Source organism: Lolium perenne, chromosome 2 (genome assembly GCF_019359855.2).
Source record: "Lolium perenne isolate Kyuss_39 chromosome 2, Kyuss_2.0, whole genome shotgun sequence".
In the NCBI taxonomy this organism is placed as follows: domain Eukaryota; kingdom Viridiplantae; phylum Streptophyta; class Magnoliopsida; order Poales; family Poaceae; genus Lolium; species Lolium perenne.
The window spans coordinates 205,803,405-205,875,493 of record NC_067245.2 but is presented as its reverse complement, the minus strand read 5'-3'; the positions used below and the strand labels follow the sequence as shown (position 1 = coordinate 205,875,493).

General features: G+C 45.0%; 1 protein-coding gene and 3 long non-coding RNA genes across 35 annotated transcripts; 3 read left to right on the top strand and 1 right to left on the bottom strand.

Moving 5' to 3' along the window:
- The first annotated feature begins 22,511 nt into the window (after nucleotides 1–22,511).
- On the top strand, nucleotides 22,512–30,596 carry LOC127321097 (uncharacterized). 13 transcript variants are annotated; one of them, XR_011752302.1, is made up of 7 exons: nucleotides 22,520–23,292; nucleotides 23,766–24,434; nucleotides 24,531–24,914; nucleotides 26,020–26,798; nucleotides 26,897–26,961; nucleotides 27,044–27,057; nucleotides 27,164–30,212. It is a non-coding gene; the product is annotated as an uncharacterized lncRNA (long non-coding RNA). The 13 variants fall into 13 exon arrangements; XR_011752292.1 differs by adding an exon at nucleotides 30,327–30,596 and having other exon boundaries at nucleotides 22,512–23,292; nucleotides 26,897–30,198; XR_011752297.1 differs by having other exon boundaries at nucleotides 22,512–23,292; nucleotides 26,897–28,651; nucleotides 29,163–30,212.
- Nucleotides 28,236–31,177, bottom strand: LOC127321098 (uncharacterized). The gene is made up of 3 exons (XR_011752305.1): nucleotides 30,844–31,177; nucleotides 28,424–28,468; nucleotides 28,236–28,342 (listed from the first exon to the last, which is right to left on the bottom strand). It is a non-coding gene; the product is annotated as an uncharacterized lncRNA (long non-coding RNA).
- Nucleotides 31,178–32,077: 900 nt separating this feature from the next.
- On the top strand, nucleotides 32,078–38,853 carry LOC127321110 (uncharacterized). 20 transcript variants are annotated; one of them, XR_007863874.2, is made up of 9 exons: nucleotides 32,078–32,345; nucleotides 32,461–32,775; nucleotides 32,852–32,951; nucleotides 33,895–34,058; nucleotides 34,289–34,730; nucleotides 35,477–36,362; nucleotides 36,541–36,584; nucleotides 36,701–37,616; nucleotides 38,514–38,853. It is a non-coding gene; the product is annotated as an uncharacterized lncRNA (long non-coding RNA). The 20 variants fall into 20 exon arrangements; XR_007863875.2 differs by having other exon boundaries at nucleotides 32,079–32,345; nucleotides 35,477–36,584; nucleotides 36,701–36,777; nucleotides 37,524–37,616; XR_007863876.2 differs by having other exon boundaries at nucleotides 32,079–32,345; nucleotides 35,477–36,584; nucleotides 36,701–36,777; nucleotides 37,504–37,616.
- A 31,300-nt stretch (nucleotides 38,854–70,153) lies between these two features.
- On the top strand, nucleotides 70,154–71,699 carry LOC127321082 (probable BOI-related E3 ubiquitin-protein ligase 3). The gene is made up of 2 exons (XM_051350122.2): nucleotides 70,154–70,666; nucleotides 70,763–71,699. Exons 1-2 carry the CDS (start codon nucleotides 70,241–70,243, stop codon nucleotides 71,318–71,320), a joined length of 984 nt encoding a protein of 327 aa, XP_051206082.1. The 5' UTR covers nucleotides 70,154–70,240; the 3' UTR covers nucleotides 71,321–71,699.
- Nucleotides 71,700–72,089: the final 390 nt, after the last annotated feature.

The following is a 72,089-nucleotide window of genomic DNA, read 5'->3' as shown; positions in this document are numbered from 1 at the left end:
TCTATCTGATCAACCGCATGCCTACTCAAAATCTCCAAAACGCTAGCCCTCTTGCTTGCCTCCGTGGAGAGCAACCTGAATACTCCTTTCTTCGTGCTTTCGGTTGCGCTTGCTGGCCGAATTTGCGCCCCTACAACAATCGGAAGCTCTCCTATCGTTCTCGCCTTTGCGTTTTTCTTGGGTATAGTCAACAGCATAAGGGGTATAAATGTTTGGATCAATCCACGCCGCATTTTTGTGTCTCGAGATGTCGTTTTTGACGAGAATTTCTTCCCTTACTCGTCTCCTACCTCTCCGCCATCTCCACCGTCTCACCCACCCACCACAGTTCCCTCCTTGTTTCCTTGCTCCGAGCCAGTAATCCAAGATGATCGTATGAACCCCTGCTACTAGCAGTTCCTCCGATGCGAGTAACTGCGGCTATGACACCGCTGCTCCCGACCTGGGATCTCCTCGCACGCCCTCCAGCTCGGTTGCATCCGATCACGCAGTCTCTCCTGCCGCGGCAGAGATTTCGTCTCGCCACGGACACACGACACCTGCCTCGGACGTTCGGATCCTGCCGCCACGCCATCCCCAGCTGTGACACCTCATGCGACGCCCGCGCCGTCGCCTGCGGAAGTTGTCCCTGCGCCCGTGCTGCGTCATCCCATGCAGACACACACGCACACCTCCTCTGTCAAGCCCCTGGTTCCCACGGACCAGGGACTGTTCGGTGCGACCCCAAGCGTCGTGCTTTCGCGGCCGAGCCTGCCTCCTATCATCGTGCACTCTCGATGCTCGCTGGCGACATGCCATGGAAGACGAGCATGCTGCTCTTCTCCGCAACCGCACTTGGACCCTGGTTCCTCCCCCTTCTGGCTGCAACATTATTGGCTCCCGATGGGGTTTCAAACTCAAGCACAAGGCTAATGGTTCCATCGACAAATACAAGGCTCGGTTGGTTGCTCAAGGATGTACTCAACGTTATGGTCTTGACTACCTCGACACCTATAGTCCTGTGGTCAAGCATGCCACTGTTCGGCTAGTTCTTGCTCTTCTTTGTGGCTCGCAAGCTGGTGTGTCCGGCAGCTCGACATCAGCAATGCTTTCTTGCACGTGGTTTTGGAGGAGACTGCATATATGCGCTAGCCATCCGGTTTTGAGGACTCGCTCATCCATATTATGTCTGCAAACTGCACAAGTCCATCTATGGCCTCAAGCAATCGCCGTGAGCGTGGTACTCTCGCCTCAGTGATCTGCTACATTAGCTCGGTTTTGTTGCTGCCATAACTGACACCTCACTTTTTGTGTTTCATCAGGCTGGTGTCACTGTCTACATGCTTGTTTATGTCGATGACATTGTCGTCGTCAGTTCTGTGCTCGCGCCTCGGCCTCTCTTATTCAGCGTCTTGGTGAAACTTTTCCTATCAAAGACTTGGCCCGCTTCACTACTTTCTTGGCATCGAAGTGGTACGAGACTCAGGGGGAATGACTCTGTCCCAGGGCAAGTATGCTATGGACCTTCTCTGCCGTGCTAACATGGACAAGGCCAAGGCCGTCTCGACTCCGATGTCAGTTCAAGACAAGCTTGCTGCTGATCAAGGAACCCCTCTATCTGGTGATTCAGGTTATGACTATCGCAGATACGATCGGAGGATTACAATACCTCACACTTACAAGGCCCGACATTTCCTACGATGTCAACAAAGTTTGCCGATATCTTGCCAAGCCAACTACAAGACATTGGGAAGCGAGTTAAACGCATATTGCGCTATGTCAAGGGTACAGTGACACTGGTCTGCGCATTCGCAAGTCACCATCGATGCTTCGAGTGTGTTCAACGACGCTGATTGGGCCGGCAATGCCGATGATCGCCGCTCGACCGGTGGTTTATTTGTGTTCTTCGGGCCAACCTTGATATCTTGGAGTGCCCGCAAACAACCCATTGTCTCCCGATCATCCACTGAAGCGGAATATAAAGCACTGGCAAATGGTACAGCCGAGACAATTTGGGCGCAGTCTCTGCTTCGAGAACTTCATGTTCCTCAATATCGACCACCGGTGCTATGGTGCGACAATCTTGGCGCAACGTACCTCACAACAAACCCGGTATTTCATGATCGAACGAAGCATATCGAAGTCGATTTCCATTCCGTCCGCGAGAAGATTGCGCAAGGAGCCCTTGACGTGCATTTTGTTTCTTTTGCTGATCAGGTGGCCGATGCTTTCACCAAACCTTCTACGAAGTACAGTGCCGGAGGCGATCTCCTGGATCCCCCGAGATGGGATCGGCGTTGGCGGCGTCTCTGGAAGGTTTTCCGTATCGTGGCTCTCGGTACTGGGGGTTTCGTCACGGAGGCTTTAAGTAGGCGGAAGGGCAAGTCAAGAGGCGGCACGGGGGGCCCAGACCATAGGCCGGCGCGGCCAGGGGTGGGGCCGCGCCGCCCTAGGGTTTGGCCACCCCGTGGCCCCTCTTCGTTTCGTCTTCGGACTTCTGGAAGCTTCGTGGAAAAATAGGCCCCTGGGCTTTGATTTCGTCCAATTCCGAGAATATTTCCTTACTAGGATTTCTGAAACCAAAAACAGCAGACAAAGAATCGGCACTTCGGCATCTTGTTAATAGGTTAGTTCCAGAAAATGCACGAATATGACATAAAGTGTGCATAAAACATGTAGATAACATCAATAATGTGGCATGGAACATAAGAAATTATCGATACGTTGGAGACGTATCAGCCGGCATGTGGGAAACGCTCCACGCCATGTTCGGCTCGCAGAACCGAGCCAGGGTAATGCAGCTGATTTACTAGCTCTCCAACCTGAAGAAGAAGGACATGACCGCCTCTGAGTACTTCAACTGGATGAAGGGGTTCGCCGACGCCATGGCCTCCGCTGGGAAGCCACTCAGCAACGAGGAGATCCTTGGCTATATCCTTGCCGGACTGGTCCGGAATACGATCCCCTCGTCGCCTCCATCACCTCCCGCGACAACCTGGTGACGCTCAACAATTTTTACACCTATTTTCTGAGTGCAGAGCTTCGCCTTGAGCAGCAGGCGTCCATCGGGGAGATCCACGCTTCTGGCAACGCTGTCGACCGCCACCGTAATGGTGGCCAAGGTGGTAGCCAGTGTGGTGGCGACGGACGTGGAGGACAAGGAGGAGACCGTGGCGGCCGCAATGGTGGTGGCCAGAACGGGGGCGGAGGCGGTGGCCCTCGTCCCACTTGCCAGGTGTGTGGCAAGTACGGCCACGATGCTCTGCGCTGCCGCAACCGCTTCAATCATGCCTTCCAGCCCGACGAGCCCCGTCCGTGCAACGCCAACGCCGCCCACGCCAACAACACCAACGACGGCAATTGGTACTTTGATTCAGGCGCGACGGATCATCTAACGTCCGATTTGGACCATCTCAGCCTCCAGGAACGCTACCACGGGAAGGACTCCGTGTAGGTCTCCAACGGTGCAGGTCTGCCAATTACCCATGTTGGTCATTCTCAGATTACTAGTTCTTCTCGTGCAATTCATCTCAAAAATATTCTTCGCGTTCCTAACCTATCTAAAAACCTGTTATCGGTGCACAAATTATTACTTGACAACAATGCCTATGCTAAATTCTACTACTTCCATTTTTATGTTAAGGACCAAGCCACGAAGGCCCTTCTTCTTCGGGGTAGATGCCAGGACGGCCTCTATCCGGTGCCAAGCGACATCGTCTCTCCAGTCTCCACCATCCTCCCACCGCCACGGTCTGGCCAGCACGACGCTCTCCGCTGAACACTGGCATCGTAGGCTGGGGCACCCATCGAATAAAGTCATCGAGTCTGTTTTTAGGATAAATAAAATTGCTTGCGCATCATCGCTATCCTTAGTTTGTGATTTGTGTCAACGTGCAAAGGTGCACCAGTTGCCCTACTCTAGGTCATCTCATGTCACTAGTTCCCCTCTCGAGCTTGTGCACTCCGATGTGTGGGGGCCAGCTTATCGTTCTACGGGAGGGTTTAGGTATTATGTCAGTTTTGTTGATGATTTCAGTCGTTACACTTGGATTTATCTTATTAAACGAAAGTCGGATGTTGAGCAGTCTTTTTATCATTTTCAGACTCACGTTGAGCGCTTACTTCATGCTAAAATTCGTGTTGTTCAAACTGATGGCGGTGGCGAGTATCGTCGCCTGTCTCGTTTCTTTGATCGCACTGGCATTCAACATCACTTAACCTGCACTCATACATCTAAGCAAAATGGCATTGCAGAAAGGAAACACAGGCATATTGTGGAGACAGACATTGCCTTTCTCGCCCACTCCTCTCTCCCGATCCGCTTCTGGGACGAGGCTTTTCTTACTGCGGTCTATCTGATCAACCGCATGCCTACTCAAAATCTCCAAAACGCTAGCCCTCTTGCTTGCCTCCGTGGAGAGCAACCTGAATACTCCTTTCTTCGTGCTTTTGGTTGCGCTTGCTGGCCGAATTTGCGCCCCTACAACAATCGGAAGCTCTCCTATCGTTCTCGCCTTTGCGTTTTTCTTGGGTATAGTCAACAGCATAAGGGGTATAAATGTTTGGATCAATCCACTGGCCGCATTTTTGTGTCTCGAGATGTCGTTTTTGACGAGAATTTCTTCCCTTACTCGTCTCCTACCTCTCCGCCATCTCCACCGTCTCACCCACCCACCACAGTTCCCTCCTTGTTTCCTTGCTCCGAGCCAGTAATCCAAGATGATCGTATGAACCCCTGCTACTAGCAGTTCCTCTGATGCAGGTAACTCTGGCTATGACACTGCTGCTCCCGACCTGGGATCTCCTCGCACGCCCTCCAGCTCGGTTGCATCCGATCACGCAGTCTCTCCTGCCGCGGCAGAGATTTCGTCTGCCACGGACACACGACAGCCTGCCTCGGACGTTCGGATCCTGCCGCCACGCCATCCCCAGCTGTGACACCTCATGCGACGCCCGCGCCGTCGCCTCTGGAAGTTGTCCCTGCGCCTGTGCTGCGTCATCCCATGCAGACACACACGCACACCTCCTCTGTCAAGCCCCTGGTTCCCACGGACGGGACTGTTCGGTACGACCCCAAGCGTCGTGCTTTCGCGGCCGAGCCTGCCTCCTATCATCGTGCACTCTCTGATGCTCGCTGGCGACATGCCATGGAAGACGAGCATGCTGCTCTTCTCCGCAACCGCACTTGGACCCTGGTTCCTCCCCCTTCTGGCTGCAACATTATTGGCTCCCGATGGGGTTTCAAACTCAAGCACAAGGCTGATGGTTCCATCGACAAATACAAGGCTCGGTTGGTTGCTCAAGGATGTACTCAACGTTATGGTCTTGACTACCTCGACACCTATAGTCCTGTGGTCAAGCATGCCACTGTTCGGCTAGTTCTTGCTCTTGCAGTGGCTCGCAACTGGTGTGTCCGGCAGCTCGACATCAGCAATGCTTTCTTGCACAGGGTTTTGGAGGAGACTGCATATATGCGCTAGCCATCCGGTTTTGAGGACTCTGCTCATCCATATTATGTCTGCAAACTGCACAAGTCCATCTATGGCCTCAAGCAATCGCCGTGAGCGTGGTACTCTCGCCTCAGTGATCTGCTACATTAGCTCGGTTTTGTTGCTGCCATAACTGACACCTCACTTTTTGTGTTTCATCAGGCTGGTGTCACTGTCTACATGCTTGTTTATGTCGATGACATTGTCGTCGTCAGTTCTGTGCTCGCGCCTCGGCCTCTCTTATTCAGCGTCTTGGTGAAACTTTTCCTATCAAAGACTTGGCCCGCTTCACTACTTTCTTGGCATCGAAGTGGTATGAGACTCAGGGGGAATGACTCTGTCCCAGGGCAAGTATGCTATGGACCTTCTCTGCCGTGCTAACATGGACAAGGCCAAGGCCGTCTCGACTCCGATGTCAGTTCAAGACAAGCTTGCTGCTGATCAAGGAACACCTCTATCTGGTGATTCAGTTTTTGACTATCGCAGTACAGTCGGAGGATTACAATACCTCACACTTACAAGGCCTGACATTTCCTACGATGTCAACAAAGTTTGCCAGTATCTTGCCAAGCCAACTACAGTACATTGGGAAGCAGTTAAACGCATATTGCGCTATGTCAAGGGTACAGCTGACACTGGTCTGCGCATTCGCAAGTCACCATCGATGCTTCTGAGTGTGTTCACTGACGCTGATTGGGCCGGCAATGCCGATGATCGCCGCTCGACTGGTGGTTTCGCTGTGTTCTTCGGGCCAACCTTGATATCTTGGAGTGCCCGCAAACAACCCATTGTCTCCCGATCATCCACTGAAGCGGAATATAAAGCACTGGCAAATGGTACAGCCGAGACAATTTGGGCGCAGTCTCTGCTTCGAGAACTTCATGTTCCTCAATATCGACCACCGGTGCTATGGTGCGACAATCTTGGCGCAACGTACCTCACAACAAACCCGGTATTTCATGATCGAACGAAGCATATCGAAGTCGATTTCCATTCCGTCCGCGAGAAGATTGCGCAAGGAGCCCTTGACGTGCGTTTTGTTTCTTTTGCTGATCAGGTGGCCGATGCTTTCACCAAACCTTCTACGAAGTACATGCTAGATCAATTGTATACCAATCTCAACTTAGTACAAGTACGACGGTGAGATTGAGGGGGAATGTGAACTAACCTAGAATATCGCTGGTTAGGTTAGTTGTGCCATGCGTGTTGATCACACTGAGCAGTAGATAATCATCGGCTGTTATAGCCTAACAACCATTGTATATCTTGTTATCTATCTGGTATATAAATACATATGAGGGCAACCAGTGTATATCTTGTTATCTATCTGGTATATAAATACATATGAGGGCCGGTGGTGATTTACCACAGCAACACAAGTTAATTCACTCTATCATGGGTCGACATGTAGCCAGGAGGCTCTGCTTTGATGATTCTCCTGCATCTTACTCTGCTATGGTTTTGTTTGAACCTTCTGAGCATTTCAACGATGAAACCTTGAGGGTGCAAACTACCATTGTAGTCAAGCGTGCCCGTAGTGGACGCAAGGATCATGTTCAAGTTACTACTGCACATTTTTAGGCAGTGGCACATTTTACGTTGGAATATAAGGGGCATAAATTCTGATGATAAGGATAATGCCTTGCACACTCATATTGATTCTTCGGGTTGCGCCATTATCTGCCTACAGGAAACGAAAAGGGCAAATTTTGATCGCTTTTACATCCGAAAATTATGTCCAAAAAGGTTTCATAAATTCATTTGTTTCCCCTCGGATGGAAACTTTGGTGGCCTAGTGATAATTTGTAACAGTACTATATTCAGAGGTGAACTAGTAGAAAGTATTTCATGGGCAATAACAATTAAGTTCTTTTCTACTCAATCAACTACTTGCTAGAATTTGGCTAATATATATGGTCCGTGTGGAGAAGATAGGAATAATTGTGTTCAATGGATGTATGATCTGCAGATTGATGACTTTGAAAATTGGATGCTAATAGGAGATCATAACTTCTACAGAGCACAACACAGTGACAGAAATAAATATGGAGGAAATGTGGATGATATGCTATTGTTTAATGATGTAATTAGATCTCAGAACCTAGTGGATTTACCTTTACATGGTGCCACCTATACCTGGAGTAATATGCAGTCCGACCCCTTGTTCGAATAATTGGACTTCATCTTTTCCAAATACCACAGTGAAGGCTCTGTCTAGAACTGTTTCAGATCGTATACCCTGCTTGGTTTCAATCCAATCTACCATATCTAAAAGTAAGATTTTCCTTTTCGAGAACTTTTGGATACAACATCCGCATTATAAAGAGATAATACACTCAGCTTGGCAAATTAACGTGAGAAAGTCTACTGAAGCTGCTGTTATAAATGAGAAACGGAAAAAATCTCAGGAGAGCACTTAAAAGGTGGAGTAACTATATTTCCCAAGTATCTCTTCTTATTAATAACTGTGAAATGGTGCTCAAGCAAGTGGATGACATTGAACAAATAAGGTTCCTCACGGTTCCAGAGAGAAACTTCAGAATAATTCTAAAGAAGCATATTACTAAATTACTCTCTTATAAGTAGCAATATTGGAAAAAATGATGTACATAAAGATGGATTAAATATGGAGATGAGAACACAAAGCTTTCTCATAGAATAGCAACTGAAAGGCACAGGAAAAATTATATTGCTACTTTAACTAATGTTGATGGTAAAGTAATTAGAGAGCATGATGGGAAGGCTCATACTCTTTACCAAGCATACAAAAATAGATTGGGAGTCACTGATATCGTGCTATGATGTTTAATTTTGGGGATCTCTTCACTCCTATCGAAGGACTACAAAGCATGTCAGCCCCTTTCACTAAGGGATATATTGACAAAGTGATAAAGAAAATTCCTGTTGATAAAGCACCCGGACCAGATGGTTTTAACAGTTGTTTCATAAAGACTTGCTGGGAAATTATCGCTCCTGAGTTCTACAAGTTATGTCAAGATTTTGCTGAAGGGGAAGCCTTTTTTTACAGCATCAGTAACTCCCTAATTACTCCGATTCCGAAGAAGAAATCTCCTTCTATAGTCATTGATTATAGGCCAATTTCACTACTGAATTCTTGCCCCAAATCATTCACTAAATTGCTTGCATATAGATTGAACAATGGATCTTAAAACTTGTTTGCTGTAACCGATATGGTTTTTGATGAAACATGGTTAAAATGGATTAAATGCTTGCTTTCTTCTGGTCATTCTTCAATTCTTCTTAATGGAGTGCGCGGTAAATCCTTTCATTGCAAACGAGGAGTGAGGCAGGGTGACCCTCTCTCACCACTTTTATTTGTAGCAGCAGCTGAGCTATTGCAGGTTGTCATCAATAAAGAACTTCATGAAGGAAGGCTTTCTTTACCAATTCTATGTGGATTAACCTTCCCTGATATACATTATGCAGACGACGCTATATTTTTAATGCAAGCTAACCGAAATGAGCTGGCTCAATGGAAAAATATCTTGATTGATTATGCCACATCAACATGTCTGAAAAATAACTTTCAAAAGTCAAATCTAGTGCCCATAAATATCTCTAGTCATAGAGCTCAAGAATTGGCAGATATTTTTGTATGTACTATGGCCTCTATGCCATTTACTTAGGTCTCCCAATGGGTACAATGAAACCTACTGTTACAGATTTATTACCATTGGTGAATAGAATTGAAAGAAGAGTTTCTAGTTCAACACTTGTTATGTCACATGCTGGAAAGTTGGCTTATGTGAATGCAATTATAACATTTATTGCCAATTTTACTATGTGCACCATTGAGATTAATCCATAGATTCTAGAGCATATTGAAAAGATAAGAAGAATAGTTCTCTGGAGCAAGAAAACTGATGATGGTGAAAAATGCCTTTCTCTAGCAGCAAGTGACATGGTTTGCAGACCCAAAGACAAAGGAGGTATATGAGTTCTAAATATGATAATTCAAGCAAGATTTACTTCTAAAGTTCTTCGATAAATTTTATAATAAAAAGTACATCCAGTGGGTTCATTTAATTTGGCATACATATTACCAAAACTCTATTCCTTATGCCTCCAATATGTGTGGTTCTTTCTTGTGGAAATCTATTATGAATCTTTCTCCTATTTTTAGGGGAATCGCATCTTGCAAGGTTGGTAATGGAAATACGGCTCTATTCTGGAAGGATCAATGGAATAATAGAATTATGCAAGATATTTACCCCTGCCTCTTCTCATATGCTCAAGATGGGGAAATTTCAGTTGCTAACTTCTCTTCTTCAGGGAACATTATAGATGTCTTCCACCTTCCTTTATCCCCAGAAGCATTTCATCAATATCAGGAGGTACAAGAAATCACTCAGAATCTGAATAAGATCGATGATGAAAATGGCGTTTGGTCCTTGAAATGGAAATATTACAAATTTGTTCATAAGATATTTGATCCTCCTATTCCATTCTCTTGGATTTGGAAGTTCAAATTATGGCCAAAGCTGAAGGGTTTTTGCTTGGTTGCTTCTCTCGATTGATTAAGTAATAGAAATATGTTGAAGACAAGACATCTAAATATTGGAAATAAGTTCTCATGGGCTCTTTTTACCTCGGGAGATGAAGAAACTTTAGAGCATTTATTTTTCTATTGCCCCTTTAGTACCTCCTGCCGGTCAAGGTTGAACATTACAGGGAATGGTGGTGCTGATAGGTTTGATATAATCTGTCAAGTAAATAAAAGCTTCCAGGAGAGCCTATTCTTTGAGATATTCATCATAGCTACTTGGGAGATCTGGAAAGAAATAAATAACCTTATATTCAAAGGAATAAGGAACTCAAGAGACTCCTAGAAGGCTAGAGTTATAGCAGATTTAGAGCATTTCTAGCAGAGCCCGTATTCCTCGGAACCGAAAACGCAGAGTTCGGTCTCCCGAACTGTTCAGTTTAGATAGTTTTAGTGACAGCGCAGATTAGAAACCCGAACTCGCGAACTAAAAACTGAAAATCAAACATCACGGGAAAATATGCTGCGATGATCTTGCGAAATTGAACCCATTCTTGCTCCAATCGAGATACCTTCATCAATAATTTACATATAACTAGCCAAAATACGGGCAGATCGAGCTACATACGTTAATTTGATACCTAAACTACTAGATTAGGCCCCAGATTGTCACCGGGGCGGTTCTTGCGGCGGTGGAGGGTTTTTCCGCAACGGCGACTCCTACGCGACGACGAGTGCGGCCACCTCGAACTCCATCGAGCTCCCGCAGATTGTGGTGGCCCGTCTGCATTGTCGTCGTTGCCGTCGCCGCGTGGGGGAAGCATCGGCAGCGGCGGGCTGCACGAGCCGGCGGGGGCCCCTCCTCGGCTTCTCCATCGTGCGCTGCCCAGCGCGCGAAAGCACGCGGCCGCTTTCGTGCCGCCCGCTTCCAAGCATCGTCGAAGCGCACCCGCCTCCGACCGTACACTCGGTGGACGCGGAGCTGGCTTCCCGCCGCCGATTCGGCCCCCTCCCCTACCTACGTGTCTTACGCGGCCCATTGCGGATGGAGGGGTGGTGGCGGCAGCGGCGTCAGTGCCGACAGAATTGCTCGCCGGAGTGGAGGGGGAACGGCGGCGAAGGGGAGTAGGGTTTGGAAACTGAACTCCCCTTTGAGGCCCCTTTTAATACGGGGCGTGATGTCTACTTCCCCCTCCTTTTCCTGTAGACAGTGTTGGGCCTCCAAGAGCAGAGGTTTGTAGAACAGCAGCAAGTTTTCCCTTAAGTGGATCACCCAAGGTTTATCCAACTCAGGGAGGAAGAGGTCAAAGATATCCCTCTCATGCAACCCTGCAACCACAAAGCAAGAAGTCTCTTGTGTCCCCAACACACCTAATAGGTGCACTAGTTCGGCGAAGAGATAGTGAAATACAGGTGGTATAAATAAGTATGAGCAGTAGCAACGGTGCCAGAAAATAGCTTGCTGGCGTGTAGTTGATGGTGGTAGTATTGCAGCAGTAGTAACGCAGTAAAACAGTAAACAAGCAGCGATAGCAGTATTTAGGAACAAGGCCTAGGGATTACACTTTCACTAGTGGACACTCTCAACATTGATCACATAACAGAATAGATAAATGCATACTCTACACTTTTGTTTAATGATGAACACATTGCGTAGGATTACACGAACCCTCAATGCCGGAGTTAACAAGCTCCACAATAATGCTCATGTTTAAGTAACCTTATAGTGTAAGATAGATCAATAGACTAAACCAAGTACTAACATAGCATGCACACTGTCACCTTCATGCATATGTAGGAGGAATAGATCACATCAATATTATCATAGCAATAGTTAACTTCGCAATCTACAAGAGATCATGATCATAGCATAAACCAAGTACTAACACGGTGCACACACTGTCACCTTTACACACGTGCAGGAGGAATAGAACTACTTTAATAACTTTGCTAGAGTAGCACATAGATAAATTGTGATACAAAACTCATATGAATCTCAATCATGTAAAGCAGCTCATGAGATTATTGTATTGAGGTATATGGGAGAGAGATGAACCACATAGCTACAGCGGAGCCCTCAGCCTCGGAGGTGGATTACTCCCTCCTCATCATGGAAGCAGCGATGGCGGTGAAGATGGCGGTGAAGACGGCGGTGGAGATGGCTCCGGGGGCAATTCCCCGTCCGGCAGGGTGCCGGAACAGAGAGTTCTGTCCCCCGAATTGGAGTTTCGCGATGGCGGCGGCGCCCTTGGAGTCTTTCTGGAGTTTCGTCAATTGTCTCAGGGTTTTCGATCCAGGGGCTTTATATAGGCGAAGAGGCGGCGCAGGAGGGTCGAAGGGGCGACGACACCATAGGGCGGCGCGGCCAGGGCCTGGGCCGCGCCGGCCTATGGTCTGGGGGCCCAGTGCCCCCCTCTGGTCCTTCCCGGGTGTTCTGGATGCTTCCGGTGAAAATAGGAACTTGGGCGTTGATTTCGTCCGATTCCGAGAATATTTCGTTACTAGGATTTCTGAAACCAAAAACAGCAGAAAACAGGAACTGGCACTTCGGCATCTTGTTAATAGGTTAGTTCCAGAAAATGCACGAATATGACATAAAGTGTGCATAAAACATGTAGATAACATCAATAATGTGGCATGGAACATAAGAAATTATCGATACGTCGGAGACGTATCAGCATCCCCAAGCTTAGTTCTGCTCGTCCCGAGCAGGTAAAACGATAACACAGATAATTTCTGGAGTGACATGCCATCATAACCTTGATCATACTATTGTAAACACATGTAATGAATGCAGCGATCAAAACAATGGTAATGACATGAGTAAACAACTGAATCATAAAGCAAAGACTTTTCATGAATAGCACTTCAAGACAAGCATCAATAAGTCTTGCATAAGAGTTAACTCATAAAGCAATAATTCAAAGTAAAGGCATTGAAGCAACACAAAAGAAGATTAAGTTTCAGCGGTTGCTTTCAACTTGTAACATGTATATCTCATGGATAGTTGTCAATGCAAAGCAATATAACAAATGCAATAAGCAAGTATATAAGAATCAATGCACAGTTCACACAAATGTTTGCTTCTTGAGGTGGAGAAAGATAGGTGAACTGACTCAACAATAAAAGTAAAAGAATGGTCCTTCAAAGAGGAAAGCATCGATTGCTATATTTGTGCTAGAGCTTTTATTTTGAAAACATGAAACAATTTTGTCAACGGTAGTAATAAAGCATATGTATCATGTAAATTATATCTTACAAGTTGCAAGCCTCATGCATAGTATACTAATAGTGCCCGCACCTTGTCCTAATTAGCTTGGACTACCGGATCATCACAATGCACATGTTTTAACCAAGTGTCACAAAGGGGTACCTCTATGCCGCCTGTACAAAGGTCTAAGGAGAAAGCTCGCATTGGATTTCTCGCTATTGATTATTCTCAACTTAGACATCCATACCGGGACAACATAGACAACAGATAATGGACTCCTCTTTTATGCATAAGCATGTAACAACAATTAATAATTTTCTCATATGAGATTGAGGATATATGTCCAAAACTGAAACTTCCACCATGGATCATGGCTTTAGTTAGCGGCCCAATGTTCTTCTCTAACAATATGCATGCTTAACCATAGGGTGGTAGATCTCTCTTACTTCAGACAAGACGGACATGCATAGCAACTCACATGAAATTCAACAATGAATAGTTGATGGCGTCCCGTGAACATGGTTATCGCACAACAAGCAACTTAATAAGAGATAAAGTGCATAATTACATATTCAATACCACAATAGTTTTTAAGCTATTTGTCCCATGAGCTATATATTGCAAAGGTGAATGATGGAATTTTAAAGGTAGCACTCAAGCAATTTACTTTGGAATGACGGAAAATACCATGTAGTAGGTAGGTATGGTGGACACAAATGGCATAGTGTTGTTTGGCTCAAGGATTTGGATGCATGAGAAGTATTCCCTCTCGATACAAGGTTTAGGCTAGCAAGGTTGTTTGAAGCAAACACAAGCACGAACTAGTACAGCAAAACTCACATAAAAGACATATTACAAGCATTATAAAACTATACATCGTCTTCCTTGTTGTTCAAACATCTTACTAGAAAATATCTAGACTCTAGAGAAACCACTCATGCAAACCCAAATTTTAACAAGCTCTATATATTTCCTCACTAATGGGTGCAAGGTATATGATGCAAGAGCTTAAACAAGAGCACAACAATTGCCAAGTATCACATTATTCAAGACATCACACCAATTTCTACATGTAGCATTTTCCAATTCCAACCATATAATAATTTAACGAAGCAGTTTCAACCTTCGCCATGAATATTATGAGCTAAGAACACATGTGTTCATACGAACCAGCGGAGCGTGTCTCTCTCCCACACAAGCATTTATTCAAACACAAACAAAAACAAAAGCATACAGACGCTCCAAGTAAAGCACATAAGATGTGACCGAATAAAAATATAGTTTCAAGAGAAGGAACCTGATAATTTGTCGATGAAGAAGGGGATGCCTTGGGCATCCCCAAGCTTAGACGCCTGAGTCTTCTTGAAATATGCAGGGATGAACCACCGGGGCATCCCCAAGCTTAGAGCTTTCACTCTTCTTGATCATGGTATATCATCCTCCTCTCTTGACCCTTGAAAACTTCCTTCACACCAAACTCGAAACAAACTCATTAGAGGGTTAGTGCATAATCAAAAACTCACATGTTCAGAGGTGACACAATCATTCTTAACACTTCTGGACATTGCATAATGCTACTGGACATTAATGGATCAAAGAAATTCATCCAACATAGCGAAAGAGGCAATGCGAAATAAAATGCAGAATCTGTCAAAACAGAACAGTTCATATTGACGAATTTTAAAATGGCACCAGACTTGCTCAAATGAAAATGCTCAAATTGAATGAAAGTTGCGTACATATCTGAGGATCATGCACGTAAATTGGCTTAATTTTCTGAGCTACCTACAGGGAGGTGGACCCAGATTCGTGACAGCAAAGAAATCTGGAACTGCGCAGTAATCCAAATCTAGTACTTACTTTTCTATCAACGGCTTTACTTGGCACAACAAAACACAAAACTAAGATAAGGAGAGGTTGCTACAGTAGTAAACAACTTCCAAGACACAAATATAAAACAAAGTACTGTAGCAAAATAACACATGGGTTATCTCCCAAGAAGTTCTTTCTTTATAGCCATTAAGATGGGCTCAGTAGTTTTAATAATCCATTCGCGGGAAATAGTATTTGAAGCAAAAGAGAGCTTCAAGAGGCAAATTCAAAACAAATTTAAGTCTAACATGCTTCCTATGAAGAGGAATCTTGTACACAAATGAATTCATGAAGAACAAAGTGACAAGCATAAGAGGATAAAACACGAGTAACTTCAAGATTCTCAACATAAAGAGGGGAAACTTAATATTATTAAGATGCATATAACCATATTTCCCTCTCTCATAATAACTTTCAGTAGCATCATTGATGAAATCCACAATATACCCATCACTTAAAACATTCTTATCATGGTTCATATGCATAGAAGTATCATTAATTTTGGCATAAGAAGAGTTATTCTCATTATTAGTAATTGGAGCAAGATTATTATCAAGAATTTGAACATGGTAAACAAGTTGCATATTAAAAGAATTGTTTTTGGTAATCCAATCATGACTATGACAAGTTTCATAAGGATAATTATAACCTATATCATAGCATTCTTTATAATAATCATCAAAGATCGGAGGCACAGTGTCATCATAAGAAATAGAATAGTTATCTTTCACAGTCGGTTTATCTATAACCATACCATCATTGTTATTAGAAGGAGATGTATCAAACACATAATGATCAGTAGCAAAAGGATTTTCAAACACCTCTTCCCCAAGCTTACAGCTTTCTATATTATTATGGGAGGAAGCATGGATAGCACTGACACTATGGCAATTATTATCATCATTTTCAGAATTAGTTTCCCAGAGATTTGCAATATCAAAAGTAGTGTGTTCATTCAAATCATGATTGCTAATGTATGTAAAGGGCATAGGAAGATCATCGTATTCAGATTCATTATCACAATAATCATTAGGAGCAACATACTTAAGGTTACCTAGCGTTATCTCATTCACGCGGGGATACGCCGTTACCTCTTTCTTTTTATTCTCCTTCTTCTTCTTCTTCGTTCCCTTCTTCTTCTTCTCTTCCTTCTCCTCGTTCCCTTCTTTAGGAGGAAGAGGCTTGAAGGGTGGCTCGTCCGCATAACCTGATTTACTTTCAGAAACAATAGAAGAAACTTGGGAGGATCCCTCCTTTTCATTAATTAGTTGAAAACACACAGCGGTCCTATCATATTTTGGCAAGGTGTCATCTTCTAAAATATTTTGTATGTAAGTATTTGTATGGCTATTATCAATGCAATAAGAAAAACACCCATGCAGGACATCATCAATATCAAGATCACTCATATGTAACAAAGAGATTTTTCTCGACAGTTCTTCACACCCCAAAAATAAAGTAAGTTCATCATGCTGATTAGGAGTAATTTCATCATCACAATACAAATTTGCAGCACTCATTGGGTTCAAATTATCATTGGAGGAGCATTGAAAATTAAAATGACCCACTTCATGGCAAACTTCACAAATAAAAGGATAGAGGGCACAAACTTTTTTACCAAGATCATCTAGAGCCCTAAACCACTTTCTAGTTTTTTCATTAATATGATGGATGCAATATTCATCTTTGACTTGATTAATTCCGCAAGGCCTATGCATTCCACAAAAATTAACATGCTTATAAGAAATAGCATTTTTAGGAGTTTGAGCATGCTTATTGCAATAATTAACAACAATTTCATTCTTCATGCAAGCCTCTTTAAAAGGTTCATGATACTTATCAAAATTATTTTTAGGCAATTCAAAATGAGAAGCAAAGGCTTTATAAAGATTTGCAGCAACTTGAGAGTCAAGACCATAAGTAGCACTCATATTTCGAAATTTATCGGTATCCATAAAAGCTTCAATGCATTCATAATCATAATTTATACGACTCTTTACCTTTGTCGTTCTCCCATCCTTCAGCGTTGTCCTCAATCCGATCAAGAAGATCCCACCTAGCTTCAACCTCTTTGCTTGTGAAAGATCCTTCCGAACACGCGTCCAGATAGTCCTTGTGTTGTCCTGAAAGCCTCGCATAAAAATTATTAACAATAACATTACGGGGGAGCTCATGAATGGGACATTTGAGCATTAGTGACTTCAATCTCCCCCACGCTTGAGAAATACTCTCTCCATCACGAGGATAAAAGTTATAAATATAATTCCTATCAATATGCACTTCATGAGGAGGATAAAATTTAGAATAAAAGAGAGATGCAATTTCCTCCCAACCAAGAGAATGTCTATTCTCCAACAATTTATACCAATGTGCCGCTTTACCAGACAGCGAAACGGAGAATAGCTTCTTCTTCACTTCATCCATAGAGATACCTGCACACTTGAATAACCCGCATAATTCATGCAAAAACAGTAAATGATCTCTAGGATGGACAGTTCCATCCCCTTTATAGTGGTTGTCCATAACACGTTCAATAATTTTCATAGGTATTTTATACTGAATACTTTCAGCAGGTGGATTCAAAATATCAGAAGCATCATTAGAGTTATCGCATATGGGAGATAAAGCATTATCAGAACAAATTTTCTCCCCTAAAGATGGGAAGCTAAAAAGATCACAAAAACTAGCTTCCCCAAGCTTAGACTTCTCCATAGCATTAGCAGTAATTGCATTCATACTAATAACATCACTACTAGCATGCAAATAAGGTTCCATAGGTTTTTTAATTTTTGCATCAAACAATTCTAAATCAGGAAAAAGACTAAAAAGCTCACCAATTTTTTTATTGTTTTCCATTATGCCTAACTAGTGTAAACAAGAAACAAAAAGTTGCAATTGCAGGATCTAAAGGAAATAGCTTCGAGCACAAACACAATGGCGCCAGAAAAGTACTTTACCTGGAATCGAAGTATGAGTGCCTTTTACCTTTCCTCCCCGGCAACGGCGCCAGAAAAGTGCTTGATGTCTACTTCCCCCTCCTTTTCCTGTAGACAGTGTTGGGCCTCCAAGAGCAGAGGTTTGTAGAACAGCAGCAAGTTTTCCCTTAAGTGGATCACCCAAGGTTTATCGAACTCAGGGAGGAAGAGGTCAAAGATATCCCTCTCATGCAACCCTGCAACCACAAAGCAAGAAGTCTCTTGTGTCCCCAACACACCTAATAGGTGCACTAGTTCGGCGAAGAGATAGTGAAATACAGGTGGTATAAATAAGTATGAGCAGTAGCAACGGTGCCAGAAAATAGCTTGCTGGCGTGTAGTTGATGGTGGTAGTATTGCAGCAGTAGTAACGCAGTAAAACAGTAAACAAGCAGCGATAGCAGTATTTAGGAACAAGGCCTAGGGATTACACTTTCACTAGTGGACACTCTCAACATTGATCACATAACAGAATAGATAAATGCATACTCTACACTTTTGTTGAATGATGAACATATTGCGTAGGATTACACGAACCCTCAATGCCGGAGTTAACAAGCTCCACAATAATGCTCATGTTTAAGTAACCTTATAGTGTAAGATAGATCAATAGACTAAACCAAGTACTAACATAGCATGCACACTGTCACCTTCATGCATATGTAGGAGGAATAGATCACATCAATATTATCATAGCAATAGTTAACTTCGCAATCTACAAGAGATCATGATCATAGCATAAACCAAGTACTAACACGGTGCACACACTGTCACCTTTACACACGTGCAGGAGGAATAGAACTACTTTAATAACTTTGCTAGAGTAGCACATAGATAAATTGTGATACAAAACTCATATGAATCTCAATCATGTAAAGCAGCTCATGAGATTATTGTATTGAGGTATATGGGAGAGAGATGAACCACATAGCTACAGCGGAGCCCTCAGCCTCGGAGGTGGATTACTCCCTCCTCATCATGGAAGCAGCGATGGCGGTGAAGATGGCGGTGAAGACGGCGGTGGAGATGGCTCCGGGGGCAATTCCCCGTCCGGCAGGGTGCCGGAACAGAGAGTTCTGTCCCCCGAATTGGAGTTTCGCGATGGCGGCGGCGCCCCTGGAGTCTTTCTGGAGTTTCGTCAATTGTCTCAGGGTTTTCGATCCAGGGGCTTTATATAGGCGAAGAGGCGGCGCAGGAGGGCCGAAGGGGCGACGACACCATAGGGCGGCGCGGCCAGGGCCTGGGCCGCGCCGGCCTATGGTCTGGGGGCCCAGTGCCCCCCCTCTGGTCCTTCCCGGGTGTTCTGGATGCTTCCGGTGAAAATAGGAACTTGGGCGTTGATTTCGTCCGATTCCGAGAATATTTCGTTACTAGGATTTCTGAAACCAAAAACAGCAGAAAACAGGAACTGGCACTTCGGCATCTTGTTAATAGGTTAGTTCCAGAAAATGCACGAATATGACATAAAGTGTGCATAAAACATGTAGATAACATCAATAATGTGGCATGGAACATAAGAAATTATCGATACGTCGGAGACGTATCAGGGCGGCCGCCGAGTTTCTCGGCGAGTTTCTCGGGGCCCCGAACTCGTTTTACGGGCCAGGCCGCGAGTTCGGGCTCCGTTCTTGCCCATTTTCGGCCCGAACCCGTAAAGTCGTCGGACTTTTTTGGTTTCAGTCCGTTTTACAGGCTCTGTTAGAGTTGCTCTTACAGCTTTTAAGGTTCAGGGTTAACCAAAGCCTGGAGAACAAAATTTCTCTTTTCATACATAGCCTTTAATTCCTTGTTTCTTTTGTAAAGTGGGTGTATGCACCCGAAATGATGTAAATATTCTGGCAATTAATATAGTACCACAGTAGGAGCCTCTCCTACCGTTTTTGGTAAAAAAAAGGATGGTCCAGGTGGCCGGTGAGGCGGTCGAGGCCGTGGGCACGGTCGCCACGGCCGGGGCCGCTATGCTAGAGCAGCATCACCCCGCTGCTCGCCGTCATCGTCTTCGGAGGAGGCGAGGTGGTTCGAGTTCATCCTCCTCATTGACGAGGACCCACATGGCATGAAATGACTGCCCGACAAGTTCGTCGAATTCGTCTACAACGCCGAGCTGGCTGAGTTGTAGTTGCGGGAGTCCAGATGCGGTTTCTGCCGGTGGCCTGTCGAGGTCTTGTTTGACAGAAAGGGCAAGATGGACCTGCACACCAGGTGGGAAAATTTCGCCCACGCCCACAACCTCGAGGCCGGCTGCCTGCCCTCAGGGAGACAGCTAGTGTTCGTCAAATTATTCGACAAGATTTCCTGCCGCAGGCACTACCACACTGGCGAGTCCAGCAAGGACACTGACAGCTAGTGTTTTTCGAGTGTGTTTTCTTTGGAGCGAGTATGGCCACCGGTCAATTCAAGCCACTAGTGTAGATTTTTAGATGTTCTTCCTCCACATCTAAGTACATAAGCACACATAACCTAATTGGATTTTCAAGTTTGAGCGACTGTATGTTTGAGAGTGTTCTTTCTTGGTAGCGAAAGAACAAAATCCACGAGTCCAACACTAGTTAGATTTTCTTATTTTAATATTTTGAAACCATGTTCCAGACTATGTAGTAGTTTGTGTAATGTTCTATCTATGGTTAAATGAAAAAGGAAAAAAATAGTAAAAATATTTATGCGTGGGCCCTCTAGGAGCACCCTCGTCCGTAAACGGACGTGCGGTTAAAACAACTATTTTCCTGTCCGTGAGGCGACACTTTCAGCGTTCGATTTGCATCGCCCCATTAGATATGCCCTAATTCAAACTTGCCAACCAAAGGATGAGCAATCAAGGATTGCTCCAAGTGGCAAGACCGACAAGAGTGACTGTGGGAAGGAAGGGAAACGGCATGCATGCTACGCTCTCGTGTTAGGATATCTCCAGCGGGGTGACGCATTTCAGACGTCAAAACGAACGCGTCGAGTCCGTTTGCGTCGGTCAAAATGGTCGAAATCGACCGCGCGTCCGTTTGCATCGGGGGTGGCTCCAGCGGCAAGACGCATAATTTACGTTAATAAAAAAAATTTAAAAAACTTTAAAAAAAGGCCAGAAAGGCCTGCTAAAACCTAGCTATTGGCTAGTGCTCCTCGTCGCTGATGAGGTCAATGAACTCCAGCGTCGGCCATGGAAGCTAGTACGCCGGCGGTGGAGGAGGAAGGGCAGGCTGCGGCAACTGCGGCCAGGCCACCGGCGGTGTAGGAGGTAGTGGTGAAGGTGGCCACGGATCCCAGGCCGTTGAAGGAGCAAGAGTCGTCGCACGGTTGTTGGAACGCGTCGGCATGGCGGGAGGAGTCGCTGGCTTCCCCTGTGCGAGCACCGACCCGCGAAGCTGGATGGCGAGCTCGTCCCACATAGCGAGCTCGTTGAGCTCTTGGCCAGTGCCATGGCAATGGCCTCCTCTTCGCTAATGTCCGGCGGCTGGGTCTCCGGATCCCACGCCGGCTCGTCGTCGTCATGGTCGTTGTCTCCGCGCTCAGCCTCGACGGCATAGTCGTCCTCGTCGTCGACGTCCTCATCCTCATCTACGTCCTCGTCGTTGTTGTCCTCTTCTTCAGCGGCGATCTCGTGGTCGAAGTAGTCGACGTCGCCGAGGAATCCAGCTCGGCGGCGCGCGTCGAACTCCCACGTCCCGAACGAGATCCAGCTGTATGAGTTGAACATGTACGCCAGATCTTCTCGGAGATCGGCCGGCAAGATGGCTCGGCCGTGGCGCCCCTCATCACGGCGCTCTCGGCCCTCGTGTGGCACGGGGGGGGGGGGGGGGGGGTGGCACGCGCCTGGATTTGAGGTACTAGCCTCGTCTTGACAGGTTTGCGTCCGACTATGGCACCAGCCGGTTTTCCTCCGAGAGGCGGCTCGCGAACTCGATGCGGACGTACCGCCCGACCCGTGGATTCATGCTGCACCGCGAGCCGCTAGCCTCGTGGTCATTCTTGATTTACAGAACGGTCAATATTTCTTCCCCATGGCGTCGGTCGGGTGTACACGGTGGACTCTCGCAATGGTGTGGTCGGGAAAATGGACGCCGCCAGCGAACCTTTAAAAGGCTCGGACGCCATCTCGCTTTCAATATCCTGCCACTTCGATGCTGCCCACCAGCGCACGCTCGCGAAAGTCGAGACGCGGCATTAACGCGGCTCTGAAAAACTGCAGCGTGCCGTCCGTAAGTTATACTACGCTGGAAACGAAACATTTGTGCCGCTGTCAAGCGGGCCTGTGCGAGAACCATACGGACGGCCGCTGCATTGCTGCAGACCAACTGGTCACTATGGGTCGCTCCGCTGAGACGAGGTACATACGCACGGTCGCATGACTTCGTTCTGCCATGAGCAGTGCTGCATGCATGTACCGCTGACGTCCGGGAATGGCGCGGTAGCCTGATTGTGCGGCTCCAGACCATGTTTATGTTGACACAAGATTTGCAGTGCCTGCTCAAGCAGGGCATCTAAAGGTATAAACGATGCCCCCCATAGGGGGCCTCTGAGACTATCCACGGTAGGCACTCGCGCTTAGGGATTGGCCGCTGGCTCGCTTTGCCTCCACCCAGCTGGGCCACGTGTCACGACTGGATTGGGCCGGTTCGGGTCCAAAATATCTCTCCTCAGCCAACCCAATCGAGCGACAACCCTATCCTCTCCCTGTTCGTCTCCTCCCCGAACCCCCCACATCGCTCAGCCGCCACCGCCGCTCGCGCTGCCTCCTCACCATCCCCTGCAGCAGCGCCGTCTGGCTCCACCCAGACGGAGCAGCGCCGTCTCGCTATCGCCGGGAGTTACTCCGCCCCACGCTGGACCGGATCCACGGTGAGGGGATCGCCGCCTGCAGCGACCGGCGATTCGAGGTGAACGACCTCGCCCATCTGCTGCTCTTGCCTCGATGGACGGCAGCACCTGCCGCCGGCCGCAAACCTCGTCGTCCCCTGCAGCGACCGGCGATTCGAGGTGAAGGACCTCACCACTCCGCTGCTCTTCCCCTATGACGCAACCTCGATGAAAGGCACAATCGCCAGGAGTCTGGCGATTGGAGGTGAAGGACCTCGCCCCTGGATGGCCCTGCAGCCCTGCAGTGACTGGCGATTGGAGGTGAAGGTCCTCGCCCCTGGACGGCAGCACAGCTACGGAGTTTGCCGGCGCCTTGTTCTACAGCCCCTACCTGAGCTGTTGATCCTGGCGTCTCCGAGAGCTACTGCCAGTCCCCGAGCACCTGGCGCCGACCACCTCCACGACTAGCTACTGTAGGTTAGGCCCCTATCCTCCTCCTCCTTCCTCTACTCTTGCAAAAAAAAAGGTGTATCATGTGGAATATGCTAGCACTTGAGAAGCAGTGTGTTCATTGATGTGGATCAATTTTTGTTCAAATTGTTTCATCGGGTTTTCTCTGTTGGGTCAATTTTGATTTATACTTGTACACCGATAACTTGATTAGTAGTTGATACTAGCTGTTGTATTAGTTGTATGCAGTGAGGAGTAAAGAACCCACTTCATGGAGGCCATGGATGTTTTTAGTCTTGTTCAGTTGTTCATCATGGATAACAGCAGAACTAGCCCTTGTTTTACTCCTGTGCTTTCTTGTTTTACTGATTTGCCGTGGTTAGATTCAGTCCCAATCTGCTATCCTATGGATGCATGGCAGTTCCGGAAATGATCACAGTTTATTAGGAATTGTGTATAATTGTTGATCTTAAATGTCTGCATTCTCACTTCTTTTACAGATTAGGTGATCTCGAAGTCACTTGGTCTCCATGATACAACATTGGCTGATTTTGGTTGGCTCGCACCATGGAGCGGTAGTGCGTGCTCATTGACCGACGTTCGCAACGCTGGCTGACTACATATTCAAGGAAGGTAATACGTGTGCAATCAGCGTGTGTGTTGTGATGAATGGACATGTCATCTTGATTTTGTTAGCTTCAGTTTCATTAATTTCGGAGTAGAAAACTTGATGTGTGTGTGTGTGTGTGTATGCACGACTTTGTGGCGGCTGTTCGGTGGTGGAGGAGGAAGGTTCGTTTTCATCTTCTTCGTGGAGATCGACTTCATTCATGACTGGCTAAACAATGGGTTCAAGAATAGTAGGACAAGGGTGGAATTCTTAGCAATCACGTCCGCTCGCAGAGCAGTAGAGTCGATTTGGGATTTTTCTTTGTTGCAGGTTGGACTTCTAAATTTATCACTCTGTTAATTGTTTCTCGTGACTTTTCTTCTCTCCACCAATTACTTGAAGAACCAATTTATACAGTATTTTGTGGCAGCAGCTAACACATTGGGTCTAAGTGAAATTTGTTGTTGTGGTGAGAACTTGGTTTCTTCTTCGTGGTTGGAACCTGAGACAACACACTGGAGGATTCATCACCGAGCTTAGTCACTGCAACCTGAACAAGGTTGGGTGAGCATATGGTTCCATTTACTTCACTGATTAAATTATAGTAACTGCTATTTATGGTCACAACACATGATTGGTTTTACTGCATTTGCAGAGGACTCAAACAATAAGGATGTAGAGTAATGAGAGAACAAGCAACCACCATGTCATATATAGTAGTTGATCTGGAGCTATATCCTACCCACGAAGGATCTATTTTTTGTATTTTGCTTTGATATTTTCTTCTTGGCACTTCAAAGTTGGTATCAGGAATATGATGATCCATCACAGAGAAACTTTACAAAGTGTGTGACCATCTACCTTAATTCATTTTGTATGGTAGCAGATCGATCCTACATGAACAAATGAACAATCCATCTTAGCCGAGATTTTTTATACAAGGAGCATTCTTGTAAGGTTGGCTTCGTGGTGGCGTGGTTAGGACAGTGGCACCACAAATTCTCGCCTCGAGCTACCTACTCTTCTCCCATGTCCTTGGGTGAGTACAGTGGATGATCAATGCACACCTCTACTTATTCTCTTGTTTGATTATTTGAGCTTTGGATGAATATGCATCGTTTATCTCAACTAGGTTGCTGTCCAGTTGATCTAAAAAAAAAAGGTTGCTGTCCAGTTAATTTACTTTAGCACTTCAGTAATCATTTTACTTTGAAAATTCTGTTACACGTGTGTCTCCTTCTCTCTTTCTTATTTTGACATGCAATTAGTTCAGCTTAAAAAATTTTGCACTCGTGTGCGCAATTGACCTATTAAGATAAATGATTTTCATCGTTTGACATGGTACTTCCTTGAATAAGGTTTACTTTATTTTTTTCCCCTTACTGAAAACGCACCATTAGTTAGCATTAGCATTTTATGTTTTGTTTGTTTGAGAAACAAGCACACATAATACTTAATGAAGTTCTCAGGTTAATTTCCCTTGACATATATAGTGCACCACCATGACAAAAGACCCGATTTTCTTATTACGTGCATAATTGATTTAGTTGGATTTACCCTGAATAACAATGACTGAAGCTAGCTACCAAGAAAGCTGATTTGGGAGGTATTTATATTTGTGCTATGTAAAGCTTGTCTCGGTTGATTCAAGGGGTAATAATTTTAGCTGGATGGTGGCTTACATTTCCACTTCATTGAAAAGATGTTCTGATTTAGGGCTAGCTGGTTAGGAAAATAATAAGTATCATGGTGTTTCTCCCCCTAATGCATTTCTCCCCTTCGTCGACGACCGAGATGTTCCGCTGCTGGTGACAGCCGAGAGGAAGAGGCGGAGCAAGAGAATCAGAGCCCTCCATCGATTCAGTCCAAAGAAGTGAGGGTGACTTTAAAATTCATTGCTTTGGATTTGACTTGGGTGTGTGCTGTGGACTCGGTGTGTTCTCGCTGTAGGTGTGTCTATCTATTGGTTGCATATACAACATGAGCCCCTTGTAGTAAATGTTTTGATTTTTCCAGTTCTTCCTCCCGTAGATTTCTCATATTGTTTGTTCCACCTGGTCTTTGTAGATACTCTCTACTCTCTGGTTGTTGCACTGATACTTCTCTTCTGTTTAATTTACGTGTTTCATGTATTCTTTTTTCAGGTTCTCCCTCCCAGCGTCGTTTGTTCCACCATCTCTAACTTGTCGGAGAGGCCGATGGATAATGAATTGCTGGTTCGATATTTTGTTGGTCTACAAGTTGTTGCTATGCTAGGAGGCATTTTTTTGCAGATTGTTTTGCACTGCCATCATTTATATAGTTTAAATGGTGACATTATTACACATATTTTTTTAAATGAATTTGGAGATTATCAGGTCTGGGGCATATATGCTACTAAAATAGTGTTTTTTCTACCTTGGATATATGTATCTGTTCCTGATCTCTAATATGTCTTGTCAAAATTGTGTATTTCATTCTTGAACAAAACTAGGAGAGAGCATATGAATTAAGATTTGCTCATATATATCTTGCGAGCAAGTGTCTCTTATGATCCATGTGGTGAAGATTCTTCGTTGTACATTGTTTGTATCTTCATGAATAATCTTACGAGCCACCTTATGATATTTTCTTATTTCGTTTTGAACATCTGAACTTGGGTTTTCCAAGGTAAAGTAGAAGAATGTGTACACGCTTAATGCCTTAAGTCCAGCTTGAGAGGACATAAAGAATAATTTTTATTTCTGTATGGCCATGATTATGATGTCAAACAAATGCATATGCTTGCCTTTCAGAGTTTCTACCATTTGCATGTGTTGCATTTTTTAATTAAATATTTGCTAATAGTATGAAGGATGAAAAAGGTATGGACATCCAGCTTCATTTTAATCAACGCTCCTTCCTAAGAATGCCCCATTTCAGAATAAACTGAAGGATGAAAAAGGTAACCTGCAGCAATACTTGTCCGCAGCTATCGTCTCTATAAGCCGATATGATCCGGTCTAAAATTAATTTTCTGTACGTGTCTACATATATCTCAAGATTTTTTCGGAGGAGCCTGTCGGTGTTGTTACTGGTTCTAACATGACTAAGCGCCGACATGCCAGGTGCTATATTCTTTCCCCTTTCTTGGCATAGTTCTATGTATATATTTCGGATTGAGAGTAAGCTTCGCTTCTGATGTTTCAGGGGGTGTTACCCAGGTAGTTGCCTTTCTTTGCCTTATACCTCCATGTGTCTATCCTTCCCCGACATTGTTGTTAGTCTATAACTTGAAGCTTAATTAATATCTTCATCATATCAAATCAGGCTATGCGTTTGCCTATGATCGGAGTATGAAAAAATAAAATAATTAAAGTGTATATTTGCTAAAATGCTCTTCTTACGTTATTATTTCCATGTTAAAGGTAAGCTTCCTTGGACCTTTACGGTGCCCCGATCGTTTTATGGATTTTTTTTTCCTAACCTATTAAGTGTCCTAATTTATATAAGAAAGCAATGTGCTCATCTTTTTTAGAAAATAATCTACTTGGTTTGCACTAGATTTGTCGCTTTGGTTGTCCAAGTAGTATATTGAGCCTTAAATAACACCTCTCCTTGCCTCACACCATCTTTCTCTTGGGGAGCGTTTGTACCTTCTGTTTTTAGCTTGGGTCCTATTGGCTGTTTCCTAGCTTCAGACAATGATATATTAGATCTACACGGCTACTGAAGTGAAGACTCATGGGTGAAAAAGGATGGGCGTGTTTTTATGTTGATAGAAAATCAAACCATTTTACATTTAAATCTACACTGCTACTAAAATGAAGACTCCCGAGTGAAAAAGGATGGCCGTTGAGGCTGAGTTGTTTTCTGGATTCTGTGTTGAGATTTTTACACATTTATTGGTACTTTAGGATAGTTTGGATAATAATTTGTTTTTTGTCTTCATAGTACTGTTTTCAACTTTAAAACTGGATTGGTATTACTAATCTATTTTTACCCACATGAACATCAGCCTGAAGGATTATAACTACAATAGATGAATAGGCTGAAGAAGAAATGTACTAAATGTCTCCTGCAACAGTTAAGCGAGATATGCGTACATTAAACGGTTTAGCAATTGATGGGATTCTTTCATAGATGATATATATTTAGATTTTAACAAAGTTTGATCTATTTGAAATTAGTTAATATTTTTAGAACAATTGTATTTAAGAAACATAACAGGGGCAGCTCCATGCATACCTTAGACAGCTTCCTGCATAAATTCTATAGCTTGCAATAACATGGTCCAACCATTTTCCAACTATTGAATTCTTTCTGATTGTCTCTCTTTCATGTTCCTAACAGTTGCCATATCCTTTTGCATTGCACTGATACCTTGATCCATAAATAAAAACATTTAGTAGCTACATTTAGTCCTAACAGCTAATCTACTTCCACTAAGTTTTTTAATAACTTCCTTTAAAATAATCTTGCCAGATATGAAAATAATCCCCAAGTCGTCTGCATTTTCAATCAAGGTATTTAATTATGTTAATTGTGTAATATTAGATATGTAAACTCGATTATGGCAAAATATATTACCTCCAGCCCCTCGATGTTGATCCTTTTTGTATGAACAGAACAGACCTGCACAAACCAATTGCATAGGTTTTTGTAAATCAGCAACGGAAAGTTGTACCCATGGAAATTCTACGGTTCAACACTAGAATGAAGGGCTGAATTCAGAGACTTGAATTCTGTTAATAAATCTATTCCACAGTAAAGTTTGTCTCAAGAGAACACAAATTGCAGGCCATAATAAACCAGAAGGTAGCCATGTAATTGTTTGTTTTTCCACTCCCTAATAAACATCTAGCACAAGTCTAATCATATACTACTATAGAGGCACAAGATTCGGAGGTGTGTCTTTGGAGTAATTGACTTCAGTATCGCAGGTGTCTTTGGAGTAATTAGCCTCAGTCATCTTGCCTGCTATGTTGTTACCTGCATCTATCTTTGGTTCTAAAATTGATCTGATAAGAGCATGCATGCCATTACTACAGCCAGGCACGGGCCTTTGTCATTTTTTTCTTTCCTAGCATGCACACAAAGATTCATATTTGGTACTGCTTTTGCTTTTTTGAAAACATTTCTTATTTACATGATATGTATTGTCAGTGAGTTGACATTGGTGCTTTGTTACGTATGTCTAGAGAAGATATATTTACATCAATTTATTTTTGTGTTTTGATGTTTGCTAAACCACTCTACTGTAGCTGCTATAGCCAGATCCAACAATCATAATGGTTTCCTTTTTTAATACATTTCCTTCTTTTTGCAGTTTTGGAATATACAATAAGGTCAAATTTGCCAGAAATACCTGCTCCACAATTAGTCGATTCTCGGCCATCAAATTGCAGAAATACTATTTGGTGCATTGGAAAATATGGTTTGGGTTTCTCTCATATTCTTCTCGCAGGTCTACGATCCCACGGCTGGAACAAATAGCTTACATTTACTCTGTTCTTCCTCAAATCATTGTATGGAATATTAAGATCCTATTCAGTCTAAAGCAGTTCGTCAAATACTATAGCTGCAAATGGGGTTTTGTATAGGAGCAATATTTTCATTGGAATTTTTCATGGTACCCTTACAACGCATCTATTCAGGGAGATTTGATCCTCTTCAGTCTAAAGCAGTTCGTCAAATACTATAGGCGCAAATGGGGTTTTGTATAGGAGCAATATTTTCATTGGAATTTTTCATGTTACCCTTACAACGCATCTATTCAGGGAGATTTCTTTGCTGCCACTGTAGAACTATTGCTAGCTGATGAAGGATTTTCTTTCCATCCATTGTTAGGTGAGTTGTACTAGATGCTGATTAAAATTTCAAGCATGTGTAGCGTGTGTAGTACTGTATTCGATGATAGCGCAGACACAATATGCTATGGGGGCCCGTGGTTACCGCGGTGTTTTCCAAGTAATTGCACTTGATGAGTCTTGGGTACCGACCACGGAGACAAGAAATATTGTGTACTGAGAGGTGCTTGGTCATCTCTAGATGCTTTGGTTAATACATAGATTTCTCCCTTCCATATTATTCTATTTTCACTTTCTATGTTCTATCAGTTAATATTCACTTGCATTGTTTTGTTTTTCAGTGTCCATTATCCATCAGCATTTGAGATGATTGGTCGCTTCTAGATGTGTTAGTTCACATATACATGGTGTGTTTCCATTGAAGCCATACCAGCTCTGGTGCACATCAAAATGCTCCCGTTGTATCTTATGGATTTGACCCAAACCTCTCTCTGGATGTTAAATATAAATGTCCACTACTTGACGTGGTTGTGCCAGCTGATGCAATTCTAGATGGTGTGTTTTCTTTATGTGGCGAGTTCTTATGAGTTACCCAATGCACTAATTATTTTTTTCAAGTGGTAATGCACTTATTTTTATTGGTTTGCACAAAATAAGGTCTAATTATTTGAGCTCCATTGCAGAAGCAGGGCTATACCCAGGGAATTAACTAAGATATCTGCAAATTTCAGCTACAAATATTCATCGCTTAAGCAACCTACAGTAGTTGGTGCATTAGAGACGATTGCATAATTTGCATCACTGCTATATTTGTGATGCTTTCTGTTACCAGCTGGTTTTATGTTATGGCACAACCAATAGTTTCTTTTCTATGATTTGTGTTGCTTTGTGTAGCACCGAATACTATCCCATATCTTATCTGTCTTTGAACCATTTGTGATCCCTATAACCAGTTCACTTAGTAATGGGCCATGGTCTCTGTATTTTTTTTTTTTGCTTTTTCCCTTTTAGTTTATTCATGTGGCCACAGAGAAAAGGAAAATTTTAGCTTATTCATGTGACAAAACTCAGTATATTAAGCAAACCAGAAATAAAATTAAGACATCGAAGTACTCCCTTTAACTAAGAAAAAGAATTCAGAGATCAGCTCGCATATGCAAAGGAAATTCGCTTTTAGTAACTCAAGAGAAGGGAAAATACCAGTTGAAAGCAAATCAGCTCAATTCACCCCATGTGGCTCTCCGTCCCCTGCGACTGCATGCCGCTGACCAGCTCCTCTTCATCCAGACTCACTGATAAGATCAGTGCCCAAGTGATGGATCTTGACCAGTGTCAGAGCCCCATCACCGCGCATGCCAACGGAATGGACCATCTTCTCTGCAGCCTACCTACACGACCTTCTTCTCGATCTGGATCGGCGGCATAGCCCCATCACTGCACACACACAGTACAGACCGACAGATTGGAGCCCGTCCCCTTCTTCTCTATCGCTTTACCTTCTGCTGTCTCTTTTTTTTTGAGAGAGGTGCTGTCACTCTTTTAGACCGCTTGCTTCTTCTCTCTTCTTTTTCATTGCTTCAGTCAGATATATTTATTTTTATGAAAAAGGAAGTAGATAGGACACTATTTATATGAGAAAAAAATAGGGAAGCGGTCAGAATTGAAAAGTAGCCTACGAACCAAACAACTAAACTGGGCCGGTCTACCAACGCTGTAACCGATCGAATGGGTATGGATAATTGCCTTGAAAAAATCAATTATTATACCTTCTCATCCTAAATTAAGTGACTTGGAAACGTGTATAGATACGTGCAAACCAAGATAATATCTATCTTTGGGGCAGAGTGAGTACTAAATTTCTTAACTATTATAGTTCCAATGCACCGTCTATAGACAGGTTATGTACTAGAGTGTTAGTTATTGTAATATATTTCCCTATTTTTCTAATTGTATATAAGCGTTTGATATTTTTTTGTAAAACATAAAAAAATCAATATTTTTTCAACTGAATTTTACCGTTGTTTTAAAAAACGTATATTAGTACGATTTTCACGGGATCGTGCGCCAAGGCGCACAATTAAATCTAGTCTAAAGGTATAAACGATGCCCCCCATAGGGGGACTCACAGAGTTTAGCACTTCTGGGCCATTGGATCAACCCAACAGCGCATCTCAGCCGTTGATTCCTGGCCAGATTGGCTCTCCACAGGCGCGTGGCCGATTTCCCGCGGAGTCCTCACACTAGATAACCTCATGAAACGGCCGTCTGTTACCCGCCCCGTCTGCACGTGGGTCCCATCTTCGTTCGGGTCCGGTCGTCAGTGACTCCGGGTGGGCTTTGGTTCGGTTGGAAAAGATCTCCATCCGTAGGGGTAAATTGGGTATTTCCTCGCGCGTCGATCAGGTGAGACAAAATTGCAGCCCGTGTTCCAGAACCCTAGCCATTCGTGTTTCGCTCCTCCAAGCACCCTCGTTTTCTTCTCCCCATTCTCCTCGTTCGCCGCCGCCTCCCCAGGTCTCACTCCCCGCCGCGCCGGCCTCCTCTCCGTCGAGCCGCCGTCGCCCGCCTGCTCTCCGATGACCCAAAGACGAGCAGCTGCGTCTTCGTAGGCTCCCGCTAGGGTTTCTGCCCCGCCGCCGCCCACGAAGAAGCCGCAGGGATGCCTGCCGCCTCCATGGCGCCGCCGCAGACCCCCTCTGTAGGTATGCGCGCCTCCGGATCTGGTCAACACGGACCTTCTCCCTTGCTGCTTTCAACCTATTTGTTGTTCTCCTTATCCTTCCCGTGTCTGACGTTCTCGTGTTGGTTTCCGAGCAGCTGGGGATCCCCTCTTCGACAAGCTCTAACACGCCTGCGCCGGCCCGCTCATCACCGTCCCGCGCATCGGCGACCTCGTCTTCTACTTCCCGCTCAGCCCGACGAGCGCACGATCCTGCTATGCTCGGCACCGGCGACGTCGCCATCTTCCTCGATGCAGCACAAGAGGAGCACGGATCAGAGAGGGGCATCCATGGTGTTGGTTCGGTCAACCTGTCCCCCGCTGTTGTGGTCCGCCCCGCTGCCCTCCTCCTGTTCGTCCCTCTCCATGAGCTCGGATGACGCCGATGGAACTGCGGCAGGATTAATTCGTTGGTAAGTCCCCAATTTCTTTGTCTAGGTTTGCTCTATTTGATTCGTGCTTGCCTTGATTTAGTGCAGTGTAGTGTAGGAGATGCAAGAAAAAATTAAGGACGAAATCCCTAGCAGAAGACATCATGAGCTGGGCGTTTCAGCCACCCTTTTCTTGTACCTGATGATGACGAGCCAAGGTGAGCAGCCACCAGCCCTTCTCCACCCTGTTGTCAACAAAAATCCAGGCCTGCTGTTCACACTTTTGATATTTAGACTGAGCAGACATGTAGAGGTTCTTGCATTCAATAAATATTCAGGTTTCTATTTGACTACATTTGCTTTTACACTTACGTTGTTTTTTTGACTGAATTTTTGGTGCCTGCTAATTGTTCAACCTAGAAATTAATTGAGCACAAAGTTCAGGTGGTGACTCCAAGCACACAATTGGAAAATCACATGAATGGAGTGGCTCAAATATTTTGGACACTGAATGTTTTCCACTGCAGAATATTCAGACAGTTAAGGTTAGTTGGTAAATGTGTGAGGGATTATACCCTGTTTTGTCGCCTCGCTGACAAGGATTATGCCGTTGTCACAAGCCCATCTTAGGATGATAATGGCGTCAGGGGCTAGATGGGCTTGAAGATATTTGATAATTTTCTACTTTGTAGGTTTGTTGGCCTCCAGTACATTTATATCTAATACTTCTTTTGTTCATGAGAATGTGTAGGAAATTTGATTAACAACAATCTGCTTTTCATAGGTTGGTCAAGTGGTTTCTAATGTTTTATACCAACACATATTTGCCCAAACTGAACCATAAAAGTGATATAGCAGCATGCATAGTCCAGGTTTGGACAGGAAAGTGTTGAGCAGATGTGTAAACATCTCGATTGAAATAATAAACTCAAGTATGCTTTCATTTCTTTTTACGCTTCCTATTTACTTCCTTTAAAGATTATGTCTATTCCTTACCATGCTCATATTGATAGTTGATGTCTGCCCCTGCTCAGTCATGAGGGCGGTATCACTATTATGCAACTTCTATGAATTATTGGTGCCTGAGTTGTATTTGGCCTTACAGAGACCGCATTTTCTTTCTCATATTAGTTGCATGACAGTCTAATATCTAATCATTAGGAGTAGGTTCATCTGTGCCCATGACTCCCCTGGTGATGGTTTGCCAGCTGGTGGTGCCTTCTCTTCTGTGACCCAAAACAGAGTCACCGGGAAACCTATTGTGGATTATGGTGGATCAACTCGTGCTCCCCCTAGCATCTCCCTCCCTCGACCCACTGGTGTTGGTATTCCTCTCCTCTTTATGTGCTCTAGACAACAAATCTTCCTGTAATTAGCTTCTTATATTAGTACAATAGAAAATGCAACAGATACCTGAATATTTTTTTTCACGAAAACGCAAAAGCTTTGCGTTTCGATGCATTGCTAGAAAAGAGAATTGATACCCGAAAACGCAAAGCTTTGCGGATACCTAAATATTATTAATATATGTTGTTCATTCCGATGTTTACTTCAGGAAAAGTGGGTTGGAACATTCAGCTAGCGTTAAAAAGGATCTGGAGTGGTTCGGAGAACAAAGAGTTGAGTACTTATAGATCAACATAAATTACCTTTTGTTTTTATTTCAGTCTTGCAATATCTTGGAGGCTTGTGCATTGTACGAGTAATTTTGTGTGTAACTAGACTTCTTGAACTGCCTTACCATAGATGGACGATACTCCGTATTCTGTTGTTTCCTTCTGATTTGTCTCTATTATTGCAAAAAAGCAAGTTATGCTTCTAGACGGAGAGCTGATGATATATATGTCGTAATCTTACACTTCTTTGTTTTTATTCCTACCTTGAGGTGATTCAACATTGTTCATTGCATGGAGGACGGAGGAGCTGAATGTAGAACGCTCTGATATTGTTTTCTTTGAGAAGTATGAAGATAATATTCAGAGAAAAATCATGTTATGGTATGGCTTCTCTCCCATCTGTGGCATTAATGTGATTTTTTCCTTTGTTCCAAATGGGGTAGCAAATTTGGTTGTCACTCAAACTTATCAGGGTTGAAACCAAAAATTTAAATTTTGGAGACATAAACATAGTGTTTAAAGTAACCAACGTGAAGCTGACTTGATAAAAAAAATAGACCACTTTGTTTTAAAATGTGTGGCCTGCACAAGTTTAACCTCTCGATTTAGTTTGTGGAATTTAAGCATTGGTATCTCACATATTTGCAGTGGGGCTTGCTAACCTTTTAGCCATCCAATCCAAGTAGCGGTTTCTAGCTGCTGTCCACTAAAATTTATTAGGCCTGTCACAGGCCTACTAAACTTTGTGCTTTTAGCTCCCAATGGTCTCAGATACTAGCATTGAATTCTATTTGGATATATCATAGTTCTTTTACCACGGGAGAAAGACACTACTTATTATTTATATAACCGACGGTAGTACATATCTTTAACAGAAAACTATCTACAAACTTTAGAGACAAGCCAGTTATTTGTTAGGTCCTATGCCTCATAGAGAATTAAGTTAGAGGCTAAGAGCCACCTAAAATAATTCTAGCTTCTCATTTCAGTATTGGTAGTCTTGAAATAATAAACAAATAGCTTGGTTAAATGAGCGTGTAAGTATGTCTTAGAATTCGGGTCACTTTGTAATTTCAGAGCTGCATTCTTCAAATTCTTATTGCGGCACACTATTGTGCATTTATCAGGTTATGTCAGGGTCCATGCTAGCGACTCAATGGAGACCATAAGAGCCCGGCCAGTGTCATAATACAAGACATGCTGGAGGAACCGCAACTTCCATGCCCTAAGGTTGAGAGCCGTAGTCCCCATGCCAGATCTGCAGGAAAACAATAACAGCGGAAGAGATCCTGAAGATTAATGTTAAGCCAGAATAGAAGAAGATGAACAACCTGTCGCATTCGATCGACCCTATTGTTCAATGCGCAATAGGCAGACTGAAGTTTACATTGGTTGCCCATGTGTTTTGCTTGCAGTTATGGGGATTTTGTCCTGGCTGTTTTACTTGCTTTGGACCCCTTGCGGTTGTTTATGTTTTTTGAAGGTCTAATGCTATATATTTAGATTGATGCCATTCTGCTGAAATCTTATGGTAGGTAGAGAATTTTCTCATTAAATCTTGGAGAATGAGGCTTGTATAGCGATATCAGTTAATGCAGTGAATTTTTCTCTGCTCATCCAATGTCATACTTCTTAGTTTAAGTTACACTATCAGTAGCAAGTAATTATCACTGTCAAATTTCTTAGCTAAGTTACACTTTCATCAACAAGTAATTCGCATACATAGTAGTCTGCATTTGAGCCTCATTTTCCCTCCAAACTCTGCTTTGCATGTCCTTACAATAAATAGAAATACATAAGGTACCTTTACTTATTTGCATTAGCATGTTACGCTGTCTTATAATGTACACGCTGTGAAGCTTCACGCATTTCTTCATTTTTCCAGCAACAAGCAACTCCACACGGAATGATCTGCATTTGAGCTTCTTTTTTGCATCTGAAGCGTAGTGCCTTCAAACTTGTGCTTCCCACACTGTACAATCCATTTTATTTGTGGCACGATTACATAAAGAGGTCATTGTCATTCCTACCAATTCATGAATATATCTATCCTCAGATAAACTTTTCACATGTTTATTATCTATTAAATAAAGTGGACGAGGTGGTCAAATGTTTCACAGGCTATTGATTATTCTTTTTTGCTTTCTTCCAGAATTAATGTTTAAATTCTTTGACATGTTTATTACCATAGGGAACGATAATGGAAGGATGCATACCAGCCAACCGTGTAGACAGGTAAAACACAATTGCTTTGTTGGAGCCATTCATTTCTCGAATTTGTAGAATAATTCCTCTTGGAAAAATGAAACATAAATCTGCACGTAGCTATGTTAATTGGGTTTCACATCCAGGCCACAAAATAAGATGCATGTGTTACTAAAGAAATAGTGGGGGCCCAGTCGTCATGTGCTTTTGCTGACATATTTGTGTGAGTTTCTTCGTTCCTTTTCTACTTACCTTCTTACTGAATCTTATTTTCTACTCACCTTCTCACTGTCAAAGAATTTACCTTTATTCAGTCCATGTATTTGCATGGTTGTACTTTGTTTTATCATATTTGTTGCTCCAGTGCCTATTTTCTAATGATTTTTCATGTTACCGTAGATCTTATTTCTCTATTTTTGAGGGTGTTGTGATCAGCAAGGACTTCATGGGGCCTATTCTAGGATCTTATTTACTTTTATAAACTGATGAAACTATAGTCATGTTCTTTTGTGCAATTTTCGTCTTACAAAAAATGTTGATGCCTAAATCAAATTCATGGGCCTCTCAATTTAGTATTTGCTACCTCTAATTGAGCATTTTTAAGTATTATTTTACCTTCCCGTCATTTTTCTATATGTTCTTATATTTTAATACAATCTCTGTAGTCTTGCGTATACCATTGTACCATTGTTTCTGTTACACGCATCTGGAAGAAAAATCATAGATGATTTGAAAAGTTGGTCTCAGGTATCAAAATTTATAGTTACATTTTTTTAGAAGCCGCTCATCCTTTTTTCTGCATGATATGGGGAGTACATGTCAATTTTTGTTTCTTTTTAATCCTGTTGGAGAAGCCGCGCCTTACCGATTAAACTAGCTTGTTTCATGTTCAATGTCAGGTTGTTCTTTTCGGTACATTGTTCTCTAGGTGCTTAATGTTTTGTTTCAGATTTTCTTTGGTTTATGCAGCCCATGATGTCGGGTGAGGTTCGTCTCTGAGTATCTGGATGTGATTCATCCCTGAGCATTCTTATTTACCTATGGGTGTGGGTAGTCACAGAGGTAAAAGAAAAAAAGTATTAAGTTGTTCTCTGTCCCTGAGCTACCTCCGTTATATTGGAGCACATCGATAGGTTTCTCTACAAACATCAAATTTAGTATTACATTATGAAAGAAACTAATCATGGAGTTATATATGCATGTAGCTCTCCATATTGAACTTCGCCTCATAGTTTGAAGCTCATTCTAAACTGTAATTGAAAAAAGATGATTGTTGTAGTTTGCATGAAGTGATATTATTAATTTACATGTTAGCTTTGCTGGAACCTCTTGCTTTTTATCCACATCTTCTTGCAACAATAGCTTTTGTAGGTTGTTACTTTGGATTTCTCTATAGTGTATTCTTTTATTGTCGTTATGTTGGGTATTGGTTGCGTGTTCTCCTATTTATATGGATATACTACTGCATATAGCAAAGAAATCCATTTTAGTGCACCCTCACGGTGCCTCCACAACGATTTTAGGTTGTGGACGCCCGTCAGATCAGGTTCATTTAGTGCATCTCGGCCGTCCGTTTTTTCTCCGCATCGTATAAAAGAGCTAGCGCGGTGAAAACCTTAGCCACAATCACGTCCCTTCCTTTCGCCTCTTATTCGCCTGCTCCTCCTATAACTGGAGATTGAGCAAGACAAGTATCAAGATTCTATTCTATCTCCATTTTATGATCTTCTCTATCCATTTTCTGGTCTTCTTTTGTAAAGATCGAGCCAGTCTTAGAATCTGTCATCTTCAAGTTAGGGGGCATTCTTGAGAGTAATTATGGGAGGCTGCAAAGTCTGTTGGGAAAGGAGTAGCTGAACTGATATAGGGTAGGACTTGACTACTTAATCTCTTGATTTTCCGTGGAAAAATATGCCAATCTCCCTTTTTTGCTAACAATGTGCATGATTATTATTTCAGGTATATACATTCAGTAGCTACAATAATATCTCTGAAGCAGATGGAAACCCCAGATTGAACATGGGAGAAGGATCCATAGATGGAAATCCAAACCGAACATGGGAGAAGGGTCCCGATGGCATTTCTCTTGCAGATTTCATTAACTTTTTTACCAAACAACATCACAATTATTTCTTTTGTTGATAGCCCAACAAATATAGACGTTACTTTTGTTGTTCCTTCCTTCTATTGTTCTTGACATGTCCATCTGAGTGTTTCGTACTATAATATATTCTTCTGTTTTCCTGGTTGTACATAAATATTTTATACTCCGTTTGTAATTTCATGTGCTTTATCTTAAGATCATCCTATTGACTTTGCTTTTTAAAACCTAAAAATGAATTATTAGTTCCACCTAATTTTTGACAGTTTTATACAAAGTGTGCATCGGTATGAGTTTCACGGGATCGTGCGCCAAGACGCACATTTAAATCTAGTGTATGGAAAAGCCATCCATCACACACGCACTGCCCACCAACACTGGTGCGTTGCCGGAGTGGGTTTGGCACGGCGAAGGGCGAACCACATCATCTCTCTGTGTTGCTGCTGTTCCTTGCCTACCGGGCTGGCGGATCCAGTGGAGATCATCATCACATCAGGGACGAGAGGGAAGTACAGTACATAAAAGTGGATGGGCATGGCGGTGGCGGTGGCGCTTTGCCCGGCAGGCAAAACTGCACTGGTCCTACGGGACATTGGGCTCCTTTCTTGATCACGATAGAATAAAGATTCCAGCTCTTCTCCGCTCACGGCGCTGCTCGATCACGAAAAATACGGGATGGCAGCTGCTTTACAACTTGGGGTTGTTCGTTACTACCCCCTCCCCTCCGTTCACAAATAAGTGCACATCTAACCTTAAGTTCACAAATAAGTGCACATCTAACCTTAAGTCCACAAATGTACATCTAGACTTTTTGGTATACTAGCACAAATGCCCGTCCGTTGCGACGGGAGATAAAAAAAATGTGCATCACATCCCCACACGCTGCCACTGCTTCTCCCCGTGGCTTCAGCAAAAAAACATAGATTTCAACAAATTTAGGCTTTTAAGAAAAAAATCTTCGAATAAAAAAAATCAGATTTAAAATATTTAAAAAACGAAAATTGTGAAATTTTTCAAAATTTCCATATTTTATAAAATGTTCGAATAAAATAAATGTTTAAATTACATTCTCTATGCCTATGAAAATTATAGTTATCGACTCCGTACAATAATTAATCAGTTCCTCATCAATCATCAATATACACGTTGGTGTCGGTGGGGAAGGTACAAAACTTATATTTGAATGGAAAAACACCAACACAAAACACATATATACTATATTGTTCAAAAAATCGGCCGAGATACCGACTTATCGGCCGATTTATCGTGAATCGGGTGGTAACCGATAAGATTTCAGCATATCGACTAATTTATCACGACACCGATATTTCGGCCGATTTTCTGTCTCAGGGCCGATATTTCATCCGATTTTCACTCTAGTGACCGATATTTCGGCCGATTGCCAGTGAAATTTCGCTGAAATTTTGTATGGCAATCGATATTTTCATCCTATGGTCTTATAGAACTATGCATTAACTCAAAAAATTATTTTTATTGATTCAAATGCAAAGAATCAAGGCTTTTATGTTTAGACCCCTAGTGCATGCCTTGATTTCAGCCCTTATTAATTATTTTTGGTTTCTCAATGTTGTTTTATTGGTTACTAGCATGCACAACATTTATTAGCGCCTAAATCAAAGCATCTTTTTTATTAATGAGCAGATTGATTGAAGGAATGAGGAATTTTTTACAAAAAAAATTTAAGATCTCTTGGAAACCGCGCACGCTCACTTATTTGTGGACGGAGGGAGTATACACGAGTCCATGTCAAAAGATTACTCGATTGGGATGAGCTGAATATGACATGCATGTTGGCCCGTGAATGCGTACCGTGGATAGGAGGCCCATCCCATGTCACCAATCACCACTCGATGAGACAAGTGTGTTGTGTTCTCACCGACGACGTTACTGATCACCAAGCGCCGCGCTCTCCAAACAAAGCCACATTGGTACCACAACGCTGCAATGCAAGGTCCCCGGCCGTGAGGTCGATCGGAAACGGGCGTGCTGTCACCGTACCGTTCCGCTCTTCCGGCCAGGCCGTGCAACGCGCCGGCACCGCATGCATGATCATGCCGGTGTCGCCGTCGACGAGGACCCGCGCGTGGCGTGGCGTGTTCGGACCACCACCACGGTCGGCCTCTTTCGTTGTCCGTCGATCTCACTAGCTAGCGCCGTGTTTTTTTTACTCGTGACTCGGTGGAACATGCACATTTTTTCCTTCGACAAATCAGGAAAAAGTCTGGTCTATGGCTATCCCCATGGACCCCATCGACCGATACATTATTTCCTTTGTACGTGACACGGCTGCCTGCCAGTTGTTGGAGCGTGTTGCAATCTTGCGTTTCAGCTTCTAGTACACGAGTCGCGCCAATTCTAAAATAGACGCATGTTTGGTTTATATATATATAGGGTGTGACTATTTCTCGATCAACTAAGAACTAATTTTGTTCTCAGATAACTAATGTCATCAAATCTCAGTTGCAACTCATGACTAGCACGAATCATAATTCAAATCAAATGGTATAAGACTTGATTGAGCATGAAGTTAGTTCTGAGCTAGCTGAGAACTAGTAAATCCCATATATATATATGAAAGTGGAAAACACAAAAATTGTTTAGCTAGAGAGCTTACAAAGATTTAGGATCTGCCTATGCTACTAAGGCCAAATCACATTAAGGAGTAACACCGATTACCAGGAATGCATAAATTGCTACTCCATCCGTTCCAATAAAATATGACGTATAAATCTACTCTAAAGCCAACATCCTCTAAATTTTGCCAATGTTATCGACAAGAACAATATTATCTCCGTTTTGATAAATAAGGCGTTTATTTAGAGTAATTCTCGGTCAAAGCAAAAAAGGAAAAAAAGAAACGAAGGCGCCTTATTTGAAGGAGGGATAAACACATTCTGGATGCAGTCCACACTCCAGTGACTTGGCTATGAATGACAGTTTGATTGCTCCTTTTAGAAGATGTTAAAAGGCTCTTTTCAGTATTGGTGATTTAAAGGCTACATGACCTAATAGTTTGCACGCTGTGTTTTATAAAAGGTTTTGGAACTTGTTGGGTGACGATCTAGTACATTATGTACTAGCTATGGTTAATACCGGATCAATTCAGCAAGAATGGAATAATACCACAAATTGTGTTGATTCCGATCTACTAGAAAAAGCCTTAGCACCACTGCTATCACGCCACTTAGCAGTGGCGCACCAGTGGTGCGTCATTGGTAAAACAAATAGCAGTGGCGCACCTGCGCCATTGGTAAAACAAATAGCAGTGGCGCACCAGGTGCGCCACTGCTAACGTACAGGTGCGCAACTGCTATATGGTCGAGATGCGCCACTACGGGAAAAACTGGTGCGCCACTGGTAAAATTTTGAAATTTAGATCTGGTAAGCATCTTGTTACGTTCTCTGTGATGTGAAGCTCCACTTGCAGCTGAAGAAGAGGAAGGAAGGAGAAGATGAGGAAGAGAAGGAGGAGGAGTGGAGGAGGATGAGGAGGCCGGAACTGGAGGAGGAGAAGGAGGGGGCCGGAGTTGGAGAAGGAGAGAGTGAAAGAGGAGGCTGGAGTGGAGGAGGAGGAAAGAGTTGGAGGAGGAAGGACTGAGTGGAGAAGTTGTGTGGAGGAGGGAGGGGATAAGGGTAAAGTGCACTGGACCATTTCAAATTTGGAAGGCGGGAACTTAGTAGTGGCGCACCCCATGGCTTGGTGCGCCACTGCTATTTTTTTCTTCTTTTTTTTGAAATTTCTGCTCGAAATCGAAAACTTGAAGAAATTCATGTTTCCTTTTCGATTTTTGGGAATCTAAAAGTTGTCTAAACGCCTGAAGGGAGTTGAAATCGAATAGGTAGATACGTTTTCACATAAAAATGATTTTCATCGGAGGTCGTATGCAACCAGAAATCCCATTTTACGATACATGACGCAATTTTGTAAAAAAATTAAAATTCATGTTTGTTAATTCTCATTAAAACTAGATGACATAATACATGGGTATCTCAAAGGATTTTATTTTTTTGATATTTTTATTTATTTTGGGCAGATGTTACCAGTGGCGCACCATATACATGTGCACCACTCACTAGTAAGCTTGGGTGGGGGTGAACCATGGCAGATATTTTGTTGTTGCACACTCCTGAGCCGATGCGCTACGACTAACTTGCCTACCAGTGGCGCACTAGAAAAGTGGTGCGCCACTGGTATCATTCTACGGCTAGGCTTTTTTCTAGTAGTGCGAAGGTAAAGAATCCAGAAAAGGTGAGTCAATTCCGGCCTATTAGTCTATGTAACATACTAGTATATAAGGTGATCTCGAAATGCTTTGCTATGAGGTTTAAAGGGTTACTTCCAGAGGCAATCATCACTACTCAGAGCACTTTCGTACCTAGGAGAGACAATATTTTGGTAGCCTTTGAGAGTTTCCATATTATTAAAAAGACATCTCAAGGACAAAACGGTTTGTGTGCAGTAAAGCTTGATATGCATAAAACGATATGCATAAGACATACAACCGTGTGCAACATGTATTAAAGTAAACAACAATTACAAGCAAGCTATTTAGTTGTAGTTCTCATAATCAAAAGAATTTTAAGGAGCGGTATAGTGGTATCATTTAAATTTTGGATCACGTGGTACTTTCCCGCGGTAGAGACGCATTTACGTCTAGAAAAAAAATTACTATATAGGGCCTTCCCTCTCACAATGTTTTAATAAAGTTTGATACATTTGGATGTATATTAGTTTTAATTTTAAATTAACTCATTTTTCTCACTTTTCATGTTTTAGGAACATGCTCTCTTTGGACTTCATTACTTAGCTCAATTTTAGGTATTGGCATATGGCTAGTTTGCAGTTTGGTGAACTGTGTAGCGCTAAACTTATATATTTTATACTATATTGTCGAAATTTGGTTATCCGAAAGCTATTTTTCCTTGCTCGCGGCCAAAGCCATACCAATCCAGCTCAATGCCATACACATCAGCCCTAGATGCGTACATGCAACGTAGTACTCCATCCATTCTATAGAGGATATTTAAGATTTGTCAAAATTTAGATGTACCTATAAAATAGCACATACATATATTAAAATTTTAAAAAATCTCAGATAACATTCATGGGATGGAGGGTGTAGGTCCTTCCTCCGTTCCATATTACACCCATACTTATTTGGTTAAATCGAAGCAAGTAATATATTTAAAGTTTATAATCAACGGCCGTTGATACATGCAAGTCTGAGAGACTCGTTCGTTGTCGGTTCTCAACTGTACCCGGAAAGGGAGCGCCGCAGCAGGGCAATTGAATGAACATGCGTTACATGCCAACCCGGCTGCCCACACGTACTACAGAGTAAGCTTTGTTCCGGTCACCAGCTATGGAGAGCTAGAGCCTAGACGCAGTAGTAGCCGCTGTGCATCCGATCGACCTGGGGCCTTGGGGGGCATGCATCATGCATGCATGGACCTGACCAGCAGTTTGAAGCTGTAGAGACTCTTGTACGCAATATGATGCAGTGTACGTACCGGAGCTGTTGCTTAAGCGTGGAAGGCAGCTCCTACCTAGCACTATTGCCCGATGCAGGCTGGTCACGCTGTTTGCGCGCGGTTGCCGGCGAGATCTGCATGCATGCGCATCCATAGCTGCTGTCATGCTGCGTGGTGTGCAAGGTTTTGGCAACAGCGCTCGGTCGGTGCGGTGCCTTGAATGGGGCGATCACAAGCAACGTGCAGCACTAGTGGAAAACAGGGCTTCCGTGGGAGCCTTTTGTCGCGGGCGCGCCTGCACCCGCGACAAATGGCCTGGCCACGTCGCCCCGAAACCATGTGGAGCGCGCGGAGGCTTTTGTCGCGGCCTTTTGTCGCGGGCCGTATTACGACCCGCGACAAAAGGGGTAGGAGCGACGTGGCACCTTTTTGTCGCGGGTCGTAATACGGCCCGCGACAAAATGTCCCCCCCTATATATATATATAGAAGCAGCCAGCCACCCCCCCACCTCATTTTTTCCTTGGTGGTGAAGGTGGAGGTGTATGCTAGCTCATTTTTTCTACATGTGCACAAGAGGTGTTTGATGGAATGCTTGTGAGAGGGATGCCACTTGGTTTTATTTGATAAGATTTCTCCTCTTTTTGATCCAAAAAGGTTAGCAACTATTTTCTCGACTATATATATATGCATAGTCCGTACAATATTAATTTTAGCAAGGTGATTGCATCTGATACATATATAATTGTGCTTATGATGCGAGATGAGTCATCCATGGATGTACGGTAACCGATGTGCTCCGCTTTCGAGAGAGGCGTGAATTCTTTCTGCTTGTGGCCGAGGCCAACAAGTCGAAGCAAGGTTTTATGTGCTTGTCCATGTCTAAAATGTAAGAACGAGAAGGATTACTCTTGCTCAAGAGATATTAAGAGCCACAGCTTCGGTTTGGGTTCATGTCCAGTTATAATGTTTGGACCAAGCACGGAGAAGAAGGGGTTATGATGGAAGACGGCGATGAGGAAGAAGATAATGATGAGAAGTATTATCGATCTATGTTCTCTGAATGCTTTGATACCGCAATGGACGACAATGAAGAAGAAGGAGGTGAAGAATAGGCATCAGATGATCCTGTTGATGATGATCTTCGTCGGGCCATTTACGATGCAAGAAGAGGCGTGACACGGATAAGGAGAGGTTGCGGTTCGACAAGATGTTAGAGGACCACCACAAATTGTTGTACCCAGGTTGTGAAGATGGGCATAGAAAATTGGGTAGCATATTGGAATTGCTTTGAAATGGAAGGCAGAGGTCGGTGTAGTGACTCGGGATTTGAGAAATTGATGATAATATTAAAGAAGGCTGTTTTCCAAGAAATAATGAATTGCCCGTCGGTACATATGAAGCAAAGAAGCTTGTCCGCCCTCTAGGATTAGATGTGCAGAAGATACATGCATGCATTAATGATCGTATCCTCTACCGCGGTGAGAAGTACGAGAATTTGAATAAATGCCCGATATGTGGTGCATTGCGGTATAAGATCGAAAAGATGACCCTGGTGATGTTGAGGGCGAGCCACCCGGGAAGAGGGTTCTGCGAAGGTGATGTGGTATGCTCCAATAATACCACGGTTGAAACGTTTGTTCAGAAACAAAGAGCATGCCAAGTTGTTGCGATGGCACATGGAAGAACGTAAGAAAGACGCGATGTTGAGGCACCCCGGCGATGGTCGGCGGTGGAGAAACATCGGGAGAGAGTTTCCGGATTTTGCAGGTGAGGCAAGGAACTTATACTTTGGTCTAAGTACAGATGGCATGAATCCTTTTGGGGAGCAGAGCTGCAGTCCACGACCTGGCCCGTGACTCTATGTATCTACAACCTTCCTCCTTGGTTGTGCATGAAGCGGAAGTTCATTATGATGCAGGTGCTTATCCAAGGCCCAAAGCAACCGGGCAACGACATTGATGTGGACCTAAGGCCATTAGTCGATGAACTTTTGGAGTTGTGGGCCAAACCAGGTGTACGTGTGTGGGATGAGCACACGGAGCAAGAATTTGACCTACGAGCGTTGCTATTCGTAACCATCAATGATTGGCCTGCTCTCGGTAACATTTCGGACAGACGAACAAAGGATACAATGCATGCACACACTGTTTAGATGAGATCGAAAGTAAATATTTGGGAAAAAGCAGAAAAGTTGTGTACCCGTTCAATCGTCGTTTCCTTCCGCGCAAGCATCCCTTAAGGAAAAAAGGCAAGCATTTCGATGGCGAGGCAGACCGCCGTCCGAAGCTTGTCCCCCGTAGTGGTGCTGATATATTTGACATGGTCAAGGATTTAAATGTTATCTTTGGAAAGGGTCCAGGCGGTCGACCTGTTCCGAAAGACGATGACGGACACGCGCCCATGTGGAAGAAGAAATCTATTTTACGGGAGCTAGAATATTGGAAAGTCCTGGAAGTCCGCTCTGCAATCGACGTGATGCACCTGACCAAGAATCTTTGTGTGAATATTCTAGGTTTTACGGGCGTGTATGGAAAGACAAAAGATACACCGAGAAGCACGGGAGGACCGGGAACTTCATAAAGGACGAAACGGCAATCATCCAGGGCAGTTTGTAGGGCCTGCCATACGCTCTTACCAAACAAGAGAAGGAGATCTTTTTGAAGCCCTATTCAGTATCAAGGTTCCGTCCTGGTTTCTCGTCGAATATAAAGGGGATAGTAAATATGAAGGAGAAAAAATTCCAGAACACGAAGTCCCATGACTGTCACGTGCTTATGACACAATTGCTTCCGATTGCATTGAGGGGACTTCTACGAGAAAATGTTCGACTAGCCATTGTGAAGATATGTGCATTCTGAACGCAATTTCTCGAGAAGGTAATGGATCCGAAAACTTTGTCGGGATTACGGAAGATGTGGTCCAATGTCTTGTCGGCTTCGAGTTGTTGTTCCCACCATCCTTCTTCAATATTATGACGCACCTCCTCGTTCACCTAGTTGAAGAGATTAGAATTCTCGGTCCCGTATTTCTACACAATATGTTCCCCTTCGAGAGGTTCATGGGAGTCTTAAAGAAATATGTTCATAACCGAGCTAGGCCGGAAGGAAGTATCTCAAAGGGCTACGGAACTGAGGAGGTCATTGAGTTTTGTGTTGACTTTCTTCACGACCTTAAGCCGATTGGTGTTCCTGAATCTCGGTATGAGGGGAGGCTGACTGGAAAAGGCACACTAGGAAGGAAAGCAACGGTGTGGAGGGACAAGATTTCTTTCAATCAAGCGCACTACACGAGTTCTATACAATTCCAGCTTGGTGGCTCCGTACATCGAGAAACATAAGAATGTTTTACGAGAAATAAACCCGGGCCAGCCCGAGTCCTTGATTACACGTCAACACATGAATACCTTCGGCGGTGGTTGCAAAGACATCTCATTAATGACCCATCTGCGGTGGAGCAGCTGTACTTGTTGGCCAGGTTACCATCTTCAAACATATGTACATTCCAAGGGTACGAGATAAATGGGAATACATTTTACACGATCGACCAAGATAAAAGAGCACCAACCAAAACAGCGGTGTCCGCTTTGATGCAACAGACGAGAATGGGCAGACCACCACATATTATGGATACATAGAGGAGATATGGGAACTTGACTATGGTCCCACTTTTAAGGTCCCTTTGTTTCGGTGCAAATGGGTGAAGCTCAGCGCTATACATATTGACGATAAGTACGGTATGATAACGGTGGATCCCAACAATCTTGCGTACACGGACGAGCCTTTTGTCCTAGCCAGCGAGGTGGCTCAAGTTTTCTACGTGAAGGACATGTCTAGCAAATCAAGAAAAAGAAATCAACAAAAGAATACATCAATCGAGGAGCCAAAGCGCCACATAGTTCTTTCGGGAAAAGAAACATCGTGGGAGTGGATGACAAGACAGACATGTCGAAGATTATAATAAGTTTAAAGAAATTCCGCCCTTCACGGTGAAAATTGACCCAAGCATCTTGCTAAATGATGAAGATTCTCCATGGCTACGGCGTAGAAGATCACAACACTAGATGGCGATGTAATAATGTATTCTTCATATATAGTTCCCAAGACAATCTCTACATTTATGTAATAATGAAGATTAAACTGTGCTTGGCTTGTTGATCTGCTTGGCAAGGCGTATCGATGCTCCTTTTATAGGCACGGCACCGCTTCTACTTTGTCTTATTCCTTCGACAGGCCGTCGTGCGCTACATGCTTTATCTCATCGAGCAGTGCGTCCACCCACGCGTCCTTATCCTGCCGACACCTTTAGTCGCGGTTGCAGCCACCAACCGTGACAAAAGGTTACCGACACATCCTTATCCTGCCGACAGCTTTAGTCGCGGTTGCAGCCACCAACCGTGACAAAAGGTTACCGACACATCCTTATTATCCTGCCGACATCTTTAGTCGCGGTTGCAGCCACCAACCGTGACAAAAGGCCCTCCTAGATAAGCCTCCCCCAGTCTTTTGTCGCGGTTTGAGCCTCCACCCGGGATGAAAGTTTCGCGCGCCACTTCGTTCCCGCCTATTTTCTTCCCGCATTCCCGCCATTTTTCCACTATATATATGTAGGCTTGGACTCTCATATCTGCAAACCTCACCACTCTCTCCCATGGCTTCCATCGTATGTCTAACACCCCGGGAGGCGGAGGCGCTTTGCGCCTCGAACTACCCCTGCCCGCCCGGCTACCGCGTCCCGACCGGCTGGTTGCTGAGCGTCGGAGGCGTACCGGTCCCTCCTATCCCTGTAGGTGTGTGATACGTCTCCGACGTATCGATAATTTCTTATGTTCCATGCCACATTATTGATGTTATCTACATGTTTTATGCACACTTTATGTCATATTCGTGCATTTTCTGGAACTAACCTATTAACAAGATGCCGAAGTGCCAGTTGCTGTTTTCTGCTGTTTTTGGTTTCAGAAATCCTAGTAACGAAATATTCTCGGAATCAGACGAAATCAACGCCCAAGTTCCTATTATACCCGGAAGCATCCAGAACACACGAGAACCGCCAGAGAAGGGTGGCAGGGCCACCACACCACACCCCGGCGCGGCCTAGGGGGGGGGCGCGCCCCCCTAGGGTGTGGGCCCCCCTTCGACCTTCCTGCGCCGCCTCTCCGCCTATAAAAAGCCCCTGGATCAGAAAACCCTACACCGATTGACGAAAACCACAGAAACCTTCCAGAGCCGCCGCCATCGCGAAGCCAAGATCTGGGGGACAGGATCTCTGTTCCGGCACCCTGCCGGAGCGGGGAAGTGCCCCCGGAAGGCTTCTCCATCGACACCGCTGCCATCTCCACCGCCATCTTCATCACCGCTGCTGCTCCCATGAGGAGGGAGTAGTTCTCCATCGAGGCTCGGGGCTGTACCGGTAGCTATGTGGTTAATCTCTCTCCTATGTACCTCAATACAATGATCTCATGAGCTGCTTTACATGATTGAGATTCATCTGAGTTTTGTATCACTACTATCTATGTGCTACTCTAGTGATGTGTTATTAAAGTAGTTCTATTCCTCCTGCACGTGTGTAATGGTGACAGTGTGTGCACCGTGTTAGTACTTGGTTTGTGCTATGATCATGATCTCTTGTAGATTATGGAGTTAATTATTGCTATGATAATATTGATGTGATCTATTCCTCCTACATATGCATGAAGGTGACAGTGTGCATGCTATGCTAGTACTTGGTTTAGTAGCGTTGATCTATCTTACACTAAAGGTTACTTAAACATGAGCATTATTGTGGAGCTTGTTAACTCCGGCATTGAGGGTTCGTGTAATCCTACGCAATGTGTTCATCATCCAACAAAAGTGTAGAGTATGCATTTATCTATTCTGTTATGTGATCAATGTTGAGAGTGTCCACTAGTGAAAGTGTAATCCCTAGGCCTTGTTCCTAAATACTGCTGAGTTACTACTGCTTGTTTCTTGTTTCTTTGCGTTACTGCTGCAATACCACCACCATCAACTACGCGCCAAGCACTTTTCTGCACTTGTTGCTCTTTGCTCATATATATTCATACCACCTGTATTTCACTATCTCTTCGCCGAACTAGTGCACCTATTAGGTGTGTTGGGGACACAAGAGACTTCTTGCTTTGTGGTTGCAGGGTTGCATGAGAGGGATATCTTTGACCTCTTCCTCCCTGAGTTCGATAAACCTTGGGTGATCCACTTAAGGGAAAACTTGCTGCTGTTCTACAAACCTCTGCTCTTGGAGGCCCAACACTGTCTACAGGAAAGGAGGGGGAACGTAGACATCAAGCACTTTTCTGGCGCCGTTGCCGGGGAGGAAAGGTAAAAGGCTCTCATACTACGGTCTCAGGTAAAGTATTTTTCTGTTGCCGTCGTGTGTGTGCTCGAAGCTATTTCCTTTAGATCCTGCAATTGCATCTTGTTGTTTCTTGTTTACACTAGTTGGCATAATGTACAAGAGTGAGCTTCTTATTCTATTTCCTGATTTAAAACATGGATTGTTTGATGCGAAAATTAAAAAACCTATGAAATCTTCTTTGCATGCTGGTAGTAATATTAGTATGAACGCTTTGAACACCATTGTTGACAATAATATAGAAAGTTCTAAGCTTGGGGAAGTTGGTTTTCATGATATTTTTAGTCCCCCAAGCATTGAGGAGAAAATTTTCTTTGATGATACTTTGCCTCCTATTTATGATGATAATGATAGTGGTCTTTTGATGCCACCTACTATGGAGAGTAAATTTTGTTGTGATTATACTATGCCTCCTACACTTGATGAGAATATTAATGATAGCTACTTTGTTGAATTTGCTCCCACTACAACTAATAAAATTGATTATGCTTATGTGGAGAGTAATAATTTTATGCATGAGACTCATGATAAGAATGCTTTATGTGATGGTTATATTGTTGAGTTTGCTCATGTTGCTACTGAAAGTTATTATGAGAGAGGAAAATATGGTTGTAGAAATTTTCATGTTACTAAAATACCTCTCTATGTGCTGAAATTTTTGATGCTACACTTGTTTTATCTTCCTATGCTTATTACTTTGCTCTTCATGAACTTGTTTATTTACAAGATTCCCATGCATAGGAAGCATGTTAGACTTAAATGTGTTTTGTATTTGCCTCTTGATGCCCTCTTTTGCTTCAAATACTATTTCTTGCGAGTGCATCATTAAAACTGCTGAGCCCATCTTAATGGCTATAAAGAAAAGAACTTCTTGGGAGATAACCCATGTGTTATTTTGCTACAGTACTTTGTTTTATATTTGTGTCTTGGAAGTTGTTTACTACTGTAGCAACCTCTCCTTATCTTAGTTTTGTGTTTTGTTGTGCCAAGTTAAGCCGTTGATAGAAAAGTAAGTACTAGATTTGGATTACTGCACAGTTCCAGATTTCTTTGCTGTCACGAATCTGGGTCCACCTCCCTGTAGGTAGCTCAGAAAATTAAGCCAATTTACGTGCATGATCCCCAGATATGTACGCAACTTTCATTCAATTTGAGCATTTTCATTTGAGCAAGTCTGGTGCCATTTTAAAATTCGTCAATACGAACTGTTCTGTTTTGACAGATTCTGCCTTTTATTTCGCATTGCCTCTTTTGCTATGTTGGATGAATTTCTTTGATCCACTAATGTCCAGTAGCATTATGCAATGTCCAGAAGTGTTAAGAATGATTGTGTCACCTCTGAATATGTTAATTTTTATTGTGCACTAACCCTCTAATGAGTTGTTTCGAGTTTGGTGTGGAGGAAGTTTTCAAGGGTCAAGAGAGGAGGATGATATACTATGATCAAGAAGAGTGAAAGCTCTAAGCTTGGGGATGCCCCGGTGGTTCACCCCTGCATATATCAAGAAGACTCAAGCGTCTAAGCTTGGGGATGCCCAAGGCATCCCCTTCTTCATCGACAACATTATCAGGTTCCTCCCCTGAAACTATATTTTTATTCCATCACATCTTATGTGCTTTTTCTTGGAGCGTCGGTTTGTTTTTGTTTTTTGTTTTGTTTGAATAAAATGGATCCTAGCATTCACTTTATGGGAGAGAGACACGCTCCGCTGTTGCATATGAACACATGTGTTCTTAGCTTTTAGTATTCATGGCGAAGTTTTCTTCTTCGTTAAATTGTTATATGGTTGGAATTGGAAAATGATACATGTAGTAATTTGCTATAATGTCTTGGATAATGTGATACTTGGCAATTGTTGTGCTCATGTTTAAGCTCTTGCATCATATACTTTGCACCCATTAATGAAGAAATACATAGAGCATGCTAAAATTTGGTTTGCATATTTGGTTTCTCTAAGGTCTAGATAATTTCTAGTATTGAGTTTGAACAACAAGGAAGACGGTGTAGAGTCTTATAATGTTTTCAATATGTCTTTTATGTGAGTTTTGCTGCACTGGTTCATCCTTGTGTTTGTTTCAAATAAGCCTTGCTAGCCTAAACCTTGTATCGAGAGGGAATACTTCTCATGCATCCAAAATACTTGAGCCAACCACTATGCCATTTGTGTCCACCATACCTACCTATACTACATGGTATTTTCCGCCATTCCAAAGTAAATTGCTTGAGTGCTACCTTTAAAATTCCATCATTCACCTTTGCAATATATAGCTCATGGGACAAATAGCTTAAAAACTATTGTGGTATTGAATATGTAATTATGCACTTTATCTCTTATTAAGTTGCTTGTTGTGCGATAACCATGTTTACTGGGGAACGCCATCAACTCATTGTTGAATTTCATGTGAGTTGCTATGCATGTTCGTCTTGTCTGAAGTAAGGGCGATCTACACTGAGTTGAATGGTTTGAGCATGCATATTGTGAGAGAAGAACATTGGGCCGCTAACCGAAGCCATGTTCCATGGTGGAAGTTTCAGTTTTGGACATACATCCTCAAATCTCTAATGAGAAAAGAATTAATTGTTGTTGAATGCTTAAAGCATTAAAAGAGGAGTCCATTATCTGTTGTCTATGTTGTCCCGGTATGGATGTCTAAGTTGAGAATAATCAAAAGCGAGAAATCCAAATGCGAGCTTTCTCCTTAGACCTTTGTACAGGCGGCATAGAGGTACCCCTTTGTGATACTTGGTTAAAGCATATGTATTGCGGTGATAATCCAGGTAGTCCAAGCTAATTAGGACAAGGTGCGGGCACTATTGGTACACTATGCATGAGGCTTGCAACTTATAAGATATAATTTACATGATGCATATGCTTTATTACTACCGTTGACAAAATTGTTTCATGTTTTCAAAATCAAAGCTCTAGCACAAATATAGCAATCGATGCTTTTCCTCTATGGAGGACTATTCTTTTACTTTCAATGTTGAGTCAGTTCACCTATTTCTCTCCACCTCAAGAAGCAAACACTTGTGTGAACTATGCATTGATTCCTACATACTTGCTTATTGCACTTATTATATTACGCTATGTTGACAATATCCATGAGATATACATGTTATAAGTTGAAAGCACCGCTGAAACTTAATCTTCTTTTGTGTTGCTTCAATGCCTTTACTTTGAATTATTGCTTTATGAGTTAACTTTTATGCAAGACTTATTGATGCTTGTCTTGAAGTACTATTCATGAAAAGTCTTTGCTTTATGATTCACTTGTTTACTCATGTCATACACATTGTTTTGATCGCTGCATTCACTACATATGCTTTACAAATAGTATGATCAAGATTATGATGGCATGTCACTCCAGAAATTATCTGTGTTATCGTTTTACCTGCTCGGGACGAGCAGAACTAAGCTTGGGGATGCTGATACGTCTCCGACGTATCGATAATTTCTTATGTTCCATGCCACATTATTGATGTTATCTACATGTTTTATACACACTTTATGTCATATTCGTGCATTTTCTGGAACTAACCTATTAACAAGATGCCGAAGTGCCGATTCTTTGTTTCTGCTGTTTTTGGTTTCAGAAATCCTAGTAACGAAATATTCTCGGAATCGGACGAAATCAACGCCCAAGTTCCTATTTTACCCGGAAGCATCCAGAACACACGAGAACCGCCAGAGAAGGGTGGCAGGGCCACCACACCACACCCCGGCGCGGCCTAGGGGGGGGCGCGCCCCCCTAGGGTGTGGGCCCCCCTTCGACCTTCCTGCGCCGCCTCTCCGCCTATAAAAAGCCCCTGGATCAGAAAACCCTACACCGATTGACGAAAACCACAGAAACCTTCCAGAGCCGCCGCCATCGCGAAGCCAAGATCTGGGGGACAGGATCTCTGTTCCGGCACCCTGCCGGAGCGGGGAAGTGCCCCCGGAAGGCTTCTCCATCGACACCGCTGCCATCTCCACCGCCATCTTCATCACCGCTGCTGCTCCCATGAGGAGGGAGTAGTTCTCCATCGAGGCTCGGGGCTGTACCGGTAGCTATGTGGTTAATCTCTCTCCTATGTACCTCAATACAATGATCTCATGAGCTGCTTTACATGATTGAGATTCATCTGAGTTTTGTATCACTACTATCTATGTGCTACTCTAGTGATGTGTTATTAAAGTAGTTCTATTCCTCCTGCACGTGTGTAATGGTGACAGTGTGTGCACCGTGTTAGTACTTGGTTTGTGCTATGATCATGATCTCTTGTAGATTATGGAGTTAATTATTGCTATGATAATATTGATGTGATCTATTCCTCCTACATATGCATGAAGGTGACAGTGTGCATGCTATGCTAGTACTTGGTTTAGTAGCGTTGATCTATCTTACACTAAAGGTTACTTAAACATGAGCATTATTGTGGAGCTTGTTAACTCCGGCATTGAGGGTTCGTGTAATCCTACGCAATGTGTTCATCATCCAACAAAAGTGTAGAGTATGCATTTATCTATTCTGTTATGTGATCAATGTTGAGAGTGTCCACTAGTGAAAGTGTAATCCCTAGGCCTTGTTCCTAAATACTGCTGAGTTACTACTGCTTGTTTCTTGTTTCTTGCGTTACTACTGCTGCAATACCACCACCATCAACTACGCGCCAAGCACTTTTCTCGCACTTTGTTACTCTTGCTCATATATATTCATACCACCTGTATTTCACTATCTCTTCGCCGAACTAGTGCACCTATTAGGTGTGTTGGGGACACAAGAGACTTCTTGCTTTGTGGTTGCAGGGTTGCATGAGAGGGATATCTTTGACCTCTTCCTCCCTGAGTTCGATAAACCTTGGGTGATCCACTTAAGGGAAAACTTGCTGCTGTTCTACAAACCTCTGCTCTTGGAGGCCCAACACTGTCTACAGGAAAGGAGGGGGAACGTAGACATCAGTGTGCCACGCGAGATGGCCATCACGAACCACTACTATTTCGAGCTCACGCCTGAGCAGCGGAGGAATCCCCAGTGGCATCCCGACTACAGCCCGACTTGGGACAGCTTCTTCATCAATCGGCGTGAGAGGGCGGTTGCCAGGTACGAGGAGGACGGCCCGCCTCCTTCGAACTTCAACGAGGCCGGCCGTCGGATGTGGTGGCGCGGCCGGACTCTCCAGAGCGTCCTGGCCTATCGTGGCCCCCGCCTGCGCTACCCTCAATCCCAGCCCACGCGTGGTCATCCGCCGAGGTTCGACAACCGCGACCCCGATGCTAGCGACGATGACGTCGGCGACTTTGATGACTACAGTGGCGACGTGTATAGGACTAGGCACGACTATGATTGAATGGCTCCAACATTCGAATCTGGCCATGTATCTTATTTTTCAGTTGAGCTCTGTACTTTAATTTCAGTTCAATCGTAATAAATTTCGTGTCAACCACTTTATTGAACAAAAACAACCGACAACGACTTTATAAACTAAATTTAAACTAATAGAACCGACAACGACTTTATTGAAATTACAATAAAATAGATAAATTACTAGTCTAGTCTCTACTCGTCGTCGGAGGTTGTCTCCGTCCAAAGGTCATCCCACCGAGGGTCGTTTTCGGTCCAAGTTGTATTCGAGTTCTCGAGCTCGAAGGCGGCGACGGCCCGACGGTGGCGCCTGTTGGACCTGCGTTGTGCCCTAAGGTTAGCAAAGAACGCGTCGGGGGACCGCGCCCTCCACTGGCGCATCAACTGCTCGTCGCGCTCGGCGATGGCGATCCTGCGCTGCACCTGGCGATGCCGGTGACGGTCCTCGTCGGTGACGAGGCACGGCGGTGGCGCGAGGAACTCCGCCTCCTCTAGCGATTCAACATCCGGGAAGTTCATGTCGTGCCCTGGCCGCCGAAAGCGCCACGCCGCCGCGTCGTAAGCGCGCGCCGCCTCTTCCGGCGTGTTGTACGTGCCGAGGGTGAGGCGGAAGCCACCGGCGCGTATCTCGGCGGTGAACCTACCGCTCGGATGCACTCGAACGCCACGGAAACCGGACGCCCCTCGACGACATGGAGGCATCCCGGAGATGAATGAGCGGAGGTGGTGGCGACGTGTGGTTGCGCCCGCACTCGTCGCTCTATATAGCGCACACGGGGCATGGCACGTGTCAGCGGTGGCTACACGTCGCACGCCGGCATCGGCGGGGTGAGGCACGTGTCAGCGGTGGCTACACGTCGCACGCCGGCGTCGGCGGGGCGAGGCACGTGTCAGCGGTGGCTACACGTCGCACGCCGGCGTCGGCGGGGTGAGCCACGTGTCAGCGGTGGCTACACGTCGCACGCCGGCGTCGGCGGGGCGAGGCACGTGTCAGCATTTATATATGCGAGATGCAAATAGTTCTATGGATGTCATATTCATGTTCATTGGATTTTTCTGATCAATTTTCATATATAACACTTTTCTTTTTGAGTTACCATTTAAAAGTTATTGAAATAATAGTTTTTATTAAAAAAAAAAAAAACAAAAAACAGAAAAAAAACAGAAACGGCTGTTTTAAGCTGCTGCAGGCACGATCCGCGTCCAACGGCTCCAGGCCGTTGGATTCAAACGGCCGGAGCCGTTGGATGCGCTTCACGCGGATCGGCCGCCTCCCCCTCCCACCCCCTTTTGTCGCGGGTCGAGCCACGGCCCGCGATAAAGACCCCCCTTTGTCGCGGGTGGGGGCTTGACCCGCCACAAAAGGGGGGTCTTTTGTCGCGGGTCAAGCCCCCACCCGCGACAAAAGGGGGGTAGGTATAAATACCTACCGCCGCGGGCGGAGCCCCCACCCGCGACTCCCGGAGGCCAGCACTTAGCAAATTTGCGCCGCCAGGCTGCCCGATTTCACCGCCGCCCGCCGTCGCCGCCGTCGCCGCCTCGAGCTCCTCCGGCGCCCTCTCCGCCCCGCCGCGCCCGTCCGAGCCACCGCGCCCGTCCGCGCCGGCTCTCTGTGCGCGCGTGCCGCCGCCGATGACGCCTGTCGCGCGCCGTGCCGACCCCGGCGCCGCCCGCCGTGCCGACCCCGGCGCCGCCCCCGCCGCCGCGCCTCCGCCCGGCTGGCAGCGCGCAGGTGAACCTCCGTGCCAACCCGCGCGCCGCCGTCGGCGGCGCCCGGCCCTTTTTTTTTTTTGAGTTAATTATTAGTTAGTTAGTTTAAGTTTTTTGTAAGTATTTTTTAGTTAGTTAGTTTAAGTTTTTTGTAAGTATTTTGTATTTAGTTAGTTTAAGTTTTTTGTAAGTATTTTTTTAGTTAGTTAGTTTAAGTTTTTTGTAAGTATTTTGTATTTAGTTAGTTTAAGTTTTTTAAAGTATTTTTTAGTTAGTTAGTTTAAGTTTGTTGTATCTATTTAGTTTGTTGTATCTATTTAGTTAGTATTTTGTATTTAGTTAGTTTAAGTTTTTTAAAGTATTTTTTCGTTAGTTAGTTTAAGTTTGTTGTATCTATTTAGTTAGTATTTTTTAGTTAGTACCGACGCCGACACCGACGCCGCAACTCCCTCTTTGTATATAGTTAGTATAGTACCGACGCCGACACCGACGCCGCAACTCCCTCTTTTCTCGCCCTCTCGCGAAAACCATCGACGCCGCAACTCCCCTCTTCTCTCCCTTCTCGCGAACAACCGACGCCGACACCCTCTCTCTCTCTCTCTCTCGCAAACACGCGTCGCCGACACCATCTCCCTCTCGCAAACACGCGTCGCCGACACTGCTCTCTCTCTCGCAAACACGCGTCGCCGACACCCTCTCTCTCTCTCGCAAACACGCGTCGCCGACACCCTCTCCCTCTCGCAAACACGTGTCGCCGATTAGGGTTAGGGTTTGGTTTGTGTTTGATTAGGGTTAGGGTTTGGTTTGTGTTTGAACATTTACTTATCGATTTAATTCTTTTGCAGAAACAATGGATCAATTCGAACGGGACTTGGAACAGGAAGACATATTCGCGGACATAATCCGCGATGGTATAAGCCGACCGAGCCGGCTCCGGTGATGGAGAAGCCGACGGCTCCGGTCATGGAGAACCCGACGGCTCCGGTGATGGAGAAGCCGACGGCTCTGGTGACGGAGAAGCCGACGGCTCCGGTGACGGAGAAGCCGACGACGGCTCCGGTGACGAGGTATTAATGGATTTCTATATGTACATATGTATTGAGGCATTAGTATAGAGGCATTAATGCAATTCTATATGTATTCTCTTAGGCCTCCGAAGATAAGATAGAGAAACGAGGCCCGGCAAAGAAGTTGACCAAGAAAGACCACTTCACAATTGAAGCTATATCACCGGAAGGCCAACCGGTGGTACCCGAGAATGTCGGAGTGAAGTTCAAAAATCAGTGCGGAGTTGTGGTTAGAGATCGTGTCCCGATCACTGTCAGAGAATGGAACAAGACGAAGAATCTGTCCGAAAATCAGGTTGCCGATAGGTACAAAGACACACTTTTCGAGACCCGATGGCACATTTCACTTTGCCGATTTGGGATCGGAGTACGAGAATGCTAAGCAGCGAGAGCTAGTGAAGAAATGGGCTCTTAAGAAGATGGGGGAACTTTTCCGGGCGTATAAGAACCGGTTATGGAAAAATTATAAGAAAGACAAGAAGCCTCCATTATTCGAGAACTACCTAGCGAAGCGGAGCATAATCGGGAAGAATTTGTGAGGTACAAAGAATCGAGAGGAGGCTGTGAACTCACAATCGAAAAACAAGAAGAATGCAAGCGAGAAGAAATATCACCATCATACGGGCGAGGGGGCTACGGAAGAGCCATGCCTAAGTGGGATGCACAAGAGGCTGAGATGGAGCTGAACGGGATCACTCCAGAACCCACGCGAGAAGGATGGGACATAAGGGCTCGAAATTGGTTCCTCGCGCATGGCTGTGAGTATGACATGAAGACGGGGAACATTGTTGAAAGTGACACCAGTGGTTAGGGTACCCAGGCAAAAATGGATTGAAGTGACGACAGATATAAAGGCGGGAAAACTAAAGTTTGCTCCCGATAGAGAGAAAGACTTGCTGACGCTTGTCCTCGGTAATCCCGAGAAGGGAGGACGAACAAGAGGGTTCAGCCCTAGTGTTCCGTGGTCGCGTGGGTTTCCGGCCGTCGCGGAGACTTATAGAAGCCGAGCGAGAGCTAAACAACGCCAGTGGAGGTGCAGAATGACCGGATGGCCGAGTTCCAACGCCGACTTGACCAGCAGCGGCGGGAGCTTCAGCAGCAGCGGCGGGAGATAAATGAACTAAAAGGACAACGCCCGCGGATAATACCGCTGAAATATCTCAGCAACGAGACAGCAGCGTGGCCGACTCGGAGGCCCCTCCTACACGGATGATGATAGATGCGGTCCTGGCGACCCCTTGGATGGAATCAAGGAGACAACACCTTGTGATCTCCATGAGGTGTTCGGAAGGTTTCGTTAAGGTGGCGGTCGGCTATGTCTTACCGGCATTTGGACCTGAAGGTGAGCCGGCAACATGGCATGGCAATCCGATTCCAGTGGCTATGCTCGTGTCGGGGTGGATTCGGTTGTCCCGCAGTGGGAGACATTGGAGCTCCATATCCCCGGAGGTGATGGGGGGCTTACACTCGAGAGGTGCTTTGGGAGAAATCATTCTCTGGGAAAAGAAGAACATCAGGCTGCCGGGCTGGGTAGCACCTAGTACCGGTCGTCCCACAGGTCACCATCACCTCCTCCAGGTGATCGCAGGCCACCATCACCTCCTCCTACTGATCACATGTCGCCACCATCACCCCGTGGGTACGACGTCGACCACGACATCGGTAGTCCATCTCCATCTCCAGCGCCGCCGCCTCCGCCCACTAAGACTCGGAATGCACCCAGCCGGAAGCGTTTCAAGAGTCCTATCCCCAAGAGGTCGCCCCTCCCAAAAGTACCAAAGGTTCCTCCCCGTCCTTGGGATCTTACCGTCGAGGAAAATGCGGCGTTGTTGCGAAACACAACTATGATCATTTCCATAAGCCAAAACCTCCAGCGCCGAGCCATACACGAGAGAAGCAAATAGAATATGCTACTAGTTTTACGAACACACCATCGCAGTATGAGTTACACGAGAAGAAGGATGACTATACACGCACTCTTGCGAAGGTAATTGACCAAAAGAAGGATGAAAAGGATAAGGAGAAGGACATTGCTGGCACGAGCAAATCATCAGCTAGAAGTGCAGATGAGAAAAGGTCAAGTTCAACAAGTGCACCCCTCAAGGCCAAGCAAACGACAAAAGGCAAAAAGAGAAAGGAAGTTCCCCTCCTCGGTGCTCAGCCCAAACAATCGATCCCGGCACTCAAAGTGTTTAATGTTCCCAAGGAGTACGAGGAACATGGTGGTGGTGTCAATATGGACGAAGCTGCAACTCTAGCGGCTCAATGTGGAGTTACCGTGGACGAATTGTTTGGTGCCGCAGATGCTGCACTACCCACTGCTGATATAGCTCCTAAATTTGTCTACGGGGCCGACTTGGTCAGCAGAGAGCAGCTGCATAAACTGCCAACACATATGCGGAATTTGCATCAGTGGTACCTTGATGCATGCAAGGAGAAAAATGTACATCGTGGCGAGTATACCATGGGAATATTACTACCGAAAGGAGGAGATCCATATTGAGATGAATGAACTCGCAGTTATTCAATCTAGAAGCCCTCGACAAATCTCTCATGAGTTGCTATTGCTTGTAAGTTGTTAACTACATATAAGTTCATTTTCATTCAGTTCATGTTCGTTTTCATTGCATATATATACTCATTATATCTTATGGGTTCTCTTTTGCGGATGAAGATCAGTGAGTGCAAAAGTAATAATATTATCAATGTTGGGTTTGTTGACCCAGATAAAATACATGTTGAAACGGTGAAGCATAATCGCGAAGAAACGGGGAAACCTACTAAGGTTTTTGGGGCAGCAATATTTCCGTGATTCAATATTGTTTCCTTACAACTACGAGTGAGAGTCTTAATGATCTTTTATATATGCACATTCAATTTTTCTTACTCGATGTTAAGTGTAATTCCTGACGTATATGCATAACATGTGCAGCTTCCACTGGATTCTACTAGACATTCAACACGATAAGGGAATAGTTGAAGTAAAAGACCCATCGAGTAGAGGCCTGGACGGGTTCCAGGACTTGCGAAGTTGCTCCAAGTGTAATTTCCTTCATCGCCGCGCTTTATCTTTCGTGAGATATCAATTAATTATCCACTCATTCAATCATTCTTTTGCATGGCAGGGCTTGGCAAGCTTTGAAGAATGTTCATAAGGAGATTACCTTTGCAAAGAAGCTAACATTTAATCCTCGCACCGTGCCCCCAGCAGCCACAAGGGACGAATCTATGTGGATACTACGTTTGCGAGTCCATTCGCATGTTAACCACTGAGAAGCGAACGAGAAATAAATTCGACGTAAGCAATAACATTCACAACTTTATTTATTATCATCAATATTTCGTTATCAAGACTGATATAGTCATACTCATCTCATTTTCGTATATAGGTCGACTTCATGCGGGACAGACTCCAACCAAAGGAACACGCACTAGGAATCGCGGAGGAACTGGCGGGACTTTTGGTTAGAGAAGTCATAAACAACAAAGGCTTGTTTAGTCCAGATAGTTGTTCTACCTCCAAATAGACGGTCGTTAGTACCGTTTGTCGATCGTGAGCTCCATGTATATATGTAGGGAACCTACGAATATGTGTAAGGGGAATCGACTTCTGCTTCCAATATTTGTTTGATCGATCTATATATATATATAATGAATGAATGTGTACAACTTCTAGTAGCGTACAAATATATGCAACTTTTATTTTCGGACGAAAAAAATGAAATAACAGGCGGTCGGTGGCGGGGGGAGGGGTGCTGCACCCCTCAAACCCTAAAGCAGAAGCGTTGTGCGCGCGCCACGTAGAGGGCCTTTTGTCGCGGGTGGTAATACCGCCCGCGACAAAAGGGCCTGTGCCCTGCGCGCCCCGCGGCTGCCACGTGGTGGACCTTATGTCGCGGGTCGTAAGTGACCCGGGATAAAAGGCCACCCTTTTATCGCGCCTTGCTTGTCGCGGCTGGCCGCCCGCGACAAAAGGCCCTAACCACCCGGATCAAAAGGCCTGTTTTCCACTAGTGAGTGCAGGTGGATGGTGGCCAGCCAGCCTTTGATGGAACCCACGACGAACGGGACTGCACCGTGGAGCGACGCCGCGTGCGGTGTCCCAGGTTAATTAGTTGCTTTGTTTTGCTCTGTGCGTGTGCCTTAACCTCAGCCCATCTCTAGCTTTAAACTACCCACAATGGAGGTATCATAGTATCAATGCATTACATAATTTGCATGTCTAAAAAGTTGATGTGGCAATGCAACTAATGATAAGAGAGATCATAGTAGTATCATAGGTAGATACCGTATTATAAATTTTATAATTAACACGTATCACTAATTTTTTTAATATCAAATAAATCTTAAACATATATTTACATTGAGATTCTACAAATCAATTAATACAAGGATGCTATGATACTAGCATATAATACCATACATTGCGGGAGATACTTACATATGGTAGTATTATACGCATGATACTTTTATATGATACTACATATTGTGACTAGTCGTAGCTGATCACTCAATTTTTAGTTACTACATACGTATCCGTTCCAAAACTATAAATATTGCTCAAGCTACATTGGTAATATAAAATCTACTTTTCAGCTTTGGAAAAAATCTAGAGGTAGGTAGTAACGTATTTTCCCAACATGCAAAATCTTCACTTGATATACCTTACCTTGGAGCGTAGCATCGCCACGTACTCCTTTTCGTTGTGCTCCGCCTCGAGGCGCTCGAGGGCCTCACTATCCTCCCACACCCCGTGCATGCCAACCACGTGATGGCCAACCGGAGCATCGTACGACCAATCGGTCCTGCCGAGCCGGAAAGTCAACCTTTGCATCGGCGACGTGCAGGTGCACATACTTGATGTCGTACGGCTTCGCCGCTTTTTTCGTCGAGAATTGAGGGTGATGATCTATATTCTAGTGTGTTTATTCCGCTCGGTGACCTCTGCCACCCACGCTGGCGCACGTCGTGGTACTGCCGCTGCGAATGGCCGTGTGCGGCCACAGTCCATGCTCCGAATCGGCAGAGGGGGCCAGCTACAGGAGGATCTGGCCATCTCTGGCGCCGAAGTGAGGTTGGGGTTACGGTGCGGGAGTCAATGTGGATTTGGGAGAAGTTGGGCCAGAGTCGATCAATAGGTATAAATAGGGGTTGAGTGGACGATGGAGTACACATTTTACTCCTCTAAACCATTTTGGGGTTAAACTAGGTTCAGTTTTGACGAGTGAAACCAAAAAATTTACTTTCCTAATCAATTATTTTGAGTTCAACTAGGTGCAATTTTTTATGAGTAAAACCGATTTTCTACTTCTCCACCCGATTATAAAGGATCGGCTAGAGATGCCTTAGAGCATTTACAATGTAGGTGCAATTTTTGATGAGTAAAACCGATTTTCTACTTCTCCACCCGATTATAAAGGATCGGCTAGAGATGCCTTAGAGCATGTACAATGCAAGATGCTTAACTAGATGTTAACGAAAATGAACTAAGCCCTAAGGTTTAGGGTTTAGTGTAAATAAGCACGGCTGTCTAAACCTGATTATTTTTGTAAGCACTCACCTAAGCGCGCTTTGTATTTGTATTGTAGATGCCTTTGGATGGATTGCATGTGCAATTTGCTCGATTGGTGCAGTACGATCATCTCCATCCGTCGCTAAAATTAACTAGTCGCTGTCGCTCCGATCCAGATCAGGGTAGAGTTCTGTCAGAGCTACACGAGGGAGACTGCATATTACTGTGCGCTGTTTCCGTGCTGGGCAGGACCAGGCTATCTAGATCCGGTTCCGCAGGGCCCGTCCTGAATTCTTGATCACTCGCTTGGCGTTTCCAGGAGATGTACATGGCAGGTACTAGTGCTAGCCCATCGGCGACATCGACATGGCACGGTGGTCTGGCAAAGCCTACGCCTTAATTCGCGCGTCCTCCGTGGGTCATGGCGCCGTACGTTGGGATTGCACCGATCGCATCATGAGACTTTTTTTTTGGTAACAATCATATGGGACTTGTTTGGTCGCCGCTTCATTTTGTTCCGCATCGAGATTGGAAATTGAAGTTCCAGCCGAGGAACGGCATTGCGTTTACCAAGCACTTTGCTACGGAGCAGACTTTTAACCCATCCAGACAATATTTACCGCATCCCGCATTTTACAGCGTCCCAGCCGCGTCTTTGAAACGGTGTCCAGCGCACGCGTCGGATATGATGTTTGAGGATGCGCCGGCAAAAGCTTCGTTTTTGGAGGATGCCTCTATCTAGATATTCTCTAAATGACTGTTTGGATACGGTTAATTTTTTTGACTTTAAACATCTATGCAAAATATATTGTGTACCACACAGATAAAAATGCTAGCACACAAATAAATAATTTTACAATAAAACATAATAGAAAAAATAAGGAAAATTGTCTAGCTGTTTCCTTTGAGCCTTCATAGATGTTCGACAAAATCATTTAGAAGTTATGCATGACTACCCACATTGCGGATTTTTGCATACATAACGAGAAAGTCAACAAAATCGACAGACAACTCGATATACAACTCATTATCAAGCTGGGCAAGAGGACTATGGCCATCATATAGCGATCATCCATTGGCAGGTCCTTATTCTTCATGATCATGTTGTGCAAGAGCACTCAACAATTTATCACCTCCCACATCTCGTTCTAAGACCAACTAAGAGCAGGATACCTGATAGTGGCAAATCGAGCTTGTGTCAAACCAAAAGTTCGTTCCACATCCTTCATGTAACTCTCTTGCCGCGAGCAAAGTAAGACTTGTGCTGACCAGCAAGCTGGGTGATTGTCTTCATAAATGTTCCATTTTGGATAGATGTCATCGGCTAGATAGTACCCTTTGGTGTATTGGTGGATATTGATCTTGTAGTTGCATGATGGAGCATGCCTGATGAGCGCAGATTGCACACCGTTGGGGAATCCCAAGAGGAAGGTATGATGAGCACAATAGCAAGTTTTCAATCAGTAAGAAACCAATGTTTAATCGACCAGTAGGAGAAAAGCGTGACTTCTGAAGGTGTTGCTAGCTGACTTGTGGAAGGGCGCACTACCGGCGTCAGTAACAACGTGGAACCTGAATACAACACAACCAAAATACTTTGCCCCAACATACAGTGAGATTGTCAATCTCACTGGTTTTATAGAACACAAAGAATTAAATGTATAGTGTGTAAAATGATATTGCAGTGGAATTAAATAGAACTGTGCTTGCAGTAAGTAAACAGAACATGATGATTGTATCAGTGTAAAAGAAAGGGCCGGGGTCTACAGTACACTAGAGGTGTCTCTTTATAAAGATACATACCATGTTGGGTGAACAAATTATAGCTGGCCAATTGACAGAATAAAGACCATACATGACAAGATGATTACTATGAGATTCGTTTGGGCATTACAACATAATACATAGACCGTAATCCAATTGCGTCTATGAGTAATAATCCACCTTCCGATTATCGTCCGAACCCCTTCCAGTATTAAGTTGCAAGCAACAGATTATCGCATTAGGCAATGTGTGTAAAATAAATAATAGAATTATCCTTAGACAAAATATTGTTGTTTTCTCCTTAGTAGCAACAACACATCTACAATCTTAGAAGTTATTGTCACTCTTCCAGAAAAATAGAGGCATGAACCTACTATCGAGCATAAATACTCCCTCCTGGAGTCACAAGCATTTACTTGGCCAGAGTATGTACTAGCAACGTAGAGCATACAAGATCATAAATAACATATGACAAATATATAATCGATCTCAACATAGTATTCAATGTTCATCGGATTCCAGCAAACACAACATGTAGCACTACATAAAGATGATCTTGATCATGAAAGGTAGCTCACAAGATCTAAACATAAGGCACAAAATGGAGAAGACAACCATCTAGCTACTGCTATGGATCCGTAGTCCAGGGATAAACTACTCACACATCACTTCGGAGGTGGGCATGGCGATGTAGAAGCCTCCGGTGATGATCTCCCCCTCCGGTAGGGTGCCGGGAAGAGTTTCAGAACCCTCCCGAGCTAGGGTCTATGATGGCGGCAGCGGCGGAATTTTTCGTGGATGGAGACTCGGGTGTTTAGGTTTTTCTCGAGATCGTGAATAAATAGGCGGAAGGGCAAGGTCGGTACCACCCCTTGGCGCAGCCAAGGCTTGGGTCGTGCCAAGGCTGTGTCCCCTCTTCGTCTCTCCTCCGAACTTCGTCTTTGTTATGGAAAAATAAGATATTCGGCTTTTGTTTCGTCCAATTCCGAGAATATTTCCTGTACAACTTTTCTGAAATACAAAACATCAGAAAACAGGGAACTGACATTGTGGCATTTTATCAATAGGTTAGTGCCGAAAAATGTATAAAAGTGCAAAAAAAATATAAGCAAAATATATATAAATTGGTGTAAAAAAAGCATGGAGCATCAAAAATTATAGATATGTTTGCAACGTATCAATGCCCTTCAACTAGTTTTGCAAACACCGGCGAGCGTTGAAGCATGTTGATGTCATTGTGAAAACATGTCATGCCGAAAAAGACTTGTCAAATCCAGAGGTCAGTGTCCACCACAACTTCAAGTATCACACCGCAATATACATGATGCCTTTTCTGCAAACATTGCCATGAAATTGGACAGTTCTTTCATGAGCAATGCATGCAATCTATACTTCCGAGCAGCCCAGAAAATTTTCTCGCTTTATTTTGTGCCATGATAAAAGCTATCTGCTCTTTGGTTAGCCCCTCTCAAATAGTGTGGCCCAAACTTCCCAAGCACTGCCTGTAGAATCTGTACATGGCTTTCTGAGCAGTGAATTAAGACATCCGTAGGTACTCATCTTTGAGATCTCTAGGAACTTCATACACTAGCATCATCATTGCCGCATGGCATTTCTAAATTGTATAAGAAGGCCGAGAGTTTGAGCGCATCTTTCTTCATCATGAAGCAGGTATCAAACTCTCTCACACAATGCTCTATGTTTATGAACAACTACTTATTCATCCTAAATCGCCGACGAAAATATCCGTCCAATTGTTGCCTTGTCTTTGATTTCTTTCTCCTGCAATTTGACCGTCATCGGCGATAGTATTGGCTTCATCCACCATGAACATATGCATCCTCCATATTCTACATATGAATAAATAAATGACTCAATGGATTGAACGTCAGGCGTGACGGTGCAAAAGCCCGCTCAAATATACAGTCGAACACCTTGTGAGCAAGAAGAGTGCGTGAAATCGACGCACCTTCTACGATGGTGAACGACTGGCGAGATAAGGAAGAACCAACATGGGCAATGCGGCCGACGTCAGCGAGTCGGTTATGTCGCCGGGCGGTGTTAGAATATGTGGTGGCGGCGAAAATTTCGTGGGGTGGGAATGGCCTAGAGGAAGGGTATGCGATGTGGCAGTTGGAATGAGGTTGGGTCACTAGCGTGCGAAAACCCGGCTGTCCCTATGCAACCTGTCACACGTCGCGGCTCGTGTCCGACACTCGGGATGGCTTGAAAACTTTGAACACGTTATTAAACTATGCCAGACGCAAAGAAAAGTTTTAAACACCGTGACCGACACTGTTTTTTTTACACGATGACGCCTAAAAAATTTAGTGTTTCTTTTTGAAGGACACGAATGGAAATGCTGCTGCGGTGCTCATTTGGGATGGGCCTTTTTTTTTGAGAACCAACCTGTGGTTGGGTGATTAGGAGGGTAGTGGCACCTCCAGCCCACCAGAGTTCAAACCCATGTTTGACACTTTGGTGTCTCATTAAAGACGAAATATTCTGCAGTGGGAGGCGATATTCTCATTGACAGCGCGGCGTCTGTGGTGACTTTGTCAATCTCAAGACCCATCTGAAGACGCCGATCTAAATTTGAAAAACGGAAACTTGACAAAATACGGCTTAAAACGATTGAATTTAGACTAAATTTAATGATATTTACTATATAGAGAGCGAAGTTCGTACATAGAGGCCGAATTCGAATATATTTCGACTTCGGCCGGGGGATACAAATAAAACTAAATAAAACACGGCGCTCTACATGCCGAAATGGCGGTAGAACACCGTGTAGTCGTCGCCGTCGCCGCCATCATCGAAAGGTGGCGCCTGGCTGCTGGTGCCCTGGCCGGCGTCTCCCCACCGGCCACCGTCGCGCGGCGGGGACGGCGACGGCTTGTACCATTCGTCCTCGGACTCCTCGAGGTCGATGACGGGCACGGGGACGCCGGACGGAGGAGTCGCAGGCCGGCAGTAGCGAGCGACGTCCTCGAGGAGCCGAGCCTGCCTCTTCGCCTCCTCCTTCTCCCACTACTCCCTCGACCAGGCGCAGGCCTGGTCGAGGGGCATGGCGTTCTCGGTGGGGACGAGGTCCTGGAGGGACCTCGCCATGACCGCCTCGAGGATCGCGGCGTCCTCGGCGTCGGCGGCCTCCTCCACCTTCACCTTCGCCGGCTTGCGCTTCCGCTCGCCGGAGGTGTCCGGTTCGCGCTTGGGGCGGAGGCGTCCTTGTGCCGTCGAGGGCTCGCGGATGACGATCCCGGCGCCACGCGCCCGGTTGCTCGGCGGGGAAGACGGCTCCGTTTTCACCGGCGCCCATGATGGCGCCGACCTGGAGATCGGCGTCCACCTCGACGCCGAACCGGACGACGAGGATCTGGCAGCCATGCGCCGTGGCTGCCAGCTGCTTCCCCGGCGGCGGCTGGCCGATGCCCTCGACAGCGGGGGCATCGTCAGAAGGAGGAAGTTGCCGCCCTCGATGTGCTCGAGGATGGCCTCGAGCGTCCGACCCGGCACGCTCCACCAACGCTTGCGTCCGACGGTGTTGTTGCGCGGAGGCGGAGGCGGAGGCGGCGGGCCGTCGTAGGAGGCGAGCTCCTGTTCCCACCGCCGTAGGTGCCCCTCCCACGCGTGGAGCGACCGGCGGGGAAAGCCGTTGTTGGCCGCGCCGTCTTCGTCGTTGAACGCCATGGATCTTGTCGAGGGAAGAGGTCGAGGGAAGAGGAAGAGGAAGAGTGGTGCGACGTGTCGCGGCGAGCGGGGTATTTAGGCGGGGCTGGAGCCGCGATTTAATGCCGCGTGGATGCTACGCGTCCGTGGCGAGCTGACCGGCGGCAACCTTTACTACGCGCGGAAGATGATGCGTCTGCCGCTGACCGGCCGTGTCCACCTCTGCGGCGAAGACGAAGCGAAAGCGCGGGAGAGATTTCTCGGCGTTTCGCGCGCTTTCGCTTTGTCCGGAGTCCCCGAACGCGCCTCGGAGGACCGGGGATGGCGTGGGCTCGCCGGATGGATGAAGGCCCAAATCCGGATGAAATCGAGGAACCGGGAGCGCGATTGGACCGAATTTCGCCGTCCGTATAAGAAAAACGGCGCTCGGGGTCCTCGACGAGTGGGGATGCCCTTAGGCTGCTACGGTGCTCATCTGGGATGGCCCTTTTTTTTGGAAATTATCTGGGATGGCCCAAACTCCATGTTACGGGCTCCTCCCCAACCGCAGGAGCGGCGCGTATAAAACCTTCTCCGCATAGGCCTCCACGTCCATCTCCCAATCCGTTCCTCGCCCTCCCTCTATCATCGCCAAGAAAAGGAGGTGCGTAGTTGGCCATGGCCGTGCAGGCGCACCACCTCTCCCACGACCTCCACGCCTACAACAACTTCACGGGTCTACCTCTGATTGACCCGATGACCGGCGGATCCCTCTATCTGGACGGGCAGACCGGGCGCGCGCCGGCGGTGGCATGCATCGGGAACTCGGTTTTCGGCGACATCGATCTCGCCTGGAACGACAACACCTGGAACCACGGTTTCGTGCAGAGGAAGCGGGCGCGCGTCGTTGCGGAGGCGCCTTCTTTCCTGGAGAGCCAGCGCGCGCAGGGGCTCGTGGCCGTCGGCGACGTGCTGGCCAGGGCGGCCGGCTCTGGCGAGGCGTCCACCAGCGGGAGGATGGCCAATGCCGCCGGCCTGCCGCAGGACCTGCTCTCGACGCTCTACCACCATGGCATGGAGATTGACGCGCTTGTACGAGTCGAGGTACCACTCTCTTTCTTCGGTCATCGACCCATTGGAATCGAGTTCTTGGTCTGCTCGAGTGGTTCTGATTCTCATGGACGTTCTGTTGTCGAGCAGACCGAGCGGACGCGCGCGGGGCTGGAGGATACGCGGCGCCGCCACGTCCAGGCGTTGCTGTTAGCGGCGGAGCGTGCCGCGGCGAGGCGTCTGCGGGCCGCGGATGCCGCGCTGGAGCTCGCGCGCTCTCGCAACGCGAACCTGTCGGAGAGGCTCGGCCAGATTAGCGCAGAGGGGCAGGCATGGATTGGCGTCGCCAAGAGCCACGAGGCCGCCGTGGCCGGACTCCGCGCCACCCTCGACCAGCTCCTGCAATCCCAATCCCCTGGCGCGGCAGCCGCAGAAGGAGCGGCTGGAGAGGGCGCCGACGCCGAGGATGCGCGCTCCTGCTGTTTCGAGACCCCCGTGGGAGGCGACGATGCTGCTGCTGCGGACGACCACAAGGCGGCATCTAACAAGTCCAGAGCAGCGTGCAAGGCCTGCGGCGAGGGCGAGTCCCGCGTGCTGGTTCTGCCGTGCCGGCACCTATGCCTCTGCCCCGCCTGCGACGCCGCCGTCGACAAGTGCCCGGTCTGCGCGGCCACCAAGAACGCCTCGCTCCATGTCCTGCTCTCTTGATCCAAACCTTGCGCGCGCGTGGCCTTCTCTTCTCTGAAACGGTTTGTTGTCACAGGAAAAATCTCTTGACGTCAACGACTCAGCGTGTATGGTCTTGCTACTTCATCACGCCGAAACCTATCGACATGTCCAAGTTACATTTAGTTCAGTTCGCTAAGTTTGTTCGAATGAATAGCACTGCTTCTAGAATTTTGAAATTTTTGAAACGAGTTGTGGTTGAGTCTATAACTCTGAAGAATGGTACCTGCGTCTAAACGCACAATTGGTCCAGTGAGTTTGTCAGCGTAGTGCTCCAGTTCTAGCCTTCTAGGAGCTGCTTCAATTTTTCACAAAAGAAGGCGTAGTACAGATGTTCAGTTCGGAGAAAATTAGCACCAAACAGACTACAGGTTCAACTTGAAACTTCAGGTTCAATATTATGAGTGATATACTATAAAAAAAATATTGTTCGTTTGTTACACTTAATTGTTCATCTGATGTAAAACATATATTTCTCCTTACTTCAAGAAATACCTTGAAGTCTTTTACGAATTTCATGATCTCAGAGAGTCGTTGCCGTCGGCTGACTATCCACATGTGCATAATACGGGGCCATTTGAACACAGTATGCCTTGATTTCTATCATGACCTAACTCGGTTTGAAAGCCATGAAACTTCGTAGATGATAGGTTATTTCCGAGTAAGTTTTTCTAGAATATTTTCGATTCTCCAAGTTTGTTATTTTTTCTAGAAACTAGGTCACGTAAGACGATAGAGTGCGAAGGTTTTA

Excerpts from the sequence above, each read along its gene's own strand:
- LOC127321082 (XM_051350122.2), top strand. The coding sequence starts at position 70,241 with ATGGCCGTGCAGGCGCACCACCTCTCCCACGACCTCCACGCCTACAAC. Across the intron at positions 70,667-70,762 it reads ACGCGCTTGTACGAGTCGAG|ACCGAGCGGACGCGCGCGGG; the intron begins GTACCACTCTCT and ends GTTGTCGAGCAG.